General features: G+C 40.4%; 2 protein-coding genes across 5 annotated transcripts in view; both read right to left on the bottom strand.

Moving 5' to 3' along the window:
* The window catches only part of LOC129177004 (regulator of G-protein signaling 21-like), a 3,407-nt gene extending 2,675 nt beyond the window's left edge, over positions 1-732 (bottom strand). Inside the window, exons 1-3 of the mRNA XM_054767674.1 lie at positions 549-732; positions 333-417; positions 83-249 (exon numbers count right to left, since the gene is read on the bottom strand). Of these exons, the coding sequence (XP_054623649.1) occupies positions 83-249; positions 333-417; positions 549-581 (285 nt within the window). The 5' untranslated portion in view covers positions 582-732. The remainder of the gene's footprint in view (positions 1-82; positions 250-332; positions 418-548) is intronic.
* A 10,666-nt stretch (positions 733-11,398) lies between these two features.
* Positions 11,399-62,002, bottom strand: rgs18 (regulator of G protein signaling 18). Of its 4 annotated transcripts, none has more exons than XR_008569487.1 (9): positions 61,916-62,002; positions 56,322-56,403; positions 33,827-33,882; positions 32,211-33,744; positions 31,711-31,803; positions 31,491-31,552; positions 29,112-29,278; positions 19,848-22,767; positions 11,399-19,732 (listed from the first exon to the last, which is right to left on the bottom strand). XR_008569487.1 is itself a non-coding variant. In XM_054766932.1 (9 exons), exons 5-9 carry the CDS (start codon positions 32,330-32,332, stop codon positions 22,513-22,515), a joined length of 699 nt encoding a protein of 232 aa, XP_054622907.1. In that variant the 5' UTR covers positions 32,333-33,744; positions 33,827-33,882; positions 39,777-39,846; positions 56,322-56,403; positions 61,916-62,002; the 3' UTR covers positions 11,399-22,512. The 4 variants fall into 4 exon arrangements, 3 of the variants coding, with proteins under 3 accessions (XP_054622907.1, XP_054622906.1, XP_054622908.1); XM_054766932.1 differs by adding an exon at positions 39,777-39,846 and having other exon boundaries at positions 11,399-22,767; XM_054766931.1 differs by having other exon boundaries at positions 11,399-22,767.
* Between the last annotated feature and the right edge of the window lie 10,087 nt (positions 62,003-72,089).

Below are 72,089 nucleotides of genomic sequence, written 5' to 3'. Positions count from 1 at the left end.
CAAAGCTTTGCAGCAGCCGCTAATTTACCTCGATGTTGTATTTATATCATATCAGCCTCTGACTTCTTGGTCCTGCCGGTACCTGTCTGGGCGCTTCTGTTTGGACAAACTCAGAGTAGATCCTGTTGGCAGAAGAGATCATCTCTGGGACCGTCTTAGTCTTTTTATACTCCTCACACGCAAGCCAAAACAGGATGTTCTCCTCACTGTGCTCCGACTGCAGGAACTCTCGGAAAGCTAACTGTCCGGCTGAAAGCAAAGTGCAAATGCTGTATAATAACCTGTACGAATGGAGGGGGAGGATATGTCAATCACAATAAAGTGGCACTCACCTTTACAAGTGAGGACTTTGTCCATCGACTCACTCCAGGTGTCAACATCCTCCAGTGGGTCCTTGGGAAAGCAACACAACCTAGCCTTGAAAAGAGAATCAAGATCGATCACAAATCCATGAGGGCATCATTATGTAGGCCAGCAAACACTCCATTTGATAGACCAGGCAGCTACTTGTAAAATAAACATACACTATAGTGCAAAATGAGACTTACAGTCAGTGAAATCCTCCTTGGTATTTTCCACATGGCTGCTGTAAACGCTTAATGCCCAATAATCAAAATGCAATGACTCACTTTATTGCCATCTCTTTGTCCTAAACGAACGGGAAACAGCAGACAATACACTGGCAGGCTGATGATGTGACTGTGATTGTTTTGAAATGCCGGAGACAAGCGACTGAACAAATCCAAATGAGCCATCCCGACATGAATGGAAGATATGGAAATGTGGATGCAAAGTGTTGTTGTTGGGACAGATCGGGGCGTCCTTCCTTGTCTGCCACACCTCAGAAACCTCAGACGGCTCAGCTGTGATTTAGCTTCACCTCACCTCTTGACCCTGTGTGCTGTGTAGTATCTGTATCGGATCAAAATTGATATTTTTCAGGTCTATGTTTATTTTCACCATTTTGTTGTTGTTGTTGTGTTGTTCAAATATATTGTATGTATTTATACAGTATTTTGTTATACAGTAATCCCTTGTGTATCACGGTTAATTGGTTCCAGACCCGACCGTGATAAGTGAATTTTCGTGAAGTTGGATTCCCTATTTATAAATGGAATATTTTCATAGTAGGAGCATAGAAAACTTGTTTACAACCTTCTAAATATGCTTTTTAACACAATTATTAGAGCCCTGTAGACATGGAATAACACCCCTATAGTCACCTTTACACTTAAATACGCCATTTAAGACGTAAGTTGCTATAAATGTGTTCTCCAGGGGAGCGGAGTGACGGGCAGACAGGAAGTGACGCCGGGGTTCAGCGTTGATTATCAGCTTTGTGGGTTTTTTATTAGTTATTATTATGCCTGTTGTGAGATAATTCAACCCCGCAATAAAAACCCGTTGATCTGGCCGTCAAGTCTACCGTGTGTGTCACCGAACATTACAGTAACATTACTGACACCTACTGACCAGTTTACAATACTACATATCATTCACAGCGTTTTTGAATGCGTTTTCTGAATGCCTTTTATTAGAATTTTAGTTAATTAATCCATTTTTATTCTTGAATTTAGGCAAAAAATGTAACATTTGCTTAAATATGCATTATTTTTTACTAATAATTGGCCGTATTCAACCACAAAACAGCATAATTTACTGATTAATACATTTTTTGAAAAAACGTGATACAGTGACGCCACAAGATTTGAACCCTGAAGTGTCTAGGGATGACTATTATTTACAAATTCAGGGAATTTGACATATGAGAGCTTTGTGGGCAAAAAGTAAAAAAGGATTTGAATGAAAGCCAGTACTGTATGTATGTAGTACATTCAGAGATACGGACGCAAGCTGACTGGTCTACAGTATATTTTCATGTATTTTGCCTTGTAGTAACGCCATATTTATACTGCTACATGCTTGACCAGTAGAGGGCACTGTGACACTGCTAATAGGGCCAACAGGTAGAGGAAGACGGTGCAGAGAGAGTGTAAAGGAGACATGGAAAGATAAATTGTAGCTGTACCATGCAACCCGGACAGAGCGTGCGATTAAAGTTTATGAAGAGTTAATAGGCCTGCTTAATTCTACACCACCCACAGAACACTACCTCTTTTAGAAGAGTGTAACGGCGACGACGATTTGTCCTTTTTTTCAATAACTCCTCCTCCTCCACCACAACGACGTATGCTCGACCACTCCTCTTCAAAGGTAAATAACAGTTATCATTACGTATTATTATATCACTTTTATTATTGTTTTTTTCATTAATTATCATCGTTTAATATTACTACTCCATCCAAACTCATATTTACATACATATGCATATACTGTATATGTATACACGTACATGTAGTACCTATATCATTGGTAATGTTACCTTTTGTTGGACTTACGAACAAATCGACTGTTGCGGAACCGGACTGTCGTCTGGAACCAATTGTGTTCGTAAGTTGGGGACCTAGTCTACTAGTTTTTGTTTACTTATTTTGGACTATTGACTTTATTTTCTTAAACAATAGAATGAAATAAAGGGGAATAACTGTATTATTGTATTAAACATTGTTAAATTGTGCACAAATAAGTGTAATTAAGGCAAAAGTCACAAAATCGTTCAATGATCTTCAAAATCGTCCAAATAAAGGGCATCGGTATTGATACTGGCCCTGGTATTTACTTGGGTTCAGATCAATACTAAAATTTGCAGTGCCCACCTCTATTGTATGCCGCAAGGGCTCAGCCGACTCTCTCAGGGCGCCCCTAGTGGCTGCAGCATGAAATGTACATTTCATGGCTCCAGCCAAGGAGGTTATGTATTCACCTGTTTGCATATGTTTGTGTGCAACTTCCTGTCCAAAGCTTTTGATACATTTTGCAAGTAATCATCTTTTAATTACAATTATCACCGAAGTGACAAGGAATATCTACGTATCTATCACCTTTTTTTGAATGTACAGGGCATATTTGTGAATTGACACATTTTTTATGAGGTGGATGTTTTTTTTTTCATTTGCGGCAATTGCTTGTTTTTTTAACGGCCCGTCCGTGGCGCACTGTCGACGTAAAACTGGACAACAAAACCCTGGCAAAAATTGGTAAACTAGTGCAACAAGGCAAGTGAGGATACTAATAACTAATAATAACACAAAGCTTTGACTTTAAATGTACGACTTGTACGACTTTAAATGTAGTTTTCATACGCCCCAGTTTGCGTTCCATTCAGTTTTTGACGAAAATGTTTGCAGAATTTGTCCTCGTTTTTTGTACAATATTGAACTTGACAAACTGGTCTCCTCGCTGTGTCCTGTGTCTTTCCGCAAAAGGAAGTGCACCAACAAAGCACCTTTTTTATTGAGTGTGACTGCTAAATAACCTGCCATGGGGCCAAAAGAGGTTGCGAGTGCTGGAATTTGATAAAGAAGGAGAATTCAATCTTGCAGGGATGTACGGGAAGACCGCATCAACAATACGTGCAATCTATTTGTCATTTAATGCAATTATATTATATTTATATTATATATTATATTGCAATTATATTGCATTCTTTTCTGCACGTAAAACTATAATTATTAAAAAAAACCCAACAACTTTTGTTAGTACGTTTGTCTGGAATGAATTCATTGAATTATTGGATTATTTCCTATGGTAAAAACTGCCTCTGTTTTTGTCATTTCCAGTTTACGTTGGACCTTTTAGAAAGAATTAAAAAAAAAAAAAGTTCCACTTTACTGTCTATATAACGTTTAAAAAATAATTAAAACAAACAAAAAAATATCTAATCTGCAGTTGGCTGGCGACCAGTCCAGGGTGTACCCGGCCTCTTGCCCAAAGCTAGCTGGGATAGGCTCCAGCATACCCCGTCCACCCTAATGAGGATAAGCGGCATAGAAAATGGATGGATATATTTAAAAATGTGTCCCCTGCATCCTTCCATTTTAGTGTGTGTGTTGTAGTTTGTTCTGTGGAAGAGTTTGGATAGCCCTGATTCATGAAGTCATTCCGAATCATCCATCCATCTTCTATGCCACTGGTCCCGCCCAACAGGTATTCGCACCCAGGTCTTCCTAATCTCCTGTCTGTGTGACCAGCACGCTAACCACTAGGCCACCGTGCGGCCCCATTTAAGATGTATCTTTGAGTACTCGGCCTGTTGGTCTTCCAATATTACAATATTTGCTAGAGGAATAAACACTCTTAAGGCATCAGTCAGCTGCAATAAAACAACTGTTTTATTCCAACAAGGAAAACATTGTACAAGAAAAAAATGCAAACGGTCGCCACAAAACACGTCACACACAAAACACTGCCATCTGGTGGTCACCACGAGATACAACATTTGAAAATATTTCATGAAAATATAACAGGAAAAAAGAACGTTGTTGCTCAATGTATTTATGATGTATAAGCACACTTAGCCGAAAACAGGACTGGACAAAGTAAGTGAATAACCACCGTCGAAGTACCATTCAGTTCTGTTTGGGGAAGTTAGGTTTTGAGCACAAAGCCTGGGATGGTTGAGGCACTTTGACAGGAATACCCCCGAGATCAAATCTCAGCATGCAAATTTCTAAACTATTTACAATCAAACAACACAACACCAACAAAACAGCACACAACAAAACCCACATTTCTACATGAGTATTTCATTTTACACATCATTCGGTAATAAATTAAGACAAAAAAAAATCTGAGGAGCCACTCAGTGACGGCTCTTTTTAGTGAGCCGAGCTAAAAAAAAGAACCGGCTCATTTACATCACTAATTGAGAATCCTATTTCAAAACATACCACTGACAAATCTCAGTGGCTTTATTGCATTGAGTTCCTTTGCATGTAGTTTTGACCTCCTTTTAGTTTTATTAAGATGCTACATTGTGGTTGTTTTCTCATTGATTTTGCGGGTGACAAAAGTTCAAGCCTTGGGCAGATGACTGCAATCTTTGAGTAGTCCTGCAGTGACTTTCATTTTAACAGCAACGTATTTCCTCGATATGACAGTGACTCTTTTCATGAAACATTGATTTAATATCTCTGCTGTACTTGCCTGCATTGGGCAGCAAGAACCCTTCAGTTCAGCACCATTGCTCTTTTTTTTTTTTACCTGATCAAATAATGAACGCTTACACCAGCTTGTAAAAGCAAGGTCACACAATATAGTTTGTAGTTCTAAAGTAGAACACAGTGCGTCCCGTGATTCTGGTTGAACTCCAAATTAATTTCAAAGCAATGTCCCAAAATAGACCAGTCTGGCGTGTACCCCGCCTCTCGCCCGAAGTCAGCTGGGATAGGCTCCAGCATACCCGCGACCCTCGTGAGGATAAGCGCCATTGAAGATGGATGGATGGGTGTCCCAAAATGAATAATGTAAAGTGAATTAATGCATTCCATGCATAAGACCTTTATTAACGCTACAAGCGATGTTCTAAGTAATAAACCTCATTAGCTGTCATACAAGAGTTAAACAACATAAGTAAAATAAATAAAACTACTCAAAATACTCACAACTTAACGACAGATCCTGTGTTCAGTGGTAGATCCAAAAAAGTTCCACCGGCCTTGAGCCGAAAAATCCGATTGGCTCGTTGTTATTTGTGCCAGGTGCAGTCCAATAACCATCAGACGGCATCTTTTAAGAACAACAAACATCTTCAGAGGCCTCGTCTCCTTGAACGCCACAAAATTGACAATCCTGATGGCTTCCAACGTTACCGGCATGACAAGGAGATCCCACCTGAGATGTTTTCCACGCGGCACAGTGGAGGTGGCGCCATCATGATCTGGGCTGCTTTTTCTTTTAGTGAAACAATGGGGCTTCAGGTTGTGCGGGGGCGTCAAACGGCAGCTGGCTCTGTGGAGATGTTGCGGGGGTCATCCCTCATGATCTTCAAGTAGTACTTTCTATTGTCCACTAAACTGACCAATTATTTACTTTGTACAACCACCTAGCATCATAATTTAGCGTCACAACTGTCACAAGAATTGTCATACTCTTTGATGAGCACGCGTTCAGTCATGTACAGTCACATGATGCTTATTTTTAGATAGATACTGTAGATAGATAGACAGATAGATAGATTCAACTTAAATGATGTGGTGTCTTTCAACACAACCCCACATTGCTCAAAATTCACGTGCAAATGTTGGCAGGTGCGGTGATGACGGTCTGAGCTTCAGCTTTTCTATCGATCCAGATTTTACAACTTCTCATGAACGACCGGGAAAATAAGTTGGATTGCAAACAAAATGTCGTAAAGAGTGTGAATTAGAAAAAGGAGTTCCATTTCCAGACAAGATTTGATGAGAAAGATGACAAAGGCACAAACACGTTACGCTCTTACTGATGACGCTCATTCGGATTCTTCAGTTAGTAAAAGTATCATCACTGACCGCCTGGTCTTAGAGAATTTACTAATTTAACCAAAAATGCCCACTCATTGCTTTGGCAAGCACAATTGGAAGTAAATGGTGTAATGTTAGTTTGCCACAAAAGTACCAAACTGTTATACCTGTCTACCAACTGCATACTTTGACCTAGGATGATGATAAAATAACACGCAAATGACAGTACGAGGGTAGGGAAGGAGTATGTTAGTCATATTTAGACGCTAACATATAATAGTCTCACACAATACAATCAACCGTAACACCAGGCTGTTAAGGGGTACTTAGGTGCAGGAAACACCAGATTCAGTGGACTAAAACCCAAGCCAAACGGGAATATTAATGCAAAAAAAAAAACATCTGTAGGACTATAGCTGTTGGCTAGAGAACGTCTGAAATTTTGGGAGGAGCCACGTTGCAGCGGAATGTCTCCCTTTTCGAGATTGGATCATTTTGCTTCAATCAATCACACTGTAAAATAAATCTTAAGACGGTGAATCTGCAACGGACAGCCGCGTGGTGAGTTTCGTTAGACATGAGCAGAAAAGATTCTCTTCCCCTGGGTAGCTTGCACCAAATGAGTTCAACAATTATTCATTCATTCATTATTTTCTAATAAAATATACATTCATCTGTCACCACTTTGCGCTTAGAATTTTACGGCTTCACCCTATCACAGCTTTTCAAAAATATATTAATAATAAATCATTGTTTCATGGTTGAATACGACCTATTATTTGCCAAAACGTGAATATTTAAGCAAATTTTATGTATTTTTTGCCTAAATCAGGGGTAGATAGAGGGAGCTCCTCTGGCTCCCCCTGGTGGACAGAGGCAGCTGAATGAATCAGCTTTGAAATGCTTTGAAAGAAATGCTTTGCTGGGACGAAATGCATTATGGGATTAAGTTAAAAGACTTGTTTTTAATTTTAAACTCGTATTGGTACATGTGTATTTCTTAGCTACCTTTTGAGTGTTAAGTTGCTGCGTGATGAGTTTAGCGTTCTTTGTAAGGTCGTCGTGCATTCACTTGTAGCTCGTAATTGGCTCCTGCCAAAGAAAGCGCTACCGTTTCCTCACGCAGTATTTAAACGATTAGTAGTGGTTCTGAAGTAAAGGAGATGTCATGAGATTAGAACCATAAATTAGCCACACGGCTTTATAAGCCACAGGGTTCAAAGTTTAAGAAAAAAGTAGCGGCTTACACACTGGAAATTAAGATATATAATAATAATAATAATAAATAATAATAAATACATTTTACTCCACCTTATCGTGGTGGAGGAGTTTGCGTGTCTCAATGACCCTAGAAACTAAGATGTCGGGGGCTTTCATGCCCCTGGTAGGGGCACCCATGACAAACAGGTCCCAGGTGAGGGACCAGACAAAGAGTGGCTCAACAGACCCCAATGATTTGTTTATTTTATTTCTGCAATGAGCCACGTTCCACAGACGGCTCCCGCACCACTCTTTGGACACTAATGTGTGTTTTGCCATTAAGGCGAGGGGAGTGTCTCAAAGATCTGCCTTCTTGGCGCTGTCGGTCAAGGGCTGGGTTGCATTGTGGAGTGTTTTTTTTTTCTTACAGCTTCCAGACGCACATTGCACGGCGTTGTGGAGGTTGAGCTCACTCCCGCTCGCCTGCTCGGCGGACACTTTACCTTTGTTGATCGCTTGTATTTAATCAAAGAATAAAAGCCTGACGCAAGAAACACTTAAATGCGCACCCTTACTTGCTAAATATAGCGACCATGTCGCTAAATTGTCAACACGGATGAGGTGTCTATGTACGAGTCGGTGCTTGAAAATTGGTGCTCCCAATGCAATGAACGTCAGTTGAATCGCTCTGTGATTAAGGGTGCAAACAAGTCCGAACACGTGGGTTGATCTGACAAATATTACTGAAAATTTATCAAATGTAAAATTTCTTGGACGCCCACAAGTAGGAAGCACCTGTTGGAAAAATCAACCACATGCTGTGAACACCGAGGTGGGTTGGATTGCAAGGTGTGCCTAAAGAACCAATAATACCGTGCACCCCGCCACTTACATATTACTGTATTATCATTCATATCATTCATCGTCACGATACCATGCTTCACGCTCTGATTGGCTTCTGGCTGCCCTGTCCTCGCGATACAGCTCGACGGTGAGGAGTAACACAGGATGTGACAAAGTAGCACCACGTAGTGTAGTGGCCGTGCTGGACCTCCACTTTCTGTCATATCGTAGAAACGGTTTGACTGGTTTTGAAACCGTGACGTTTTCATACCGTGGTATACCTTGAAAACAGTAACCGTGTAGCCACTCGGTGTCAATAATGTTAGACTGATGAGACAACAGCTGCGCAGGAAGTACCGTACAGAACGGGAAGTAAAAAAAGAACAAGGAAGTGAGTCTATGTTATGTCTTATTTTCTCTTATTATGTCTACTATATTGGGTAGCACAAGTGTAAAGGTGACTACTGGGTGTTATTTCATGCCTAGAGAGCTCTAATCATGTTAAAAACCGTTTTAGAAGGGCCTTAAACAGATTTTCTTTCTATACTCTTAACTACAGAAATATTCAATTTATAAATAAGGAATCCTACTTCATGGAAATTCACCTGTCACGGTAGGGTCTGTATCCAATTAACTGCGATAAACGAGGGATTACTGTAATAATAATAATCCAGTAATAATAATAACACTCTTTTCCATGAGCTGATCAACTGTCTGTATGTATGGTTCATCCTAATTAGCATGGCAGCGAAAAAAATCGATGACATCAATCCAAAACATCATCAGTGAGCTCATTAAAATGCTTGGGGCACGAAGGAAATCAGCAAATACAACAAATACTCAAACTACTGTACATGTTTTGGACTTTATGGCAGTCTGTGCGGTTTGGTTTGGTTTGGTTTAGTTTATTTGAACATGAAGGTTACAATGGAATACATCTCGTGAATCATTTTTTGACAGTTCCACATGTCCAAAAGGAGTAGGAAGAAGCAAAGCTTATTTAATCCTACCCCCCATCCATTCTACATCTAGTACAGTACATGTAGTTCACTTCCTGGATTCCATGTCATGTTTTCAGTGATAGTCAGGATAACACATAATAGATAACGGTGAGATAACCCTCCCCCCAAAAAAAGAGAGAACATTCATAATAATGATAATATGATGACAATACTAAATAAATAAATAAATAAATAAGAACAAAGCTTTTTTTTTTTTTTTAAACACAACAAAGAAAATTATAAAAAAAATAAATAAATAAATAGAAATAAATAAATAACAAATAAAATTTAATTAAATAAATAAAAAATAAAATAAAATAAAATAAAATAGAAAATAAAAAAATAAATAAATAAAATAAAATAACAAACCTGACAGAACAATCAGGACTCTTCTGCCTTGTATTTAGCAAACATCAACTGCTTGTATTGTTTTTTGAATTTGCTCATCTCTGTACATTGTTTGAGTTCTTTACTCAATCCGTTCCATAATTTAATTCCACACACGGAAATGCTATGGGTTTTCAGCGTTGTTCTCGCATATAAATGTTTTAGGTTTAATTTTCCTCTAAGATCATATTTCTCCTCTCTGATTGAGAAATACTTGATTAGATTTTTGGGTAACGAGTTATTATTAACTTTATACATTATTCTAGCGGTTTGAAAGTGTACTAAATCTGCGAATTTTAATATCTGTGATTTTAAAAATAAAGGGTTTGTATGTTCTCTATACTTGGCATTATGAATTATCCTCACAGATCTTTTTTGCAGTACAGTGAGTGAGTGAAGATTACTTTTGTAGTTATTTCCCCATATCTCCACACAATACGTTAAATATGGTAATACTAAGGAACAGTACAGAGTGTGGAGTGATTTTTGATCAAGAAGATATTTTGCTTTATTCAATATAGAGATATTTCTCGCCACCTTTTGTTGTATATATTTAATATGAGATTTCCAACTCATTTTTTCATCTATTATAACCCCAAGGAATTTATATTCTTCCACTTTTTCAATATCCGTTCCATTAATTTGTATTTGGTCGTACGTGTCCTTTCTACTATTACCAAAATAGCATTATTTTAGTTTTACTTAAATTCAGAGAATTTATGTGTGGCCACATACAAACTTTTAATTGGATCAGCTAAATTTGCACGGTATTTACCGCACGTTTGGACATTATAATGTAGATAATACAGATATTGCTTTACTTTTGCGCAGTTGGAGTACACAGGGGAATTTTGCAGCATGTTCACTGGAGCATTTACATACTGATTACATATTCTTTTGATTTAGAACAGATCAAACAAGCAAGTTTTTTCTTTTTTTTTTTCCCCACAGCAGCTGCGCGTGACTTATTTGGATTTATTTACAGTGACGTGACCAAGCCTGTGCTCCTATTATGCGTTCATATCATCCTCCGCGTCCTGCGTTTATTGTATGTATACGACGTGAGCACTTTTCACCTATTTTGACCTTCCTGACCACAAGCCGAGGATGTAAATCTGAACAGGTGATGGAAAATACCCCGGCCGCCCTTATTTGCATGGGCGTACAGCACTAGGCGCTAGGCTGAGGTATTTGTTTTACAAAAAGGGCACAGCCACAGCCTGCAAACATGACGACCATGCTGATGTGTGCGTACGAGCCTTCACTGCTGAGCATCCCTGTTGCTTGGGAGTACATTGAAATGATTGTTACTGCTAAACATGTGATTAAACATGAATGTGGGAATAACTATTTACACGTTTAGTCAGTGTTTATAGTGTTAATAGCGCTGATGGAGAAAGGAAAGAATTTTCAGTTGCAATTATGTAACGTCACACAAGGTGGCAGTGTAGTTCTCGCCAGTCTTTCACCTTTTTAACGCCGTTTTCTCTTTCACCGCTTGCTGCGCAGGGTTTGTTTTTTTTGTGTGTGTGTTTTCTGTTCATGGCAGGTCTACCTTGTGTTGAAGCTGCATTCAGGGTTAGAGTTGATGCAGGGCCAGTGGGATTTTGAGCCCTCTGACAGAAATTCATTCTGATGTCTTTTTCCTCTGAAATGATTACCCCATGAAAGCAGGAAGTCTGGAGTGAATCCGGTCGCTGCAGAAACACACAAAGCCATGTGGGCCTTGAAGAACACCGCTGAATGAGCCTAATTTAAGAAAAGGCGCATATTAGAAATCAAAGCAGGTGTAGAGGTGATCGCTTGTGGCATGGAGTTGAGTACACTCGTTAAAAGTAATGGTCTTGTTTTCCTCTACAGGTCCGGTGTAATTGATGAAGGCTTTTGCCTGCCCTAAATTGTCGTTTAGCCCGCAGCGTGCATTTGATGCAATATCCTGGCATATGTTCATTCATGACATTGAGACCTGAGCTTCATTTCCCCCCCCCCCACATAAATGAAGACAGTTGACAGTTGGGGGGTAATGGCTGTGCACTGGGGTGGCACCTTCAAAGATTTTGCCCTGTGGAAAGACACAACCAGTAACCTTGGATTCCAATACTTAGCCTTGAGGTACATTCATTTGGATGTCCTAACTTAATTTGAGGTATGAATATCTGAGTACCTGAGTACCTGAGTAAATTAGTACTTGTCCTAGGCCAGGGGTAGCCAAACATTTTCCGCCGAGGGCCGCACACAGAAAAATTGAAGAATGCAGGGGCCACTTTGATGCGTTTTTTGCATAAAGATGCTAAATCCAATCCAACGTAGGTCAATACTCTATATGCTAAGCTCTGTGAACAAAACATCGACATCTTAGCTTTGTGTTGTAGATCAGCGATCCCCAACAACCGGGCCGTAGGTCATTTGCTACCGGGCCACACAGAAAGAAAAAATAATTTCCATGATGTTTTATTTTGAAAAGTGGCCGGATTCTCTGTGTTACATCCGTCTCACTTGACACATGTCCATTGTGCGTGTGCTAACTTTCTCTCATGCCGCACAGATAGACTACTACTGTATTTTTACCATTTTTCTTTCACCTCATATTTGGTGGCAAACGCTGATACTATGTGGGAATGCATAAAGGTAAGTTTGGATGACTTATTGAGTGCTAATGTGCACATTTGTCTCAAGTTAATTCATGCTAGCACACACTCCTTTATCAGAACAAAAAGTTTGTTTCTGCCTTTTTCCGTTCTTTAGTAAGCAGGAGTAGAACATAGGTACGTTTCAGGAAAATATCAGTTGCTGACTAGAAAAGGGAGAAAAACAGCTGTTTGTGATAAGATACATTTCAAGCATAACTTTCACTTTGACAGAAATATTTTTTTGCTTTTGTGACAGCTCAAATATCTAAACAACCATACCACAACATAAACATTTTTTTTTTTTTTTTTTTTACATCAAAACAACAGTTTATTTACAAATATAACACCGTGATCTATTTCCCATTTTCACATTTGGAACAGAACTGTGTGAGTTGGAACTGAACTATGTGTGTGCACGTGCGTGCGTGTGCATGCGTTAAAATTTCCCTACTATGCGTCATTTTTTTCGTGTGGTACGCAATGCAACAGCTACCTGCCTTTATGCAAGAGCTTCCTCTTCCTGTCGTGTTTCTCCTTTTTTTTTCTCCTTTCATATACACTTCTGCCACCTGGTGGCCATTTTTATTCAAGATTCAAGAGTTTTATTGTCATATGCACAGTAAAACAGGTAGATCCGCTATGCAATGAAATTCTTGTTCTGTTCATTCTCCCAGAAAAGAAAGAAAACACAAGAAAATGAATAAGAACATAAGAAACATTCACAATAAATTAAGCAACAAGAACAGAAGAGACATGAATACCAATGAATGAATGAATAAATAAATAGAGCTATGAGTGTGTGCGTGTGTTGCGTGCGTCGTGTGTGAGTGCTTCGTTTTTATGGCATTAAAATTGCTCTCGGGCCGCACGGTGGTCTAGTGGTTAGCATGTTGGCCAACACGGTAACAGTCTGGAGATTGGGAAGACCTGGGTTCGATTCTCCCTTGGGCATTTCTGTGTGGGGTTTGCATGTTCTCCCCGTGCGTGTGTGGGTTTTCTCCAGGTACTCCGGTTTCCTCCCACATTCCAAAAACATGCATGTTAGGTTAATTGGTGACTCTAAATTGTCCATATGAGTGTGAATGGTTGTTTGTCTATATGTGCCCTGCCATTGGTGGACGACCAGTCCAGGGTGTACCCCGCCTCTCGCCCAAAGACAGCTGGGATAGGCTCCAGCATACCCACGACCCTAGTGAGGACAGGCGGTATAGAAACTGGATGGATGGAGCAAATTTACATTTCCTAAAACGCACCCAAAAGTCAGCTGGGATAGGCGTGGCGGCACAGAAAATTGATGGATGGAGGACAGCCGGTCACACCAGGACAAACACGATGCTATAGAAGCTAATGGAAAAGAAAACCCCAGCTGCTCATGCCAGCAGCAAAGCAAGAAGCAGCTGACCAGAGAAAGTCGGAGTAGAACCGCTGCTCCTCCGCATTGAGAGGAGCCAGATGAGGTGGCTCGGGAATCTGGTCAGGATGCCTCCCGGACGTGTTCTGGGCACATCCGACCGGTAGGAGCCCTCGGGGAAGACCCAGGACACATTGGTGAGACTGTGTGTCTCAACTGGCCGGGGGAGAGAGAGAGGGCTTCCCTGCTTAGGGCTCCTGCGACCCGACCTCGGATAAGCGGAAGGAGATGCATGGATGGATGGTAATATTATGAGGAACAAAAAACAAGGTTGTAATTTGGGGAAAATTAGGTTGGGGGGAATAAAGTACAAATATTATGGGAATAAAGTCATAATTAAAAGAAAAAAAAACACTAGATGAAAGTTGAAATAGTGAGAAAAACAGCCAAAATGGAAAAAAGACCAACGCTCATACTAATAATGCACTTTATCACCTATCACAGAGCTGATATGCAAGCTCATTTTTCTTGAAATGCAGCATATATGCGTATATAACTTCCTAGCATATCTACATGGGTTGGTTTACAATGTCAAAGTGGCCCTTGCATCGTTTCAATTTTCAGTCTAGAGCCCTCAGTGGAAAAAGTTTGTACACCCCTGCTGAACTAGGTCTTGGTTTGAGACTAACATGGCAGCACAAATGCATTTCTATGGCTTCATTTTCTCACTTCAATGTCACAGGCTGTGAGTCAGCAAAAAGCACTACGGCATTTGGATCACGTAGCAGCTGACAGCTTTGAGATAGTGAGCAAGTGTTTTTTTTTTTTTTTTAAATATGAACTTGCTGAAGGGCCCGAGTACAAAAGAGACTGAACTGAAACACTTCACCTAAGACTGAGCGTAAAATGGAAAGACAATGACTTTCTTAAGAGTCTGGAGGAAGGGAGCCACTTATGAGTGGACAAATCTTCTGTCTGACGTGTCCATTATGGGCTAATCAGATCAGCAAGTAGAAGAGTAATCTACACTGCACCAAAAAACAAAGGCACTACAGTGGAAGTCCAAGTCAACCACACTTCCAGGATGCCAGCCTGACCAGTAAGAAAGCATTAACGTCCTTGCAAGTCAACAGTTTGAAAACAGTACGCAAGACAGCCCCTGTTAAGGAATGGGTTTGCAGGTGGTGGCCACAGACTATTTTCCTCTCTTCATCTGCAGGTAATGCAGCTCTACCCTACACCATATATTGTCAAGAGCAGACAGGCCATGGAGAAGCGGACGGGCCATACGCGGGCAAGAACCCAGCAGCAGGACCGCTAGCTGCTTCTTTGTGCAAGGAGGCACAGGACAAGCAGCAGGTGAGCATCTCTGGGACGTCATGCTTGATGCTGATACATCACCTACTGATGCTCTTACCACATCTGTGAGAATATCCCCCAGTAGACCATGGACTCATTCAGCGCATGTCCAGATGTGGGAGGGAGTGCATGCAGGCAGGTGGAGGCCGTACACACTACTGACACGCATGAAGCGTTTTCTTGAGGACGTTTACAGAAGTTAATCGGCCTGTGATCACATTTTCCACTTTGATTCTGTAGGTTAATGATTTGTGTTTCACTAATTAATCACGCCTACTCTTTGTTGCAAAGATAAGCGTGCGTAATACTCTAATAACACGATGTGTGTTACCCATCTCATGTAGCTAAATAACCAAATTATTATACATAACCAAAATATTATACAGAGCCCTCCATGCGATGCAGTGTAATTTTACACAAACACAAACCACAACCAAAATATATACAGTGGATCCCCGCACTTTGGAAGCCAGCATTCACGGTGCCAAAAAATTATGGATTTTTGGTCAAAAAACTCCAACAAAAAACGTTTCTGCAGAAAACACATCTCATTTACGCGGAGCTGGTCGCAATTTAAACATACGTGATAACACAGGTGACACGGTGAAACGTAAAGGACACATGCGCCACAATTTTTACACGTTTGTGTAATATTGAAGAGAGAAGGGGAGGCTTCTGGTGCTGAATCGGACCTAATAATTGCAAGTCACTTGGCAAATGTCGACCCGAAATCAGAGGAGAATGTCAACGTCAAGCTAGCGGGAGGGTTTGGCGGAGGAGGGAGCCAACCGTGCGTCAGAAATGCACGTTTTTATGGGCGTATCAATGACTCGCCATATTCGCCATTCGCTGGTGGGCGCGGACCGTAACCCCCACGAAAAGCGGGAATCTGCCTGTCAAATGATGACATTTTGTAATCAGATTAATCATAGTTTTCCAATCAGTTAATCATGATTAATCACTATTTGCAACTATGTCTGAAATATGAAAATGTTTACAGTATTTTATTAAAAGAAACAAATAAGACACGATTATATATATTTGTATTTATTAACAACCCTAAATGAGCTGACGATATAAATCAGACTAAAAGAAAGCACACGTCTGAAAATGTGTTTAGCAAAAGTCTCTTTAATAGTAGCAAAACATCTTTGTTTTTCTATTTATTTACACCACACATACACACTTAATAAAGATGGTATTGTGATTTTCGGAGTTCAGAGTGTCAGTGAATGCACCTCGAGAATAAGGAAGAGTTGTTCCCAGGGCGAACAGAAAAACGTGTTTGCGAGTTGGAGATACATTTATGGTGTTGGAATCGCACTGTTGTTGACGTATCCCCATCAGAAGAACTTTAGAACAAAACAACTTTAGACTATCAGTGTGACTATTTAGTGTGAATCTGTGGGGACGCATGCGTTAATTACGCTGAAAAATTGAACGTAATTAATAGTTAGTGTCACGAGACACCCAAGTCTCTATACACGAGATTCGGTCTACGAGACGAGACCTTATTTTAACATTAATTTTAAGAAAGGTACAATGAAAAAATATCACTCGACAAACGTCTTTATTTAACCGAGTCGCAAAACAATGCAGGTGCGTTTAGAAATTGTATCACAAATTGACGCTAAACGATATTATTGTTGCGATTTTTTTTAGACCAAATAAACCAATAATATTATAATAATCGATCAATTTATATTCCTATGATCTAACTACATCGATCTGTGTCCAGCGAGTTTCCATTCCAGACTATTGATCTGACATTGTTTCAAAGGTAATCAATCGATTGCATCGATACTAGGAAATAAAGCATTGGATTTAAGCAACGGCAGGATGGATTTGTGTTTTTTTAGCACTTTTAATAATAAAGACGTTAGATGTTACTCGTGTAACAGTATGTTTTGGCGATTGAATGACGTCATGTAAAGGTGACGGAGGGGACAGGTCCTCTCCAAAGAGCATAAGTTTGTGAGTTTTTGTCCAGGAAAGAGTGACTCAAGACGCCTTACACCTCGGACGCTACACTCGATTCAGTCTGCCTGTGATGTCACCGCCACGCTTTACACTGGATTCATACTGAGTGTTGGACCACATCGAGTCATACGAATGCTTCGAAAGTTAAGCTCAACTTTAAGCCTTTCAAACTTCTTGCCCAGGACCGTGGGTCGATCACAGCTTTTGTCTTGACTCAATGTTAAAGCAACGGGAACCAAAGGCACTATTTAATATTTAATACTTGTGGTAGACAAGTCAATGAGGTATCAAATTAAAGTTCACGTCATGTTTTATGACATAATTAATCACAGACTTGATTTAATTCAACCTGTTAATTCATTCATTGTTAAGTCAACCTGAAGAGTTGGTTGCACTAAAATGTGAATGCATTTGCCATTAATTGTTGTTCACTTGTTTGTTTAAATCCATAATTAATTTACACCTGATTCCCTTACAAAAAACAATGACAATCTAGGAAACTTCACCTGCACTCTCCAGTATCCAGGTATTTATTTCACAGTCAGACTGGTTGAATTTTTGGCAAAAAAGTTACTGAATCATTCCGGATCGTATTGTTCTAAATGAACCAATATCGTCCTTGAATCGGCAACCATGAATCGTGATACAAATCGAATTGTTATTAAAATGAATCCCTAAACCACTGCAATATTTCGTTTCGTATGTCGTCTTTCACTCTGCAAAGTTGTGAAATTGACGTTTGTGACGTGTATTTTCTCACAGGCAATCTGTACTGTCTATCAAACGTTTGGAGCATTTCTCGAAATGCTGGCTTTTCAACTCTATTAAAGAGCAGCATTTCCTTTACAATGTATTAAACTACACTCTCTGTGAACGCACTGTTCCGTTTGTATTTACTTTGCCAAACACACGTCTAAGCGAGTGTTGACTGTCAGTGTGTAATTTTTTTTCCCCAGATGGGAAAACGAGGTTGGGTGGATATGTTTGAGGTGGGCAAGTTGTTTTTGTTGTTGCCTTTTACTCGTTCGTTGCCACCCACTTTTAAAGAAATTCCACATGCTGGCTTGCTCGTGTTGATGGGCTCCTTGCTCATTACCACACGCGAGCTGTGGCATTTGGCTTTGCAGTCATTTTTTTCCCCCATTGTTACCTTGCATTGCCCTCTGGAGGGTCCGCTCTTTTGTTGTGTGCATGCTAGCAGCCCCCCCCCCCATGTCCAGGTGTCTCGACAGAGTGAACCCTCTTTCCGCCTGTTTGGAGGCGGAGAAATGAGAAAAACACACACGCATGCACGTGGCAACATACGGAGGCCAGCATAATTGCCCAGTTCATTTTTATTTCTGATTCATTAATTTTTTCATTATCGTGGCACAGGTTTTTTTTCTGAACGCAAAATCTCCCCACGTTTTGATCTTGTGACACCCCAATAAATGAGCTGACGCTGTATTTTTGACAGCCCCTAATTTTTTGTCATTTCTTGGAAATATATTAGCAGTGTCAATCAAAACTGAGCGTTACTAAGGGATTATGTTGTTTATGTTTAATAGAGGCCTCGTGCTGGATCGCAGATTGCATGTATTTAAAGTCTTTAGCTCCTCATATATGAATATTCACCATTTATGACATGACGTCATGATGTTGTTATCCCTCAAAGTAGTAGGATTTGGAGAGTCTTTAACTCGCGGGTGAGTCTCCACTGGGTTCTAGTGCAGACTGATTCACCAATCTAAGAAGAGGATGGGAGGAAAAGAGAAATTTGCCAGCAAAATCCCAGCAGGCAACTAATCTTTAGATGTGATGAATTTGGCACACCAGCCGAGCTGCCACCTTTGTTATCGCATCATTTATTTTTTTCTCACTTTCTTCTCTGACTTTCTGAGAAAAAACACATGCGAACTGCAGTATAGGCATGACTGATATGCATTATTAATAGGAATTGTGATGTATTCCACACGTGTCTTTGTAAATTGGTAGTAACTTAAGTTGAGATGGGGCCTGTAGCATCCTTGGAACATCAGCTTCTCCTGTTAATGAGCTACACCATCTGTGTGTGTGTGCGTGTGTGCGTGTGTGTGTGTGTTCTGCATGCACACATGAGTCGAACATATATTCTCTCTATGCATATTCACAGGGTTGGAGGGAGAATTCAATTGGCTCGCTGACAGTTTGGAATTATTACGTATTTGTCTGCGTGTGAAGCATAGCTTGTGCATGCATATACAGTAACATAAATAATTCGTGCTGCAAGTTGATAGGGTCTATTAATTTTTTAGTGATTTGAAGCAGGGAGCGCCGCGACTCGCAACGTTCCCATGCATCCTATTTAAATGTGGTCATTGAAACAGTTCAGATCGCAGAAATGCCCCATTAATGCTGTGCTTAATTGAGAGTGTCTGGTACACACACGGAAAGACAAAACATTGGTAATTGCGCATCAAGATGATAATGAATTGCGAGCCGTATTTGTGTTTAGAACGGGAAAAAAAGGATACATTTTCGGTGACTGAAAGTGGGATCGTGTGCATGTCAAACCATAGCAGAAATAGGAGATCTATGTCCCTCATTAAAAAGTTGCAGTGCCCTCCTGTCACCACGGATGCAGACTTTTCACTTCAAGTTAGCCTAGGGACGGTTGGACACCTGGAGGGATAAAATAATGACTCAATTTCATTCAAATGTGGTCAAATTAGCTTGTAACTCATATCAAATGTATTAAAGTTGCATAAGGTGCTATAGCCAGTGGAAGACAGATCACCGGCAATGTATGCGTTCAGCAGAGTAGATGGGAAACAGCCGGCTGTACAGCAGGCAGGCAGGACACATTTCATCACAAGGAGGCACTTGAGGAGGGATGTAGTGTCTTCATGTACGCCATTGTCAGCTGGGTTTTAAAAATAGGGACCAAAACAGACAGCCTTGTACTTTTCCACAGTGCTGGCTGTTTGAATGGTTAGATATTGCCAATGCATTTTCCAAACGGCAAGACTATGACCTTTATTTACAAAGAAGCACACAACCAGTGTCCGGCAAAGTACTTAAAAAGTCAATAGTTAGTTGTTTGAAAAAAAGTAACTGAATTAGTAACGGGTAGGGATGAGCCGGGTACTACGCTGTGGTCACATGTGGACACTATTACCAACGGGTTTAGAAAGTCGGGACTACTGCGTGATGAAGAGGACAACTCAAGATAAAAGGGCTAATTTGTCTCAAGACGAAAAACGCCAAGAGCGACAACGAAAGAGCGAGAAACTGACGAAGTGTGCGACAGAGAAATTATGAGGCTTGTCAACTGTGATGAAGAGGACGACTTTAGTGGTTTTACTTCCCAGGGGGAGGATGAAGACAGCAATAAATGAATTTTCTGGTAGGCTACAGTTTAACTCACAATGTTAAACGTAATGAAATTACGATAAATTATGGTGATGATAATGTTGCGCTGTGGTTTCATTTATATCGGGTGGTAAATGAGTCGGTCTTCTTACGTGGTGCTGTGATCCGAAATCGCACGATAGTCATGTGCCATGTGACGCAGGTTGAGATGTGTACGACTTTCTCGGACGCTGTGTTTTTCTATTCTATTTTTTACCCTTGTCCTTGCTCACAAATGTTAATGCTGAGGTCCAGCCGTCCATTTTCTATCGCGCGTGTCCTCACCTAGGGGCACGAGTATGCTGGAGCTGATCTTGGCTGTCTTAGGGTGAGAGGTGGGGTACAAGGCCTTTTGTTTTCATAATGATTTATAATGAATATGTTTTTGTGTAACAATAGTTGCATTGTTTAAATGATGATTCTTTGTTTCCATGTTGTTGCAGACCACAGCAAAAGAGCATAACGATTACGGTTCATCACAGCTTGCCACCACTTGCTCAATCAATCCATCAGGCAGAAACAAATATAATAATTAAATATATCAAACAAGACGCTTTATTGTGCCGGCCGGGTGTAGTATGCAGCCGCGTCGCCTCGGTGGATGTGTGCACGGCTGTTTGGAATTGCAGTTAGTTGGGTTCATAACGCTTCTGCTCGCCTGCGCTGTCACCTCATGATTTCCTTACCTGTTGCTACGGCCCAAGACGTGTTTTTTTTCCACAGAGCCTTTCCCTCTGTCGCTTTTTGTTGCCTGTATCCCGCACTACCGTGAGTACCTGCTCCTGACTGTGCTTAATAAAAGGATTTTTCTGTCTCTACACACAGGGGGTCCAGCATTCGACCGCCACACCACAGATATTATGTTTTGAAGTGTGCAGGAATAGGGGCTCCGTGGCTTCAGGTCAAGGGTCGGAAGAGGTACGGGGCTGTGAAAAGTCTGGGAGCCGCTGCGCCAAATGCTTCTGAACAGTTGGATGAGGTACCGCTTGCTGGCTTGCGATACTTCATATGAAATCCTAACATAAAAAGCTGTCTGTACGAGAGATAAATGAGATATCCGTTAAACAATATGTTATTCCTAGTGGTTAAAACTGCACTGCGTCATATTGAGAGGTGCATTTCGCCCTTCACCTGTAGCTGAATAATCTACGGTATTAGAATGGCAGTGCGGTTTTACACCAACATATCCAACATATAACAGCATTGACTTTATAACAAAAAATACACACCCAGTTACAATGATCTGAAGAATAGCGCGGATACAATAATTTATTTTCACTTTTTCACGTTGCAGACCACTAGCATTGAAGCCAGCAATAGCGCCACCTGCAGGATTGTAATGCAACAGTATTACGTCAGAATTTTTCAGTCAAGCAAGTCACACGGACGTGTTTATGACTGTTTGCCCTTGGCGGAGGTCTGTGCTCTACTGAGTGGCCATCTTTGTACTGTACATCATGGAAGACATTTTGTTGCAGCTCTTATTTTAGATCATCAAATAGGCTCGCGTTAATATTTAAGAGCAGAGGAATGAAGACGCTATGATGCTGGCCACTGTTTCTACGTAAACACCTCAGCTACACTCATCATTAGTCCTTCAGAGCACTTTTTTTAAACCCAGAAACTGGCGGTTCACGTCTTGATTGTGCACATCAGTCGGATTAAACAATATCACAAATCGTCGCACTTATTATTTATGAGGTGAAACACCAGCAAGTGATGATTTTAGCAAGGATTACATGCATGAGTGATTTGCTAAACAGATGCAGTCTGGATCTTCACATGAATACATGCAGACATAAGCATAGTAGCAAATTAAACTGGCATATTCCTCCAAATACCCTCAAACTATTTGTGTGGATCAATGGCTCGTTGCCAGGCTCTAATATTGTTTGGATAATCTACTTTGGTTGTAAAAGAAAATGATTCATTCTGCAGACGTTACCATCTCAAGCACAAATTTTGCAATTAAAATTCCACTGCTCGCCGCTGATTATCACCGACGTAATAATCAGTTTTACGAGTGAGCGGCTATGTCTGAAATGTTATTGCTAGCAGGACGAAGGTTCGACTGTGGCGTCGCCTCGCTCGTTGAAGACACAGGAGCGTGACCTTCTGCGAAACATGCCGACTCCCGGCCCTTTTGTCCTGGTGAGGCGTAAATAAAGGTCAGAGTGCAGGAATCTGGGGTAGGAGTCCTTTTTCATCAGGCTGTAGACTTTCATCTGGGCTGCTTCAAAACAACTCTTTGTGGGCTGTGCTAAGGTCTTCTGGATGCTCATCTTGGTGTTGTAGTCTATGTTGACCTGGGTGACATATAAACAAACTTGAGTGAGATTGCAAGTGAATGCTGAGGCTGCATTGTAAATCTGACCAAGAAAAGTGCAGCGCAAAGTTGGAATAACAATCTTAAGGCAGTGATCTGACAATGGAGGTGTCCACGGAGCTGCACTAAAATTCTATATAAACTACATTTATCTGGATTTACTGTTTATGCTAGATTTTGAACTGAGCATTGACATCGGTGTGTAGCAGTGGCAGGCTGTGCATTTGGTACCTGGGCTTTTAGCGGGGATTTAAAGGCCCTGTCACACCTTGACGATTTAGCTAGCGCAAGCCCTACGTGATCATTTTGATGGCATACATTGAACTGTCGACGTTTTTTTAAATTTTGGGTGTATACATGGCGTATTCATAACGAGTTCGACGTATACATGACGTATTAGTAACTTATATAGAACGTTTCTCTAACTTATAGACAACTTATACCAACGAATGCGTAGCGTGTTGCCGGCGTTCACAACTTATGCCCAACGCCAACCTAACTTATGCAAACCGCACGGCAGCGTATGGCCGACGACCACGTGCCGTAGCCTATAAAAAGGCTGCCACTTGATGACTCAAATCATAACCTCACTAGACATCGCAGTGTCAACATCACCATCATGCCGAAGAACATTTCGAAGACCGAGAGTGGACAAGAAGGCAAAGGTACGCTTGATATTATCTTGACGTATTACAACTCGTGCGTAACTTACAAATAACGTGTGTGAACGGGCGTCAACAAAAACACAATATAACCATGCCTAGGGATGAATACCATTGCAGTTCACGGTTTTTTAAAGTGCAATTTAGCATATTTTTGTCTGCGTCCTTGTGGTGTATTAGAGCGATCTATCGGTGCTCTGTTGTATGTGTCTGTTATTGTATTAACTACTGCTACCAGTAGAGGGTGTTGTATACTCATGTGAGAGTTGAAGATGTTGTCTCTCCTTTGTGCACCACTGCCTTGTTTCCTGTTTTGCTCGCACGCCATTATGGAATACTCTCAATGAACCTTCGGTTTACTAGTCAACTTCGAGGAGGAGTAAAATTCTACAACAGGAGCAATATGTTTTAACAGGGATCCAAAAACGCTACAGCCGAACGGCGCCGGGACGAGGCACGTCAGAGGAGTGAATAGGTGAGTCACTTAATAACTTCTTGTGTCCAAGAGATTGATCATTAAAATTCAAACGAAACACTTTGAGAGTGTTTAAACAAGAGAGAAATGTGGGAAAATGTGTGCCTGCCTGGGAAAAGTATATAAAGTGTATTGTGAGGGGGTTTCCAGCCTTAAAACATGTAGAATAATTGCAAACAAATAACGTATGCTACTTCGCGGATTTCACTTATTGCCGGCTAGTTTGGGAACCTATCCCCCGCGCTAAACGAGGGAACACCGTATTACTAAAGCAACAAACCCAGTTAAGTTTTTATCTTTGAACACATCGTCTCAAAACTACTCCAAACCTCTACACTACGACGTCATCCGGAGCAGTTCACAATCAATACAGTCGTCCTTCGTTGCACTTAATTGGTTCCAGATCTGACCACGATAAGTGAATTTCCGCAAAGTAGGATTCAATATTAATAAAAAGAATACTTTCATAGTTAGAGCATAGAAAACTTCTTTATGACTTTCAAAATATGTTTTTTACTATTATTAGAGCCCTGTAGACATTAAAAAACACCCCTATAATCAACTTTATCCTCCTATTATTCTTTGTTTACACCACATTGCAACGCTGCGCAGGCTACAGGATCACTGCAGGGACATAAGAGACGGCTGCTGCTCATAGCATATAGCAAGCTGTCGAAATAACTAGTTAGCCTCCAATTTATTTATTCTGATTTAGAAAGTGTTTAAAAGGAGTGGGGAAGAAGGGCAAAGTAAGAGGCTAAAAATGCACCACTTCCACACGGAATGGGACGAGAACTTTTCTTTTCACCCTATCATGTAGGACACGTTATGGCTGCACCGGGAAGGTGATGTCATCTAAAACAATGTCGCATCAATGTAACATTACTGACGCCTAGTGACCACAATACTACATATGACTTGTCTTTCAGTATTTGTTGCGTAACGTCAACCACAAAACAGCGATCATTTACTGATTGACTCTTTTTGGAAAACGCCAGGGAGCAATGTTCAAACCACGATGTAGCGGGAGACGACTGTATTTATCAAATAACACAACAAAACCGTGACAAATGAATCAAATACATCACACTCACCACTCACTTGTAAGCACTGGACGACTTCCAGTGGAAGTGGCAAACAAACCCTTTCCCAGGATGAATTATAAAAAATATACTGTGCAGTCGTCGCTCGCGGTTCGAATATTGCGGTTCGATAAATAATTAATTAATAAATGATCGCTGTTTTGTGTTTGACTGTGGTCTATTATTAGTAAAAAAATATCGAAAGCAAGTTATATGTAGTATTCTGGTCACTAGGTGTCAGCAACGTTATGAGTCATGACGTTAGGTTATATAAGCTTTTCACACTACTGTACATGGACACTACTGAGCCAGTAGAGCTGAGCCGACATGCCATGGCTGAGATCGAATGAAAAAAAGGTTCTCCCCTCTCATTCCGTGTGGAAGTGGTCAGTTTTTGGCTTCTTTGTCCTTCTTCCCAACTCCGTTTGAAACACTTTCGTAAGTTTAGAATAAGTACATTGGAGAGGCTAACAACAGTAGTTCGCACGCTAGCTTGCTATGCTTGGGGCGGACATCTTTTATGTCCCTGCAGTGATTCCGTCCTACGCAATGTGAGGTAGGCAAACAATAATACAAGTGTAAAAGTGACTATTGGGGTGTTATTTCATGTCCATATGGCTCTAATAATGTTAAAACCCGTATTTAAAAAGTCATAAACAGGTTTTTAAGGGTCTAACTACAAAAATATACCAGTTATTATTATCTACTTATCGCGGTCGGGTCTGGAACCAACTAACCGCAATACACAAAGGACGACTGTATATAGTTTACACTCCATTATTGGTGCATGTTCTGTTCATGTGATAAGGCGTTCAAATGCACTGGTAACTTTGATTGTTAGGCATAAGCTTTCAGACATGAACCAATCAGAGGGTGGAAAAATGCTGGCGTTGTACGCTTCTAGCTGGCCCTGTGAGGCGAATCTGAAATCTGATTGGTTCAAGAAAGAGCTCAATTTCTGCTAAAGCTTAAGTGACATGGACCAGCACTCATGATTCCGATGCCCTGGGCAGATTACACAGACATGGCAACACATACAAGCTGAAATCCGATTGGACAAAAAACTCTAACATACACCTACTAGAAGCAGTGCAGCCAAGAGACACGCTACAAAATGAAGATAATACACTGTTGGGAATAAATTAATACAATTTCATGGAACAAATACTAGAATTTTAGTTGTAAATGTAGATCAGTGCTTGTGATAGTGTCCAGGCCAGCAGAGAAGGCTTTGCTGGCCCTGACTGCACACCACTGATGTGTAGACATATCGTAATATTCTCTCTACAATATGTTTTTTTTAAAGTTAGAAGCCCGTTCTTTTTGAGATGCAAATGAACTGCTGACTCTAGGCCCCTGGAAGAGACTGCTTCTATGCTGTGCCATGCGTTTGTACAAGGGCTGCATGGTCTCTCCAACGTTGAGGTCATTGAACTCCTCACTACACTGCACTGCATAAACAACATTGCCGTGTTTGCTTCGGGGAGTTTTATCCTTGGGGTGAGCCACCTTTTTGTATGTTTCTGGACGTCTCTGACAAAGCACAGATAAAACGCTGTCCAAATTCTGGATAGGGAGGACCGTTGGTTTGAAAAAGGTGTGAAGAAAGCCATTTATGTCAAACGAGAAAGGCTCTCTTGGAACAGTAAATTAGAAAGATGATCTCATTCCATGGGAAGAGTGGCTGCAAACTAGCCGTTTTACCACCGGACAGGCAAATGACAGATTGTTATACAGGACAGTCGTTCAACAAGAACAACAACAACCCTATTTGACCCACCAGAGGCATAAAACTGAAGAAGCCTTTTGGATTAAAGGTGAAATATCTTCAACAAACAGGAAGAGTCCAGTTGCCTCGACTGAACCTTTGCTAAGAACAATACAAATGCACAACAGCATTAATGTGAATGTTAGTCTCTCAGCGTTCACACGATGATGCCAGCACAAGACGCACACATCACAAGCTCCGTGCTAAATGGACCTAAAGTTCTAAATAACAAAAATTCAAATTAAAGTTCAAGTTATGCAATAAAGAGAGATAAATAAACATGAGTGTGTGCGTAGGCCTGATTTTATTGGCGCATGATGAGCTAAAATGAATCTGCATTTACAGCTAAAATAAACACTGTCACATATCAAACTCCTACCCATATTATGCTTATCATAAGAAAGATAAGAAGTGTTAATTTTCCGGATTGTGGTTTTTGCAAACAAAATAAAAAAAAATGTCAACGTAAAAAAACAGAATTTAAAGATCATTACCACTACCAATGGCAAACTGTTGGCAATTCTTAAAGTTTTAACTGATACAGATGGGTCCAGATGTATTTGGGCAGCGACTGACTTTTTAGGATTTTGCCTTTGTACCCCACCACGACAGATTTGAAATAAAACAATCATAATGCCGCTGATTTGCACATTTCACAAACTCTGGCGTTAACCATTCAGGAATTACAGACATTTAGTGCAGAGTACCTCCATTTTCAGTCGTTCAACAGAAATTGGACTGGTTGATATTGTTGTAAATACAGCTATCTCTCGCCACTTCGCGGCTATCACGGCTTTTGAAACGTGTATTATTTAATAAATCATACTGTTTCATGGTTGAATACGGCCGACTATGAGTCAAAAAATATGCATATTGAATAAGATGTTACGTATTTGTTTCCTACATTAAGCATTTACAAGCATAAAAATGACCAAATGAACTAAAATATAAATATAACTCATTCAGAAGACGCATTCAAGGACATTGTGAATGACATGTATTATTCTACGGTGGTCACTACGTGTCAGTAAATTTACGACACACAAGCACCAGACTTGATCGCTGGAACAAGAGGCTTTTATTGCAGGTTTCAATTATCTCACAACAGGCACAATAATCCATAATTAAAAATCCCTAAAAACACGGGCTTCTGATGCAGCTGTAACCCACGCCAAGCTTAAACTCTGACGTAACTTCCTGTTCCGCCTGCCACTCAGGTCCCCTTGGAAACACATTTATAGCACACACACAAGGACGAGTCTTTTTTATGTCTTAAATTGCTTATTTACTCTTATGTGTACTGTACTGGCTAATACGAGTGTAAAGGTGACTATGGGGTGTTATTTCATGTCTAGAGGGCTCTAAGAATGTTAAAAACTATGTTCAGAAGGTCGGAAACTGGTTTTCTATGCCCTAACTACGAAAATATTTTATTGATAAATAAGGTATTCACTTATCCCTGTCAGGTCTGTAACCAAGTAACAGCGATAAAGGAGGGATTAATGCATCACCATTATTTTTAACATCCTCTGCAGTAAATGACTGTCGGATATCTGGAGTCCAGGGACATCACCAAATTCTGAGTTTCTTCCCTATAAATGCTTTTCCAGGCCTTCACGGCAGCCACCTTCACTTACTGCTTGTTTGTTGGTCTTGCTAACTTTACTTTTGTTTTCTGTCAGTGAAAAGCATGCTCTACTGGCTTGAAATCAGGACATTGGGAGGCTTTAAAATGTTTTCTGGCAAAGTCTAATCTGGCTTTCTAGAGTGCTACCAGTGTTTTGTTTCAAATCCAGGCAAAGGCAAAATATTAAATTATTTAAAAAGTGTTACCAACCCAATTGTATGCGGTAAAACCCCTTTTTTTTTTTTAAACATTTGTGAGTAATGCTTGCACAGTCGTGTCTCTCTGCAAACCATTCAGATACAAGCAGAACATTTTATATTTGGCTGCCAATCATGTCAGACAGAAAGTGCGGAGGTGGTGCGCTCTCCAGTTCTGCAGAAAAGTCACAACCTCAAAGCGGACGCCTGCTCTTAACGGTCACATGCGGTCAAATCACCATTCTCACCGCAAAAGGAAAATCTTCAAAAAACGCAGCTATCGCTCACCGACCTCCTTGCAGTTGTACTTTCTTAAGATGCACGACCAAACTGTGCTGCTGCTCCCAGCTGAGCGTTCATAAAATTCGATTGGTTTCAGGTTACTGACCTGGTAGAATTCATCCATGGATACTTTTATCGCTATACCGTAAATATTCGAAATCTCCAGCAGCACTCAGTGACTCAGCCAAAGTAAAACATCTTCATTACCATCACCAAATTAACATACAATACCTCTTTAGGGGCATCCGACTCAATAAAAACAGCATAAATATGTTTGGCTTTGGACAGCAGCTTCTTCTCAGAGTCATAGGTCTTGTATTCTTCACATGCCAACCAGAACTCGATGTTTTCTTCGCTGAACTCAGTGCGGAGGAACTGAGAGAAAGTTTCAACCCCGTCTGATGGCAAGACACAAAAACATACGGGCAGCTAGTCACTAGAGAAACACGATAAGAGAGATAATATACAGTAATATACTGTGGAACATCAGTTTTCGTATGCCCAGATTTCATAAGATTCGATTTTCGACAAAAATATTGCGAATATTTAGAGTTGGGACAATATAGACAGGAATCCTTTGATCATCTTCATTATGTGTGTGTGTGGGTGGTTTGTTTGTTCATCAAATGCAAACAGAACGATGAACAACTCCGTATCAGTCTCCTTCCTTCCTCCTTTTAAGCACTACGCCATGCACTGTGTTCAAGCACAATGCGTATTTCTGCGTGTTAGAAGAATCAAATTGAATGCAGTTACAATAGGATTGCACTGTAAAGGTTCCTAGTTGACACAGGTTGCAGGGGGAATGGTTTAACGCCGACACATAGCAGATTGTGTTTTTTATGATGAGTGCATCTGCTGCTGAATAGTCGTGCTGGACGTCAAGTTGACTGTCTGGGCTTTTAGCTCGACGTCTAGTGCTCTTGACTCTAATTTTAATTGTGCAGGCCCAGTACGGAACACGGGACTGGCTGAACCAAGCGGGTTACATAAAACTTTAATTGTAGTTTATAAAATGTGTTTTGTGTTAATATTTTTGGGTGTCTGGCACAGATTAATTGGATTTACATGATTTCTTATGGGAAAAATTGATTTGGTTAGAGTATGTTTCAGTTACAGTCAAACCAACGTATTAATGACACAAACCAAGGCTCCCCTGTATAAGATATCATATTTCTTAGCTGCTTGATATTTGTTTGCTGCCTCTGCATCACTGGTCACCATTATCTTAAAAGTGACATCAGAACTCCGCTGTTGTTTGCCAGTTTGCTCTATCTATGAGCAGGTTTTTTCACGCTCTGTGTCGTACATCTCTCCAACTCGCTGTCGTGTGTGAGTGACAGGAAGAAAAGCTCTGACTTGCTTGGGGAGAATTCATTTGGCGCCACTTGCTGATACGCATGTATGCATCTGCATATCTCTTTCGGTTTTTCGTCTTTCTATAGCGGTTTAAAAAAATAAAATATTATTGAATGAGCACTGTTTTGTCGTCGACTATGACCTATTTTTAGTCAAAAAATATTGAAAGACAAGTCATGTGTCGTGTTCTAGTCACCAGTCGTCAGTAATGCCACATTGATGAGACGTAACCTTACATGACATTACCTTAACTTGCACTGCATGGAGTCCGCTATGGATGCAGAGTGAAAAAAAGTTCTCCTCCCATTCCATGTGGAAGTGGTACGTTTTTGGATTCTTACTTTGTCCTTCTTCCCTATTCCATTTCAAACCCTTTCTTAAGGTTAGAATAAAAAACATGGAGACTAATTTTGTTAGCTCTGTAGCTTGCTAATGCTTAAAGCGATGGTCGTCTCTTATTTCCCTGCGGAGATCCCGTAGCCTGTGCAATGTGGTGTAAACAAAGGTGGTCATAGTGAGGATGGACGACAGACTCATGTTGGTGCCATGCGATCGACTACATACGACAACAGCGATGAACATTCCCAATGCTGGTGAGTTATTATGTCTTATTATCGCTGATCATATCTGCTTTATTAGGTAATACCAGTATAAAGGTGACTAAAGGAGTGTTATTTCTTGTCTACAGGGCTCTAATAATGTTTAAAAAGTGGTTTTAGAAAACATAAACAGGTTTTCTATGAAAATATTCCATTTATTAATGTTCCTACGTCCTGCAAATTCATTTTTCGCGGCCGAGTCTGGAACCAATTAACCACGATAAACTAGGGACGGCGGTATTGTCAACACAAAGCGGATGATTGAGCAGCACGGCCTGAAAATTGGGGAATAAACTTACCACAACTTCCCCATTTAAAGGGCAGCAAAGTGTGCTTGATGTAAATAAACAAATACATTATCGAGGGACATCTGAGCATTTCCTTGCAGTTAAACTTTAATGTTATTTTTATTGTATCACACTCGGCATCGCGGCTCCCCTCACTTGAGTGCACTTTTTCAACATTTCAATGATGCACAAAGGGGCAATTTCGTGATAATGAGGAAGTAGCAAACATTAAAACATGCAATGCAACTAATAAGGCTCTCATTATTCTTTAATAACGACACCGCGGCGTGTGTAAACATTAGCAACAACCTTGCATTTTCACTGTTTATATATTTCTCACTAGAAATTGAGGGCACAGCTCTGACCTGAGTTCTTCATCAGTTCTTCAAAGGAGCTGCTCCATTGCAAAGCTGCCTCTGCTGAGATGCTGAGGAAAGATATGGGCAGCGCTTGTTTAATGACTCAGCAAGATTGTCTTACGTTCGTGTCTCCTGTGAATGTTTGTGAAGGTCAAAGCTGAGGTCAAATATGAATAATGCTTGTCTAAATGTTAGAGGCACATGAAATCGATGGAATTAGCCTCACTTGCTGGATGTAGTCTTTTTATGGTGGCTGACATTTTCATGAGAGCCAGACCGGGTGAGACTCAGCTGGCTCTTCCTCTCCTTGACTTGTTGTCTGCAAACAAAGAAGAACCCATCAAGGTCCATAAAAGCCGTGTCACTATTTACCAAATCTGAACGACTCCTCGCTGACACATTTCCACTTGCTTTACATGACCGCACAATAAATTACACGTCTTTGCGGGACAATAACAGCCCAGGGACAAGTCACATATGCACATATGGATTTGCAGAAAGGGACTCGTGTTGCAGCTTTATGAGTTGACGAGGCTCACCGCACCCCTGACCATGAATATGACAGCTGTCAGGACTTTCAATCACACTTGGGCTCGTAAACATGTCTGTTATTACTGCCATATGCACAAACATAATGTGTCTCCGTATAAGAACAGCACAAAGACTGCAGCAGGAATTCAACCAATCACTTCAAAAAAAAAAAAGAGAAAAGATCCATACACCCACCTGCTGCTATCAGCCTTCATTGTCGGTGCTTGCGTCTCTTCTGGCCTGAGCCTTTTGAAATACGCTTCCTCCTTCGGGGCCGTGAAGTTGAATTGAGGAAATAAAAAAAGAAGCGTTTCCATGCTGCATCTGTCTGCATCTAACGTGTGAGGCGGCGGTCCACAAATAGCGCTTTGAAAGACGTTTTTAACCCATCATCATCTTTCTGTTAAGGCCGCTTGCGTTTGATTTCCTGTAGCTTTTGTGCGACTTCCTGTAAGAGGTGTCACAACACTCAGTGCCGAGGGGTTTTCGCTGTAGTCGAAAAAAAAACCTTGTGACCCCATCCTGTCAAGAATTTACATTGAACTCTTTTTTTTTTAAGTATCCCGGCTCATTGTACTGAAAAAAACTGTCTCGTGAAGCTGCAGTTCTACAGTACACTAAAAATCAATACCATATGTCTTAAAAGTCAAACAAAACCATCAGATCACATGACTCCACCAAGTGTTTAGCTTTTTCTTTTGCCTTTTTTGTGATGCCAGGGTGCAGCGATGGCCACCATACAACCAGAAATGGAACTTAGCAAAGGCATCGTTTTCCAATTTCCCAATGCACAACAGCGCATAATGCTGTGGTAGCTGAGGCGCAAGTGATGCAACAACTGGTAAGTGCTAGTGGTGGCTGATACTCCACATTTTGGTGTCGATCCGATACCAAGTAAATACAGGGCCAGTATCGCTGACACAGTGCCAATACTTTTTCCTTGGATGTTTTTCAATTTTATTGAATGCTTTTGTGATTTTTTTTGCCTTTAATTTGTTGATTATGATTCAAGAACAAAGGTTTTCGATTAACATAAAAAAAATATTTGTATCAACAAACATATTTGTGATTTACAATTTAACGTCATTTACAATATAAGTCTGTTCAGCGTTTATTTTTATTTCATTCTTTTATTATTATTCTTTCTTTTTAATGTCATATTAATTACTTTATTCCTTTATTAGCTCCAAACATAGTGAGAGAGAAACAGTATCGCGATTCTCTCCATGTCCTGTATAGATCGAAATTTGACAATAAAGAATCTTAAATCTTCAAAATCTTGAATATAAGACAATGTAACAATATCTAGGAAATAATATAATCATTCCGTTTCATGACACGCATTTTTTTTTTTTTTTTAGCAATTTAGTGCAAAAGAAGTAAACTAAAGCAAAAACTACTAATGACTCATTCAAATCATTTCCCAGATAGCAAGGAAACATTGAAACATGGTTGATTGTTGGTGATTTTCCATCCGAATAATTAACATGGTTGACACTGAAGAGATATTGAATAAACCGATGAAACTTGACATGTTGACAGAGGTGACGTTGGAACAACGTTGATACATAGTTGAGAGGAACACTGATTGATAGATGATGGATTTAGAGTTGAGCAGGAGACCATCTTGTGGTAGACCAGCGCACCTTCACCCCATAACGATGGTGGGAAATTTAGCAGCTGCAATTCCTGTTACACACTTGCGGTGGCGGTGATACATCGAGTCAAACTGCGATTTCAAGAAGAAGAAGACAAAATGGTGAAACGACTGTGTATGGCTTCTACATATCCACCTGACATTAATAACTTACATGTTTGCTTGCTGATATCGGATCGGTATAAGCCAGTACTCAAGGCTGAAATATCACTATTGTATCAAAAGTGAAAGTTAAAAAGTAAAAAACACACATATTTGTGAAAATAAGCATGAAACAGAACTGATAAATATGGATTTCATCAAACTAGTATTGATCCAGAAACAATACTACCCTAGTATCAATAATACATATAAGGTAGATATCAGGTTAAGGTAAGGTTAAGTTCTGATACCACCTGCAAATGGTTAATTGAGGAGAGTAATTGAGGAGCTCATACAAATTTTTGATACACAGCTCGCTCCTGCCCCTCCAAATCCTCCCGCTAGCTTGATGTTGACGTTCTCCTCCGATTTCAAATCAACATTTACAATAAGTGACGATTGGATTGGAATTATTAGATAAGATTCATCTTCAGAACTCTCCCCCATCTCTCCTCAGTTGCCATTGTTCACTCCAATCCAGGTTTAAGCCCGAAACATGCCTCACACAAACATAGAACGTATAGCTCCTCAACACTAATGAGCGATAAGGTAAGATGATTAGTAGAACAAATGGAATCACAGTCACGGTCTAGCCTTTAACCTGGTTGTCAGGCTACATACTCGAACTGAATACTTTTTTCCCATAAGAAATCATGTAAATCCAATTAATCCGTTCCAAAAAGCCAAATAAGTTAATGCAAAACATGTTTTTATAGTTTTACAATTAGAATTTTACATGCAGAAAACACGTTGAAATGCATACAAATACATATAAATGATGAATGAAAGGGATAAATGAACATTTAAGGTTACTTTTACCTTCACTGAAGATGTGATTGTTGACAAAGCGAGATCAGCACGGACACCACCTTCGCGATTTGCCATGAGTTACTACTTGAATGCTACTTCTTGCGTTCAATCGTGTTTCTCACCTCAAGACTCTGCTTTTTCTTTTGATCATTTGCAAAATAACCCAAAATGGAGCTGAAGAAAGTTGCCAGCATTTTGATAGTAAAGGTAAGAAAACACTACTGAATTCAAGAAACAACTCATGGCAAAACAGGAAGGTGGTGTCTGTGTTGCTCTCACTGCCACATCGTGTCTCTGGCAACAATCACGTCTTCAATGAAGGTAAAAGTAACTTTAAGTGTTCGTTTATCCCTTTCATTCATCAACTTATATGCATTTACAATTGTTTTATGCAAAGCTATAATTGCAAAACCATGAAAACATGTTTTGTGTTAAAATTGTCGAGACTTGTGGCGTAACTGCGTTCGTTAGCAAAGAACCACAGAGGCAACCACTGATGACATCATAGATGGGCAACGGAGCTGACTTCCACTTCCTGTTCCCATGTCATAGCAAGTTAACAGGCTGCTAACCATGTACGTTTTGTGGTAAAACAACACATTAAGAACATAGTTCGACACGTCAAGACGCGCCTTATTGTACGCTAATCAGAAAATGTAAGCAAACCGAGGCAAAATTTTAGCGGAAATTGTCAACATTAACCAAAAAAAACACACTAAAGCCTCGGTCACAACCGGATGTACAATTTTTGGTGTTCCCCAAATTTTTTTGGCGTTTTTTTTTTGTCCTCATGGAGAACGTATTTGGGGTGACCATGAAGGAGTAAGATCAGACGTACAGATGAATATCTGAACGTGTGTTGGCCGCACTAATTACGTATGTAGGGTGCCCGTGTGGCGCACGGCACACCTACCGGAGGAGTCTGCAAGCGCGACGTATGAAAAAAATGGACATTTTGCCCAAACCTGACACCAGAAAAACGTACACAAGACGCACACTGGCCGTACGGACGACGTACAAAGCACATAAGTTAGTCTCATAAAATGAAGAAAACATAAGCGCCCATAGAGTTTGTTTGACATGACAGAGAACCTCTGCGGCCGGCGGCCTCCGTTAAGCCCAGGTCTAACCGAGGCTTAAACGAGGTTCCACTATAATTGCATTATTTCATCATGCGTCTAATGGTTGAGAGAATGTGTTTTGATCATGTGAAATGAGACAAAAAATATTTAGAAAAGGGAGCGCGCACTTTTTTTTGTGTGACATGACATCTTTCTTTTGTACCTTTTGTACACGCGTAGCAGGAAATGAGTCGTAAATGTCAGCTTGACAATAGATTGATTGCAAATGTACCAAATTGCAGGGTAGAGTCCACCAAATTCGCATCGCTGCTGGAGTGTGTGCTCTTAGATATTAAAACGCGCGCACACACACAGCACATCATAGCCAATGCAAAGTGAAAGTCAGACACCCGTGTAACTCTCAAAGTCACATTAAAAAGCATACTCATTGATTATAAGAGACACACTGTGTGCTGCAAATGTATGCAGCTCCAGTCCAATGATCCAGTAAAGTGAAACTGCAGTATCCTTTCCCTTCAGGTAAACAATGGACAGCTGAATCACTAAAACCAAATTGAATAGCAGTCATTTAGTTTCGCTGTATGTATTTGCCTCCTGTCAACATAGCAGATGAGAGAAGCAACAAAATCAATACGCCAGCACTGCCCCGAAGGTGCTCCCGCCAGCTGGGCGCAAAAGATTAGGGCTGTTTTATTTTATCATTTTGAAATAATATTCCCGTTTGCACTTTTAATTGTGTAACTATTTCACTCACCAGCACTGTTGGGTTTTTTTTTTTGTTGTACTTCTTCACACATAAAATGAAAGTGTGGGCAAAGGACAAACAAAGGCACGTCTGTGCTTCCGCTTTAAAGGAACATTTGTCTAAAAGCAATTTAGCGCAATGAAAACCTGCGTTCCTCAAGTGTCACCACGCTACGCAGAAAATGTTGTCAGACTACAACAACAACAAAAAAAAAATGCCACAATCAAACCGCATAACGCCAAGTTCATGTAAATGTGCATCGAAAGGATTATCGTAACGTTTGCAAAATGGTTCTTGAGAGCGGGGATTTAGCAGAAAGGAGAAGCGGCACAAGTGAAACTGCTGTGCTCACAAGGCTGAACGAGGAAGGAGGGGTGCTGTTGCTTCCTGTCTCTTGTGTCCTGTCTGCCTCATGTGGACTCATGACCTTCACGTTTTGTCACTGACAGCAGACAGTGCAACAAAAACAAGAGAAATGCACCTGCTGAAGAAACACTATGAACTTTTTTGGGGAAAAATATATTGTATTCACTTTGTGTTCTGCATTCAAACAACAAGTAAACAATAGGGCTTTCATCTCAAGCAGGGACACTGCAAAAGTGATGAGCAGGAATATATTTGGAGGTTCGCCGAGTATCGGATAAAGCCAGAATATCCTTCTCATGCATGTTTTATTTATTCATTGTCTACCACTTATCCTGTTCAGTGTCACGGGTGAGGTGGAGCCTATCCCAGTGCAGTACACCCTTGACTGGTCACATTCATTTATTCATTTTCTACTCCTGTTGAGGGTCACGGGTGAGCTCGAGCCTATACCACCCGACTTTGGGCGAAGGGGTACACCTTGGACTGGTCACCAGTCCATCACAGGAAACATAGAGTACAGACCAGGGGTGTCTAAACTTTTTTATATACTGAAAAACGAAAGAATGCAAGATTCATTTTGATATTTTGGGATGTGCTAAGTAGTTTAAAGAAAAACTCAGTTTAGTGTTACAGGTGAAAAAAGCGTATTATTTGTATCAACTTCGGTGTTTGCTCATTATTTCCTATTTTTGCTGGGTTTTTTAAAAATGTTGTAGCCTATATTGTGCTCACTAATGTCTAAAATATACATAAAAAAGCAATGCAGCACTTAAATATTTGATCATTTTATTTTTATCATCATGAGAATATTGTTATGTATTTGATACTCATTAATTATAATAAACATCAAGTTATCAACTCAACAATTATGTGGAAACTTTTAGAGACGAGACCCCAGGTCCTCCTTTCCACTTCCTGCCCATGCTGCACCACTGACCCGACAAAACCGACGATTCACTCGTTTTTTTTGCCTTCTTACTTTATCTTTTTTCCCCACTCTGTTTGAAACACTTTTTTTTAAGTTCAGAATAAATAAATTGGAGCCTAGCTACTTGGCTCGGTAGCTCGCTGTGCCATGCAGTCTCTCTTGTGTCCCTGCAGTGATCCTGTTGTCCAGTTGAAAAAATCATTACCACACATTAATACACACATCACCCCCTACAACATCTCCACAGGGCCATCTCCTGTTTGACGCCCCCTGCACAACCTGAAGCTTCATTGTTCCATTGAAGGAAAAAGCACCCCAGATCATGATGGATGTGGAAAACAGTAACATTGGAAGCCATCTGGACCATCAAGGTTACATTTTTTTTCCCATCATCACCGACCTACCGAGGCAAAGAATCCGTGTTTGATCCCAGGCTGGGACAAGATGATTACGATTTTGTCCTAAAAATAAGTTACGGAACAATATGTTTCCAAAGTATTCATATTACTCCAAACCATGCGTCTAACTAAATTCAGGTTCTAGCCAAATAGCACAAAAATAGCTTTTAAAGGCCCTGTCACACCTTGATGATTTAGCCAGCTTACGCCAACGTATGAAAAATTTGGCCAATACGCTGGGGTACGTCGAATAAGTTATGGGTAAGTTTTGTATAAGTTAAGAGCACGCAGAAGCACGCCGGCATACGTCGTAGTACATCCAAGTCGTCCAAAAATTTTGTGCATGCACAAAAATTTTCAACGTATGTCAACGTATGATTCATACGTCCCGCATACGCGGGCAATAAGTTATGCGATTGTTGACGCCCGTTCTCACACGTTATTTGTAAGTTACGCACAAGTCGTAATACGTCGACATACCTTGAGACAAAACTGTGTCTTCTTGGCTCTCTTCTTGGCAAGGGTTGGCTGAGAGGAGACGGAGGCTGTTGTGTTTGCAGATACAGTACAATATGCTATGCCTTGTGGTAACTCAATTTTTATACTGCTAAATGCTTGACCAGTAGAGGGCACTGTGACACTGGGAATGGAACCAACAGGGGAAGAGCCGTTAGAACCTGGTCATCTCCATCAGAGTGAGAGTGGGAGGGGGAGGCTGTGGGTGGTGATGGATCCCTCCGTCACTGCCCTGATACTTCTTGGCAGTGGTCTTCGAAATTTTCTTTGGCATGATTGTGATGTTGACACTGCGATGTCTAGTGAGGTGAGTCATCAAGTGGCAGCCTTTTTATAGGCTACGGCACGTGATCGTCGGCCATACGCTGCCGTGCGGTTTGCATAAGTTAGACTGGTGTTGGGCATAAGTTGTGAACGCCGGCAACACGCTACGCATTCGTTGGTATAAGTTGTCTATAACTTATAGAAACGTTCTATATAAGTTACTAATACGTCATGTATACGTTCAACTCGTTATGAATACGCCATGTATACGCCCAAAGTTGAAAAAAATGTCCACAGTTCAACGTATGCTCACGTCGGGCATGTGCTGGCTAAACCGTCAAGATGTGACAGGGCCTTAAGGGTTAGCGATGTAGCGACCACAGCTGCCCAGGGGGCCCAATGTGATTTTTTTTCATGGGGCCCGATATTCCTGACAGCGCCCCAACCCTTTTAAAAAGCACTCCACAACACGCATCTCAAAAAATGCCATATTTAGATGCAAGTAAGGATTTGTGAATAAAATCCTATTTGTTTTTCAAGGAGCCCTTAAATGGTGGGTTTGCAAACTTCATTGGACAGCCTAACAAGTTCTCCTGAGAAAAGGCTCATTTATTCCATTTTTTTTAGTAGTCCACCTGTATTACATTTTGTATTAGTCAACATGTTTTGTTTTTTTTGTCGTTTTTTTTTTTTTTTTACTCCTGTGGGTTCCTAATGAGACAGAGCAAAAGAGCCCTCGTGGAAAAACGGAGAGTCACTTGGTATACTGTCTTTGTAAAGTGTTTGCCACTTATGGAGTTTGAAGATTGTTAAACAAGAAAAATAAGAACAAAGTCATCTTTACCACAGCATACCTGGTTCAATGCTAGGTGGTGTTTTTCAGCTGCGTTGTCAGTCCTTCTGCACTAATGATGACTGGCTGGTCTGGATTCATGTGCAAGGAAAACAAACATAGCAAAACTTTCAAATGTCTTGAAACATGAACCCTACTAAACCGGCAGAAAAGCTCCCCTTGTAAGCAGTTAGTTTGTTACAGTTACTAGTTACATCCCCCCAAAAAGTAGTTTCATTGAACAGAACAACTCCGTTATAAATGTAATTAGTTACCTGGGAAATTAATTATTACATTACTTTTTGGAAAAACCTTCAACTATCTGGCATTTGAGAGCTTACAGTACCATATGAGTTGCATAGTAGAAGGGATGATGCTCGGGGCTCCGATGTCCATGAATGCACCTCGGGTGAGATTGGTGGAGGAAGTGAGGAATGAGGAAGTGTGCGTGTGGAGAGGATGCAGAGACGGTGTGCAAGTTGGAGATGATGGACTTGAGAACTGTTGACGTGTTAAGGTCAGAATAAAGTTTAAAAAAAGCGTCAGCCTCTGTGTGGCGCTGTTGGGACGCTACACTAACAACACGCCACGTCATGTTTAAATAGTAATTAACGAGCTTGCCCGTCACTGGAAAACGATAATGGCGTTAGTAATGCATCATTGAGATGCTGTAATACAGAGGAAAAAAAGGACTATATGTTTGTTCAAAAAATGATAAAAATGACAATTAGCAGGAAAAAAAGCAAGTCATTTGGGTCATGGAGGTTGTCGACGCCCCTAATGAAGAAAGCTGCAAAGTTGCAAAGCGCACGTCAAACTCAGGCAGAGGTTGTGAACAATTTGCTTTGTTAAAACCGTGACGGTTCGCCCCACTTTTTGAGGAGCTACACCGTGCCGATCAGTCTGCAGTGTGTCTTCACAGCGTGGCGAAACGGCCGCTCCACTGTGGTCACGGAAGCTCCCGGGCCATGTCCGCATGCCACACAGACTCTTACGCTCTTACGGTATCTTTGTCCACGCGCACGCAGTGTTTTATATCCTTGAAAAATTAGCCTTTGGAAAACTCAGGGTGGAGAATTGACAAAAATCTTTCAACTTTCAAGATGATCATCACACATTTGTGCCTTCACGGGAATCAGTATCTGGACAAACATGGCCGTGCATGAAAAAAGTCATGCTGTTTAACTCATACAGACACCACCCCATGATATCAGTCTTGAATATCATTACATTTTGAAGTATCCTTTTCAAATTAAAGCACTCAGATATCTACATTTTGTGAGACTAATTGCCACTGATTTATGACTGATAATGAAGTGAACTGCTGTGTTAAATGAGATTATTTGATTTAACTGGGGCGACCGTTGCAATGCAAAGAAAGCAGCTCATGCTAAGCCAAAGGTTTATAGCTATTACTAATCATCAATTGTTGTCCCTAGTGGGCATTTATGCCTACTATTATGTGTTAATACAGTCCAGTGCTCTACAACACATATACATTAACATATGCTATATGTTATTATGCAGTGCAAAAGCGACAGCAGCTTAATACGTCACTGGAGAGTGACAGTAACACATTTGCAACCCTGCTGTAAAAAGATGCTTCACTGCAGCCATTAATGCAATAACAAGACAGATTAAGGCCGTCATCTTTCTTACAAAATGAATTTGTTGAAGTGTAAAATTGATATTATTCTATGCAAAAGCTTTTGCACCAAATTTTGCTATATTTTTGTTGATAAAAATTGATAATAATAACAATAATAATCATCATCCTGTAATGGCTATGTCTTTTCCTTTGCCTTTATTTCTGGTTCTTCGGACCGCGTTAGTAGTCAATGATCACACAATTTAAAAGGTTTAAAAATAAAATAAGAGCAATATATTTGGTAGCAGCGCTGGACTCTTATAATCAATGAGCAAGATCGAGGAATATGCCCAGAATGAAAGGACACAATATAGAAAGTGAAACTAAAGTTTGTGTGCCTGGAAAGTGAACGTTGAGCTGGTGTGAGTAAGAACAGTGCATCTATTGTGTGTATCCCAGTACTTTTCCATGAGTCAAGTGTTGGCGCAACTCTGGTTGTGCTATGTGAGTGTGTGTGTGTGTGTGTGTGTATGTGTATTATGAAGGGTATGTGTGTGTGTGTGTGTGTGTGTGTGTGTGTGTGTCCTGAAAGCCCCATGGAACTTATTAGACTGACAATGCACTGAGCTATTACACTGTATGATATCTAACGATTCCATAGTAGATGATTGTTGACGAATATGCCTCAAACAGCTTTTGGTCTGAATGTAGCCAAAGTGGCATAATATAACTCTGAAAGTTATTAAACATATTTTAACTTCAGTTTTACACATTAAGAAACAATGACAGGCGTGCACTATACAGTACTGACCTTACAAAACGTGGAGTTACACAACCTCACGTCTTGTCAACATGTCTACTTGCTGGAAAATATTGTGTGAATTGACTTGTGAGACAGCGCCCTCTGCTGAATTCACAGCTGCAGCACTCTCCCCCCCCCGGGACATCGCCATCAAACCAGTTTTTATATAGGTTACCCTAAAATAATAATAATTTTAAAAAAATTACAATGCAATGTATGACTTATTGGTCAATTAATTACGGGCCCAAACCCTGCACAGATGTTTTGTTTGATAGTGGACATGTTTTTCAATCAGTTCTTACACACACGCTCTTGTCAGGACCCTAAAACTATGTCCCAAATTTTGGCAATTTGGTACAGAGTGTTTGCCAAAGCACCCAACTTTAAGGTTGAATAACTGTGCCACCATGTGGCGTATTTGTCATAAAAATAATAGCGCAGGAAACACCAGAGAGGTTCAGGTTTTGCTCGTTTTTCATCCTTTTGTGTGCAGCAGTTTATGAGGAGGAGAGTTAGCGAACACAAACACATCAAGTCCCAATTTATTCATACGACTGTAGATAGAATTACATCCGCTGTGCTGTACGTGCACTTCATCTGGCGTCTGCTTGCCAGCAAAAACACAAATATGTATTTTTTGGTAAACACATTTAGGCAGTAAAAGGTTATGTAATAACATGACGAGGGGCACAAGAGAGAAAGAAGACACTAAAGCTATGGATGCTGTGAAGCATTTGCTAGTGAGTTTTAGATGGAAGTGAAAACCCACCGCGTCTGCTGGTTGGCATACTGTATTTACGATCAGCTGTGGGATCTCCCTTGTTGTGATTTACAAGAAGGTCGAGAGCTTCCAGGAAGCCGACGTGTCTGAGAGGCAGAATGGCTTCACACGAGTGACATCACAAGTGGTGCTCAGATGAATGAGCGGTGGCTCAGAAAACGTTGACGTGATGGGAAAGTGCTTTGATACAGGATGTAACTCAACAACACTGCAGTCGTGAGACAGCCACATCACACTGATCATACAGTGTTGTATTTTTTTTTTATTAATATTTTAGCAGTTTTACTATTTATTAAGCCTTTTCAAGGGCTTTTGAAGAAGATACAATTGTTCAAACAAGATGCATCATACAAATAGTAGTTTCATTCAAGCCATTCATTCCCACTGAATCTTAATTCTAACATATTTTGGACAATCTTCCAACTCTTCGGGAACCATTCCGAAAAGGTAATTTTCATTTTCAGTATGACCGTGCCCCGGTGCACAAAGCAAGGTCCATAAAGGTGTACTTGGAGGCTTTGGGCATGGAAGGACTTGATCTTATACCCATCAAAAAACCTTTGGGGTGAATTTAAAGAGAGATTCTGAGCGCTGACCTCCCAAAAAAATCCCTGAAGACACACTGCAAAAGCAACCTCCACGTTTTATTAAATGTTTGACATGCAGTGAGGTTCATGGCTGGTGAGGCACGGCCTCCTTTGGAGTTTTAAAAAAAATGTTAATCCAGCTGGCTCATTAAGAGGATAATAAGAAAAAGAAGATAATTCACTTGTGTTAAAAACTTTGTTTTCAAATACTTTAGCCCCAGACATTTGTGGTTTTACCTTTAATTTGTGTATGAAGTACATGCACCCTACCCTGCTCTAGGAAATGCTCTGATTTGGTGCAAAAGTCTGATCACCTTCTGTTGAGCTTGGAAATATAATCCTCCATTCCGGCAGTCAAGTTCATTCAGTCCTTCAGCAGAGCATAAGAATATTTCTGGCTAAAAAAACCCAAAAACACTGGCTTTTCCTCTCTATGGAAGGACGGCAGCGACAAGCACCCTCCAGCTCACGCAAGTCCCCGTCCCTTCAAGGGGAGGTAGAGTACTGCAGCGCCTCCGAGGATGATGTTTCCCTGTATTTTATTGTCCGATTGGTAAGAATAATGATGTCACACTTGCATTAAAGACTTTAAACAGGCTGTAGAAAGTCATGGTGGATAATAAATGTTTCTGCGATGTTATAATTGGGAACATGCTGACAAGCAGAAATGGGCACATGCCATCCGCCTTCCAGTGCACTCAGACAGTAGGCTCGGGTGCTCACTTAAGCCAAAAGGGGAGATCGGCAGCAGTCTCATCTCTGGTTTGCTTTGCATTTGATCAGGAAATGTGCAAAGTCAGTGATTTTTACTAAGAAAATGTTAAAAACGAACATTTAGAACAGTTTAATGGAAAAATATTCATATTAATTTTATGTTATTGTTCTTTTTTTTAGAACAATATTTTTCATTATGACAGGTGAGGCAGTGGCTACCCTGACCCCATGTCATTGGTTTACTTCCTGTGGGGGTGATGGCCAGGTGTACAAGTGTTTTGTACAGTTCAGCAACCTTTTACTGAAGGAAAACAAAAACACATTGCTTGGAATGTTTGCTAGGCAAAATGAGAATCAATGTCGCCACCTGTTGGTGACTTGAGGCATGAAAGGTATTATATGAGACCTCCTCCCCATTAGACTCAGGGTGTCCATTCCTGCCGTGATTATTTCTTTGCGGTCTTTTTTTCAAGTTGTTCTGATTATTATTTAGCAAGGTGGCGACTGTCAGTAATTACTTGCGAGACGGCAATCGCGTTAATTTCATGACATTGATTACATTTATTACGTGCACTAATGTGGTCGTGGTTAAGCAAACGTGCTGTGGGTTGTACTATTTGGGGTGCCATTACGAACGTGCGAGAAACAACCGCATTACAGTTGTCCCTCGCAATATCGGTGCGATTATCGCTCTCTCGTTATATCGCGGTTTAAGAAATGGATGAATTAATAAATGATCGCTGTTTCGTGGTAGACTATGGTCTATTATTAGTCAAAGCATATTGAAATACATGTGTTATAAAGTATTCTAGGAATGAAACAAAACATTACCTCAACACTGCATGAAGTCATGAAGTCAGCCATGGCATGTTCGACATGATAGAGTGAAAAAAAGTTCTCCTCTCATTCCGTGTGAAAGTGGTAAGTTTTTGGCTTCTTAAGTTTAGAGTTTAGAGCATTTCCCTTATTTACAGAGTGGCCCTACAGCAGGCAACTCCAACACTAAAGCTGCTTTTCACATAAAACTTTGTTAATAGACGTCAGTGTGTTTGATAACCGTGATCATTTTGGTTACAATAATCGTGATATGAAATTTTTTATATCGTTACAGCCCTAGTTCAGAATAAAAGGGTTGGAGGCTACCTGGTTAGCTCACTAGCTTGTTAGCTCGCTAGCTAGAGGCCATCTTAAGTCCAGAGTTACTATATGGCGTAAACAATGAATAATAGGAGTGTAAAGGTGACAAAAGGGGTGTTGTTTCATGTCTGCAGGGCTCTAATAATTAAAAAAAACATATTTAGAAAGTAATAAACAGGTTTTCTATGCTCTAACTACACAAAGGATTCTATTTATGAAATCCTATATCGCGGAAATTCATTTAACGCGGTCGATTCTGGAACCAATTCACCGCTATAAACGAGGGATCACTGTATAGCCATAGAATGACTTTGGGCACTTTGCGCATGCATGCAAACATGCAGTGCCTTAGCTTGTTATGTTTTTCGTGTTTGCCCTTGCTTGCCTTCTCCGCCGATTTGTGTTGTCTCTGTTTTCAGAGAACCTTGCTCTGGCTGGAAGCTGGACAACTGGGCGACTGATTGGCCGTCTGGCTACTTAAAACTGATTATTTGTAGTTGGGAGGCCCTGGTTTTTCTTCCATTCCAGGACGTGCTCCCTTGGACTTCATCTACTTTTTGGACATTTAACAGTTGTTGCGTCCTCTGATAGTGTGCCCAGTTCTTTCCCTGACATCCAGCCTGGCTTCTGCTCTTCTTTGTTTATAACAGTAAGTTTTCATGGTGCCTTTTGCCAACTCAAGACAAAGCTCAGCTGGTGCCCGCTGCTCCCCTCTTTGTTGGCTTTGTTGTACTTTGTGTGACTCTCATTAAAGAAACTGCAACTGTTTTTCTGTCTCACGCCTCTGCATCTAGGCTCCAGACCTACACAGCATGTAACACTAGCCCGCCTCTCCCATTTATGCCGACAGGGGGGAGGTTCCCTGAACCTGAGCACGGATCAGAGCATTCACACTAGCCAAATGTGCTGGACTTAGGGGTGAAGTACGGTATGCTTAGACCAGCATGAGTACGCACTTGAATTATTAGTAATAGACCCAGAGAAGGGGTCGAATTAAATCCCACTCCTTTTCAGACATTTTGAATTGTTGAAATGTAAAATCCTTAACGTAACTTACACGTCTGGAACAAATAAACCACACCATTTAAGAGACCCGTAGCCCCAATGTATAAAACCCTTTCGCAAAGGTCATCCATATTTACCGGTTCACGCTCATGAAACAATGCAATATCAGCAAGTTTTTAGTGATTGATTACCCACAAGCAGCTGCATTGATCGTACTGAAGATTCAAAGAGATTTACCGCATACTAAAAGCAAAGCTGAAGAAAGGTGTGTTTGTGTGTGTACATGCCAGACACAGGGAGACAAAAGAAGCGGCAAGAAAATACATTTCATCACTTAAGAGTTTTTCCTCGTGTCCTGAGATCTGTTTTTAGGCTCATTAAATCGGACGAGGATAACAACACACACACTTGGTCCAGATAAGTGCATGATGCTCACTCCCACTGAGGAATAGAAGAGTTCAAATGGGCTCGCAGCACTGTATTATTCTCACTTATACGACAAGACTGTAAATAGGATGGATCCTTTGTTTGTGTCTACTTGCTCCATGAGTCGGGGGTTTAGTCACAGCAGGCTTTTCTGCCGACTGCTGCAAAATGCTAAAAGATTCCTGATTACCATACCCATTGCAGGAAAGGTAATTTTTCACATTTTATTTGTGTCTGTTGCCAGAACGATATTTCAAATCAAAACAAACCGCCCTGGTTGCCATTGTTATCATACTCAGCTTTGCCATTGAAGCTTATTTCAAACAAGAGTTCAATCGAAGTTACATCTAAGAAGTTCTGCCTCCCCCTGAAGCCGCACACGTTCACATATTTCAAGATATTTATGTCACAGTGTGGTTTATCTGGCCACATTGAGCCACGTTAACGTAACGGTGTCAAGAGGTGCACACACCCTGAGTGATGTGCTTGTAAAGAGGCATGGACAGAGTTCTTTATCATGGCTCTATGAGGCTTTCGCAGTCCCTCCAGTAATCTGGTCCACATGCCAATAGTGATGGATTCTATTCTGCAGAGAGCCTTCACCCCGACACACACATGCACGTACACATACAAATCAGAATTTACATGCCCAAGTTGTTTTTGATCAATAAACATTTATTCTTGAAGAGATTGCATCTGCAACTGGTTTTTATATTCAGATCAAACTTCCCTGTTGACGTAGGACTAAAATGCACACTATGCTAAGTAAGCTTTCACCTCTCCCGAGAATATTGTTTTTGTTGGCTTGTTTTTTTCCACCTGTCTGCTCCTCGTGCTTGGAGGATAATTGGTGTATTTTCACCAAACATCGGTAAAGGAGCAATTCAGGCATCTCTACATGCCTCAGTCAGTTCAATTCTTGTCGTATAATCTCACTCAGGTGCAAAAATCAGCTTACACCAACACCACATAACTAGTTTCTACTAAACTTTGCAGAGGCGCGGTCGCATGGACCAAGGAGGAACAGTTTGATGCCGAACTAGATGTGGATTGAAGACTTTATTTTCAATTTTCGCTTTCAACAGTCAGCTTGCAACGGGGTCAAGCGGGGGCAGTGACCCACCAGATGGAGCTGCAGGGAGAAAAGCTTACGTGGGAAGTGCATTCGCACCGCCATACATGAATAGGGGGCAGCAGGCACATAAGGATTTTACAGATGCCTAAATTTAATTGCGATAAAAATAATTTTCAGTCGTCCTCGTCACTTTTTGATTTGAATTCCACAGCATCACTATCATGTTTTTTTAAAATATGTGTTTTGTTGAATACGACCTTCCATCCATCCATTCTCTATACCGCTTATCCTCCTTGACTAATACGACTTATTAGTCAAAATATATGCATATTGAAGCAAATTTTACATATATTTATTGCAGTTTATATATTTAAGCAGTTTCAAGCATAAAAATGGCTAAATGAACCAAAATACATTCAGAAGATACTTTGAATGATGACCGGAGCATCGAACGCATGAATGACATGTAGTATTTTACACTGGTCACTGGTGTCAGTAATATTACTCTCATGTAAATACCAGACTTGATCACCGGAACAACAGGCTTTTACTGCAGGTTTGAATGATCTCAAAACAGGCACAATAATCCCAAATAAAAGAACCCTACTCCCTAAACACGGGTCACTGTTGCCGCAGTAACCCACGCCAAGATAAAACTAAACTCTGAACCGCCGACGTCACTTCCTGTTCGCCCGCCACTCACCTCCCCGAGGGATCTTAAATAGGTTACTTCCTCTTATTATGTCTACTATATTGGCTAATAGGAGTGTAAAGGTGACTGTACGTTTATGTCATGTCTAGAAGGCTCTAATAATGTTAAAAAAATGTATTCACAAGGTTTTCTATGCTCTAAACTATGAAAATACAGTCTTTCATCACCCTTGCTAATAAGTGAATTTCCGTAAAGTAGGATTCAATATGAACAAATGGAATATTTTTGTAGTTAGAGCATAGAAAACCTTTTTATAACTTTCTAAATATGATGTTTACCATCATTGGAGCCATTAGTCACCTTTACACACCTATTATTATTGGTTTACACCACAATGAGCAACTGTAATGAGCAGACTACGGGATGACTGCAGGGACACCGCTTGAAACACAGCATGCTACCGAGCTAACTAGTTAGCCTCCAGTTTGTTTATTCTAAACTAGGGATGTAACGATATGAACATTTCATATCACCATTATTGTAACCAAAATGATCACGGTTATCAAACACACTGACGTCTATTAACAAAGTTTTATGTGAAAAGCAGCTTTAGTGTTTAGTGTGGAATTGCCTGCTGTACGCCCACTCTTTAAATAAGGGAAAAGCAAATCCATTATTATTACTGCTATTATTATATCCATCCATCCATCCATCTTCTATGCTGCTTATCCTCACTAGGGTCGTGTGGGTATGCTGGAGCCTATTATGATTATTATATGATGATCATCTGCCAGACACACGCACACACACATTAACATCACTCCTGTAAAAACAAATCACGTTGCAGTGTTTCCACTGGGATTTGTTTTTAACACAAAATTTGTTATTCTCTCTTTATTTTCTATGTGAGCCCTCCTGTCTCACGCAATGCATCTGCCTGAGTTCAGAAGCAGATAAGGTAATAATGAAGTAGCAGTGGTTGTACGCAGCAGAAAACCCACAGTACAGAACAATTACACATATTGCTCTACCCTGGTGTATGACGTGTGCAGGAACATACTGTACCTGCCGTGTACACACTTACTCGCTGTTGAGTTGACTAACACTTAACTTAAGCTTCCTCGATTGACACACTATAGCAACGTTTGACAGACAAACCATGCATTCAACTACAAGTTAACTTACCTTACACCAGCTGAAAAGTTGTGGATGGTGGTCACAGAGATGGCTCATCATATTGGAAATGTTAGCCCCGTTCATCGAAACTTTTTCCTGCATTTTCTGCAGATAGGTTGATTGCCTTCAATTATTTTCACCTCAGAATCCTTTCCAAGTCCAAAATATGTCCAGACATAAGATCTAGTTCTTCGGAGGAGCGCTTTTTGCGGGGGTGCTGCCATGTTTTTACCAGCCACACACTGCAAACTGCGCATGCGTGTCCTCTTCTGCTACTGCTGCTCGAGGAAATGGATGATGCGAATTTTAATTTGAAACGCTAAAACTAACCGTTGGGAGTTTTATCGCGGTTAGTCATTAATACCGGTAATTGTTACATTCCTATTCTAAACTTATGAAGGGGTTTCAAACAGAGTGGGGAATTAGGACAAAGTAAGAAGCCAAAAACTTACCACTTCCACACAAAATGGGAGAAAAACATGTCATGTCGGACATTCCACGGCTGACTCCATGCAGTCTGAAGGTAATGTAATGTCAAGTCATGTCTCATCAATGTAACATTACTGACGCCTAGTGACCAGAATACCACATAGAACTTTTTTGACTAATCATAGGCAATAGTCAACCACTAAAAATTAAATCATTAATTTTTTAAAAACCGTGCTAGAGTGAGGCAATGCTTGAAGGAGGGACGACTGCATTCTATTTATAAATAAGGAATTCTACTTTGCAGTCGGGTCTGGAACCAATTAAGCACTACAAACAAGGGATTGCTGTACTTAAATAAAATGGAAAGATTACGATCATGATTTGTAAAATATTTTTGTCCTCTGGGGCCCGTCTTTACCTCAATTACATCAGATGTGTAGATATGCATCTACTGTACATCACTGTGGCATCTCAATGCCAGCTACCAACGATAGGATGTATTAATAATACATACTTACAAGGTTATATGCATCATCAATTCCAATTAAGATGAGGTATGTTTTTAAACAACCAATTGAGTGCTGTGGCAATGTGCCATTGAGCACTGTACATACTGTACATAGAGGTAGTCCTCAGGTTACGCACGACTTCCGTTGCTAGACTGTGATATACTCTAAATGAACTCCTAAGTCTTGCTTACAGGAGTGAGAGCCAGGTTTATGAGGCTGAGGCTGAGGCTGTGCGAGTGTACGTTGGTAAACCTCACTCCCTCTGCCTCAAGAGCTGCGCTGAACACGCAGCCGACAGTCCGGGCTTTTAGTCGCGTGGTCAGCGCCCTCACCTCCCATTACAAAGGTCCTGTGTGCGGGCAGGTGCGAAACAGGGCTGGTTACACGTATGTACCAAGGAAACGTCCGTAAGCAGAGGACCACCTGTATAACATTAGCTGTTCTGTGTATGCACTGTCAGTATATCAGCTGAGTACTCAAGTTAGTTGCGATGGATGGATGGATAGATACTAGCTAGTCTTTCTTGGCACATCCAAAATGTAACCCAAACACAGAACTTACTGCAGTTCTTCGGGGCATGTGGCTCTGTCTTGGCCTTTATTTAGACTGACATAGCATGGACTTTGGACCAATTATTGGTGCATTTCTAAGTCAGAAAGCCATGGGACTTAAATCAATTATGCATCAAAGCAAATGGTTTGTACAGACATTCAAACAATGTATCACACTGCTATCTAAAATGATATAAGTATCGGGCCATTGCATGCCAGACAATTATGATGATGCATCGATGCGTATCATTTCATCTCTACTGTATAATGAGCTCCTGCAAATTTGAATGCCAAATGACACCTCATTCAGTTGTTTTGGTGAAATTGACTCATATCTTTCAGAAAGTGAGATTGGAATACAACTAATTAGAGTAGATCTCTACTATTCAGGGGGTTTACGTTCCAAAACTGAATGGTGAAAAATTGCAAATAAAAGCCCTAACTCTAAACCCTATAATATGCGTATCGCAGTTATTAACCGTATAGAAAATTGAGTTTTGCACATTAAGAAACAATTCCATGTAGGGATGCGCCGATCGATCGGCCACCGTATCGGCTGATATTTGTCAAAAATCGTGTGATCAGCATATGCCGATAAATGCCTTTCAATGCGGATCACAACAGCCGACCACCGGAACCAATTAACTGCTATAAACGTGGGACAACTGTACTTCCAAAATATAGTCGTCCCTCGTTTATAGCAGTTAATTGGTTCCAGACCCAACCGTGATAAATACATTTCGCCGAAATAAGATTCAATGTTAATAAATTGAATATTTTCATAGTTAGAGCATAGAAAGAACTGCTTATGACTTTCTAAATTCATTTTTTAACATTATTAGAGCCCTGTAAGCATAAAATAACATGTCTATAGTCACCTTTACACTCCTGTTATTCATTTTTTACATCACATTGTGCAACTCTTATGCTGCAGGAACTCGACCTGGCCGCGAGCTAGCAAGCTAACCAGTTAGCCTCGAATTTATTATTCTAAACTTAAGAAGCCGAAACCTTACCACTTCCACATGGAATGGGAGGAGAACTTTTTTTTCACTCCATCATGTCAGACATGCCACGGCCGAAGTCAGCTGGGATAGGCTCCAGCATGCCCCCGCGACCCTAATGAGGAGAAGCGGCATAGAAAATGGATGGATGGATGTCAGACATGGCATGGCTGACTTCATGACTTCATGCAGTGTTAAGGTAATGTAAAGTAAGGTAATGTCTCATCAATGCTTTGTGTCATTACTGCCGCCTAGTGACCAGAATACTACATATCACTTGTATTTAGGTATGTTTTGAATAAGAATAGACCATAGTCTACCGCGAAACAGCAATCATTTATTAATTAACCAGTTTCTGAACAACCGCAATATAGCGAGGACGTAATAAGTCCACCAACCAGTCCCGGCTTTCACACTTCTTAAAAGTCTATAAGTCTACCAACCTACTCAATGTTTTTTTCTCTTTATGTTTGTATATTTAATATGCTAAATATGATCTTTACAGGAAGGCAGTTAAAGAGAGAGATCAGTTATGCACCGCACAAATATGTTGTGCCCTTGATTTGAGTCTGGGGTTTTAGGCCTTGCTCAAGGGTATGAAAGCAGCCTGCACACTCAGAGGAGTGTCAGATGTGTTTTCTCTGTGTGTTTTGTCTCGTGATATTTTACCACCCCCTGATGATTATATATGTGTTTGATTTATGTGACTCATCTGAACAATATGAACATCCCTCACACGATTACTATGACACACAAAGGACATATTCTCAGTTTGAAATTCATTTCTTGTGTTGTAGCTGTTTTGCCTACAGCGGTGTTCTGAACAAAATTTGCGATGCCTAGCATATTTCCAAGGCACCCGTCTGTCATATTTCCTTTTTCCAAGGCTCCTTTGGTAAATGAAAGTGGATTATGCGAACAGGCAGGAAGCACTGGAGTAGCATTAATATGCAGGTGGGTGTGACTGAAACATGCCCTTTGGATTTTACCACCTACGTTCTTAGAAGTATACTTTTACATTGAATTTTCTTCTGACCTCTACTGTATTAATTAGTAAAATATATGCTCATTAAATGTACACTTTGAATCCAATAATTTGCTCCAACTAGAAAAAGCTACGTGTTTCTCTCCTGTTACCAACATGATCCTTGTTATCTGCCTTCTATTGATGACAACTTGTTATATTTTCATGGATGTGCTCTGCTCCAGGTTAATTATACTGTACACTTTTTTCATTCATTCTGATACCAAACCCCCCAGCTCAAAGCCAGTCAACGCAGAGTTCTGCTTCATCATCAGCTTGTTAGATGTGCTTCCAAAAATCCACCACTTCTTGATTTTAGTCCAAACCCTTTCCAGGAAAGACCGGTAATAAAATCAAGCACGAGGCGAATGCAGGAAGACACACAGTTATCTGTAGCGGCAGAAATAATAAGGCCGCTAATGACCTACATGCAAAATAAAGATCACTTTAATCACTCAGCTGATTAGGCGAACGAGGGAAGCAACAAAGGCCCTTTGGTCCCAAGTAGGTGAATCTTTTCTCTGTGATAGATGTGAAGGCAAACATGAACACTCATGGAGAGCTATTTGAGAAAGATGTTGCTATTTCACATTCAACCACGCCTTAGGTAGAAATACAGTATAATACGTGTTTCACTGTTGGACGATGAGTGAACGTAAGACCCAAGCTGTGATACTGATAGGACTTTAAATTGGAACTGCGTATTTTTCCGCAAGGCTTTGTGCATTCCTCTGTTGTCTTATTTAGATGTAGTACATGCTCATCCTATCAAAAATCCTGCAGGCAGAAATGGCCTCCTTTATTGTGTTACTGTCTGATACACTGGTTTAACAGCCTTATCCTCTTCAGGGTCACGAGTGAGCTGGAGACAATCCGAGCTGATTTTGGGTCAGAGGTGGGGCACTGGACTGGTCACCAGTCAATCACAGGGTGATACAAGTCTCTTTTTCAAGAAATCAGGGGATGGATTGGAGCATCATTATTCATCTTACTGAGACCTTTTGGACGACTGTATACAGTCAAACCCCAGTTTTCATATGATTCGTTTTTCGGCAAAACATCAGCTTGGGTTATCGCTGAGCCCCTCCACTTCCTGGCCTTGGTAGCGAATTTTTAGCGTATCAACAGCAATGCAATTCCAACAGCATATATGTATCTCCAACTCACAAACACGTCTCTAGTCCTCCTCGGAGTGACACTCTGTCATTGTCACTAGACGACAGCATTCAGCGGGCACTCCGAACATCACAACGTCTTTATTATGAGTGTATTTGTGGTCTAAATAAACAAAAAGACAAAGAAAAACGCGAAGTCGATATGCTTGTCCCTCACCAGCACACTGCGGAAGTACAATTTGCTGTATTTACGTACGCTCGGAAATCCCAGTTGCAAATGGTGAATAATCGTGATAAATTCATTTGAAAACTGATTAAGTTCATTACGATTTTGTATCACGTGACAGCCCTAATATACACCGCTCAAAAAAATAAAGGGAACGCAAACTCTTTTTTGTGTCATGTTCTTCCTCTCTTATTTTGGAGCGCTGCACTTCCTGCTGGGGGGAAGCTGCAGACGCTTTACCCCAGTGGTGTTATGCACAGCTGCTCTCGATATTAATTAGTGGAGTTTAAAAGCCCAGCGTCGTCGCAGGTACGCCGCCGGTTCATTACCTTTGTGTACGTCGCCTGTGTTGTCACCCAGACGGTTCCTCGACCTGTTGCTCCTGCCTCGTCTTCCGTGTATGTTTTTCACAGAGCAGTTCTCCTCTGTCGCTTTCTGTTGTTTTTCCGGCACCTGATTTATTAAAGTATTTTTATTTTCCACCACCCACGCCTGTCTCTGCTTACTGGGGTCAAGCACTCGACAGCTCCACAGTTCTTGACACTGCATATATTAGGGATGAGCCGGTAGACTTATTTCGTTACGTACACGGTGCATTTGACAAGACAGAGTTGCATGTGTCACTGCCGTTTTTTGGTTGGTTTTTTTCGTCTGCTTGCTTCTAATTTGGCCGGTCTGAACGCGGTGCTTTTGAAAACTACAGTGAACAGATTATTTCCCCGTTTGCCACCACTGGATGTTTGCATGAATCACCATCTTCATACAGATCATTATAAAAGAATTAAATGATAAAGTCTTACAAATGACATACACACGTACACAGTACACACATAGCTATATGATAAAGAATAAATATAGCAACTTCTGATCAATCCATGTCAATTTCAGGCTTAAAACAATGTACTGATTTAAGCCACACCCATTTCCGGTTAAACCAGGCCCACTTCCGGTTTATGCCTCGCCCACTCCAAGTACAGGTACGGTTACAGATCACTTAGATGGGTGAAAACATCCAGATAGTGGTGTACTCGCTCATCCCTAATATATATCCTCCTCCAACAAGAGTGTTCAATAAATGTCCATTTATGCATTTAATTCATCAGTTACAATTATTTTGAAATTTTTTATGCATGTAAATCTATAATTATCTCTACAAAATGTATTTTTTGGGTGTCCAGAATGGATTAATTGGATTTACATTGTTTCCTATGGGAAAAATTATTTAGCTTGCGGTCTGACCTTCGGGAACAAATTAATAATAATTTTTCTTCCCCTTCTTATTGTCTTGATATAACATTCAGTCAGTGCTGAGCAGCTTTTTGTGGATAAACGAGTTTGGATTTAGTGCATATTCATAATCATGTTGTGGTGTCCCATCTGTTTGTGCTTCCTGTGCCAGTTGCTAGTTAGTTGCCATATATGCTTGTCGCTTGTGATTTATATGAGTTATGTTTTAATGTTTTGCATTGCATTAGTGGTTGATTTCATTATATACTTGTGTGGCAGTTTATGTTACAAAAATCTGATATGTGAGGTGCATCGGGGACACATCATTTACTACCAGAGAGTGTTTTGTTGTTTTTGATGTAAACATATTCGAATGGTTAACGTCTGCTTATTATGAACGTTAACATGTTCCTTAAAACAAATTATTCCAATTCTATTTCATCCCAATGGGCAATTTTGCTTTGAAACGCTAACAAATTGGAGAGCAGCCAGTGTTGTGGAAGGACTGTGCTTGACTTTGGAAGTTCCACTGTACTTACTTATCCTTCTGCTCCTCACCAAATGTGCTTGGCCACTGCAGCGCGAAGGTCAAAAGTGTGAGTCAACTACTGGCCAGAAGACCTGAGGGGCAGAGTCAGGATTCAGCATCAAGTTCCAGGGCGTTTCAGTATTTTATTTATTTATTTTATTTTTTTTTACAGTACTTGCATATTCATCTGCTGACAAATATTTGGATTTTTGTAAAGATGCAGAATATAATTCCAATACAAGCAATATTTCAAGCCGTGCACTGATATTTTATGATGCATAAAAGGGTCCCACTAAGCCAGAGTTACTGTTTTAATCGTGCACAGAAGTAATGTATGGACTTTGCTATCCCAAAGCTGCAAGTTGTAAATCAATATGTGAACCAATGAACAATATTGCAGTGCAGAAAGCTCCCTTGTGTCTGCAGATGATTTGAAGAAAGTGAATCCTAATTATGCTACTGCATGCTATTGTACAGTATCTCTAATTACAGTGGGTACACGCTCATATTTTCATTAAGTCTATTTATGGTATATCATGAAACGTTTCCACCTGCTGCTGCCTCGCCTTTCTCTCTCGCTCTCTCTGAAATACTGAACGAGTCTCAATCTTTCATGAATCATCACTGAGGTTTCCATTGCTCTTTGTTGTTCATCTCCAGCAGTCTCTCAAAGTGCAGTTCTCCTGCTTGCTGTTGGTATGAGGCAAGTCTAATTAGAGTGAATTATTTGGCTGATGGCGTGAGAGACACATTGCTCCAATTATCGATGTACTGTTATCTGACAAATCCCCATGCCTGGGAGCAGACAATGGATGGAGGCGCGATTAATAGCCTATATTCTTTTTCTTGGTGTACAAATACGGGAAGCGGGAGAGGAAGCATGGTCTCCTTTCATGTTACACATTTTCTCGGCAAGGAGTGTGTTCAAAACAAGTAAAATGCTTTCTCTGGAGGATGTCTAACGTGTATATTGTTCGACACCGATCAAACTTCTGTTTCCTGTCTGCTGCCGCACTCGACATACGCAGCATCAATGCTGCTGCGTATGTCTCGCATTTTTCTTCTCGAGGGTGAAGGAAAACACTGAAAAACAAAACCTCTGTAAATTTCAGGTGAATTCCAATACAAAGTAATCAAACCTGCAGAGAGGAAATACAGTAAGCACTGGCAGTTCTTTTCTTTGCACTTAATGTGGCTTAAATACATGTGAATATAAGGGTTATTTATCATAGGATGAGCAAAATAATTGATTACAGTCGTCCCTTATTAATACAGTTAATTGGTTCCAGATCCGCCCATGATAAGTGAATTTCTGCAAAGTAGGATTCAATATTAATAAATTGAATATTTTCATAGTTAGAGCATAGAAAATCTGTTTATGAATTTCTAAATACATGTTTTCTTACCATTATTAGAGCCCCGTAGACATTAAATAACACCCCTATAGTCACCTTTACACTCCATTGTAATGCACAGGCTATGGGATCACTCAAGGGAATAAGAGACGGCCACGGCTTTGAAGCACAGCATGCTAGCGAGCAAACTAGCTAGCCTCCATTTTATGTATTCTAAACCTAATAAAGGGTTTCAAACAAAATGGGGAAGAAGGACAAATTAAGAAGTTGACTGGCAATGTAAGATAATGTCTCATTAATTTTTTGTGTCATTACTGACGCCTAGTGACCACAATACTACATATGACTTGTCTTTCAATATTTTTGACTAATAATTGGCCCGAGTCAAACACCAAACAGTGATAATTTATTAATTAACATGAGAAAAACTGCGATAGAGTAAGGGAGTGATGTTTGAACTGTGATGTCCCGAGGGACAATTGTATTTGATTGTTCTGTTGAGTTGACTTGATTTTTCTGAGCGCATGGACCGGCTTGTGTTTTGTCAAACCCCTGATGGGTGGTGCGCGCTGGCAAATCGGGTAACCTAATACAGTAATCTAATTCTATTGTGATTTACCCATGTATGAAACAAATGTAATGGATGGTACAGTTGTGTGAAACTACGTTGGTAAACCTAACCCCCTGACGCCTTAAAAGACACACTGGAAATCGAGTTGACAGCTCGGGCTTTTAGCTTGATTCGGTGGACCATGTTTCGAGCCCCGGGCGTACGCAGGAGCGGCCCAGAAAGGTTACATGGGTGCCATGACCCGGATGAAAGTGAGGTTTAGCGAGGTGAGTGTAACAGATGACAGCTGGTCAGCTGGTTGTGCGAAAGTAAGTTATTAAGGGGCTCATTTCAGCCTTTCATCCGCACGGAAAGGCCGGCTTGTCGTTGCCATGTAGACAAGCAAACCGCTACTTTCGGGAAACGAGGACATCACCACCCCGTCGCCATCACCTGACCAGATCTGAGTACTTCCACTGGCATGATTGACTCCAGTTGACATTGTCTTGTATTATTTCCTTCCTTTTTCCTCTTTGTCTTGTATAGTTTTGGTGTCACGTGATTCTGTCTGCGTGTCTCTTTACAGCGCCACAGGTACGTGCGCCTTATGTATTACACTGTTCTCACCCTGTGACCTGTTCCCGTCTGGATGTAACGATTTACTAATCTGGCACAGTGTGGATACAATTTTTTTTCAACCTGGCAAAAAACTGAGGAACGTTTCCATGTGGACAGGCCCTAAACGTCACTCCCTGATGCCTTAAGAGTCACGCGACTATCGAGTTGAGAGCGTGGGCTTTTAGCTCAATACGTAGCGCTCTTGACTCTCATTTCATGGGCCGTGGTTCAAGCCCCGGGCGTGTGCAGGGGCGGACCAGACGAATTGCACTAAGAACAGCACAACATCAGATTAAAAGCTCAAAATGAATACTGACTCTCCATCAGTGCGAGCTTGGAGTTTGTTTTCCAGAGAAGCTAATAATAGTGTGGTTTTATTGTGTGGGTGACAGGCAGTGTGTTTTTACGGTAATGGTAACAAGGTCTTCAATGCCATTGCGGAAAGTTCCGGGAACCTTTTTATTTAAACCAACAAAGCCTTCTCTTCGCACACAACAAGCACACAAATGCTTTGATTTGGCTCATTTGCAGTGACGAGTGACAGGATCGCATGAGCCCGACTTTGATGTGATTGTGACTGTAATGGCTGTTGCTTCTCTTTAGCCTTTCTTCCTGGTTCTTTGGACCGCATTGCTAACGGAGAAGTAGTCAATAATCACACAATTCAAAGTTGAAAATACGACCAATGTATTTGGTTACACCACTCAACTCTGTCCATCTTCCTCACTGATGATAAAAGAGCCCAGAATAATGGTACACATAGCATATATGGCAGTTGCTGCACCCCTCTAAGAAGTGAAAGTTAAGCCTGTGTGAGAGAGTGATAGAACAATGCACCTTTTTTGTCTTTGCGTCTTGCCCCAGTTTTTTTTTCATGAGTTATATCTAAGTGTTGCGCAACTCTGATTGTGCTATGTGAATGTGTGTGTAAAGGAAGCTGAATCTAAAGGTTTAATAATAATATTTAACATGACGTCAAATAAAATTGTATGAATTATTTTTCAAATAAAGTGAACACCCTTATTTGTAATATGTATATGCATTTGTATTCATGTTTTCAAAAAATAACAATCAATAACTATTGTTTAATTTTCCCCACAGTTGATTAAGGAAATGAAGCCAAATGCCCACACCAAGGGTGCCCCAAACATCTAAGAGCCATACTAACCAACATTTGCATTTCCAAATAAAGGACATTTTTGGAAAACAAGAGAATATGAGGCAAAATAAGGGAAATTCTTGTCTTTCCACCAGTCAATGAACGTCTCACAATGGTTACATAATGTACTATACAGCTCGTTCCTGCTATTCCCGCTAATAGCGTGTGCTCTAGTTAACATTGGAGTCTCATTATAGTCTTTTTAATGAACAAAGCACCATGTTAATGAGATCAAGAAGTGGCCTGTGATGGCTTTGAACATCATTAGAATAACCTGCCATCAAAGAGTAGGCTGATCTCGGTTGATTACCATAAATGTGGACAAAGCAGTTTTGAAACATCAAACTAAACGTGGCTTGTTTACAGTTTTATTTTATTCCACGGCGGGTAAAGTACTTTCAACAATCCATGTGTGTTATTCCCGTAGCTCCGTGGAAACAATGCCCACATGAGTAATGGCCCCTGTAATGTGAGTGTGTGTGTGTCTGGGAGAATGTCTAATCAGTCTTCATAACTTTTAACATAAAGTTAAATTCTCATTAAATACTAGCAGGCTTGTCAGAGCTATATTTCTTACAAGTGAGCACAGTTAAAAGTTCTTTAAATCTGTTGATATAATACTGCACAGAATAAATAATATTTTCCTTTTTGTTGCTTTTATATCTTCCTATTGTCTGTTTTATTATAAGTATGGCAACAGGAATCCAATTAAACACAAGTAAAATACCAATATTGTCACAGCACCTCAGGTCAACAGTGGCCTGGAACCTATTACATTTGCTCACTACCGCCATTTTTACTACTTTCCTCTCTCAGAGAGCTACATTAGCTATCCAGAATATTAGAAACACCTCTCAGAATGTTGCAGTCCACTTCTACAAGAGCACAAGCACAATAATACACATGTACTTAATAGGTATCAGTACGTTCGCACTGAAAAGTACAGCAAAATGCTAACTTGAGTGGTTGCAATTCAGAATTAAAAAGGAGAGAAGAAGACAAGGCGGATATATACTGCCATTTCTGGTAAGTGTGTGTTAGATATTATTATTACACCTTTAGATTCAGTCTATTAGCTGAGAGCATGTTCAGTCGAATAGCTTCTCATAGAAGGCCTTCTTGACACACACACTCACATAGCACAATCAGAGTTGCACAACATTTAGATGACTCATAGAAAAATACTGGGACAAGAGACAAACACACAACAGGTACTTTGTTCTCTCTCGCTCTCACTCTCTCGCACAAGCTTAACTTTCATTTTCTAGAGGGGTGGGAAACTGCTCTATATGTTCTGCACACCGATTATTATGGGCTCTTTGTCCATCGTCTTGATAATGTAAGTGCTGTAACTCAATTTTTTAATACTGTGTGATCATTGACGACTTCAACAGCAACATGGTCCAAAGAACCAGAGAGAAAGGCTAAAGAGAAGTAATCGCATTTACATTTACATCAATCTGGGACAGCACGGCACTGTCGAGCGTCACGGCCCCAGTAACTCCTGTAAGTATACATTGCACATTAGGGTGACCACATTTTGATCACCGAAAACCAGGACACTCGGCCTGGTAAGGAGATACCCAAATGATACACAAAGTTTAGTCAAAGATGCCTGTAATTTCAATACATCTAAAGCAGTGGTTCCCAAACTTTTCACAGTTGCGTACCCCTTCAGACATTTCACTTGAAGCCATGTACCCACTACTCCTCCTGCACACTAAAAAAACAGAAACCATAAACCAAAAATACACACACGCAGCGATAAAGCCTCATTTTCAAGGGAATTCCCACTCTTGTCATCCTGACACGGACATATACATGGACAGGTTTTTACGGTGCGGGGATTGTAACATCAATATAAATTAAACTTTCAAGATTAAACACTGTTAATACACAACGTAATCATCAAAATTACTTACTTATTCATACAACTCACACAGCGCAGTGAAGAACTTCATGCCGTGTCTCCTTCCTGCTTTCTGCTATGACTGTGCGCTCTGTGCCATGAGGTGTTCAGGTGCGCTGGTAATTGTGAGAGTTAGACGGTAATTGTTTTTCATTTTTGCGTACCCCACTTTGGGCACATAGCATCTAAAGTTTTCCTCCTAGAAAATTGTTATATTACCAAATACTATCTATAACAAGACACAAAATCAGCAACATGTTTTATTATACCTAAAATGATACCTCTTTGCTAAGTTTTGATGGTGCAAAAATAACTTTAAAATCTCTGGAAATAAATCAAAGAAATAATGTATTTTCTGTATGAAAAAATAGCTCTCAAACCTTTCAATGTAATGATGTAAATAATATATATATATATATATATATATATATATATATATATATATATATATACACAGTATATATATATATATATATTTAGCTTTCTTCTTCATTCTCGTTTTCCTAGCTCTCTTCTTCATCCTTTTCATTTGCTGCAGAGCTGATCTTTCCCTGCAGTTTGTGTTGCTTAACAAATAAGCAGAAAAGTATTTGCAAAAAGTGTCCATGAAGTCGGATTGCACGAATATTCAATCTTTTTAATTAATTGCCCAATGAAAAAAAAAATTAAATCCAAGATATTTTCAACATTTTCTAAAAACTAAATAAAAAAACAAGACGGTCTGGACAGGACGTGAAAATGTAAAAAAAAAAAAACCAAAAATAATATCCACACCGAAATGTTAAAAGTTTTTGCATTTGCTCATGTGACCGCTCAAAATTGACAGTTTAAAAACTAAGCTTTGTTATCTTTGCAAAGGCAGCGATGACTGTGATTGACAGCATATTGGATCCTATTTGATGGTACAGGTGTACCTTTACATGAAGATGCCATGTGTTTAAAGCCAAGCCCAGTTTCCCTTGTACCTTTCTACCAGTCCTCAGATGTATGGTGGTGGTCAAAATGATTTTGAAGCTGAAATGTTGTGTTGACCTTTGCTTAGAGCGACCTGCACACCAAATGAGCACACACAGTACAATGGTAATGACCAGCAGCCACTATAAATATTGATATGCACAGAATCTGTTGCAATGCTCTGTTTACAGGATGCTCCGTACTGGAGTTCTCAATGCCAGCTCAATTTAACATGAATACACGATTACAGATGCATAACATTGCCGATCCGTACTCTTGTGTTGCTTCTTCTCTGACATTTTTTTCAAGGAAAGTAAAGCTTGGCGCACACATCGATTAAAAGGGACTGTATGCAGCTTGCTCACATTTTTTTTCAACTAAAAAATATACGAACACCACCAGCGGCTAGCATGTCTTACCAGATTGAGCAAATAAATGTCAAATAAATGGTGTTTGGCCCAAAGAAGATGATTGGTCACTGTCTGGTATTCATGTAATTTCCATAGAGCATCCACAAACACAAAAGCAGTCTTAGAGAGGTGAGCAACAATTTACATTAATTTTGTTGTTATGATATACATTCAGTGACAGTGCACGTTAGTAGCTAAACTTAGCCAAATTACTAATATTTACTGACAACAACTAGTGCATGTGGGTGTGTTACGTCCGGCGTAGCTTGCGTTCTCAAAGCAGGAAGAGGGCGGGATATAATGCTTGCATCTGGGCCATCTGGGCAGCTGTGGAATGGATGGTCACGGGAGGCGGAAGCAGGACCTCACTTGCCTAAAAAAAATAATTTCTTCCTTTCCCACTTGTCATTGTGAGGGGTTGACACAGCGAGGCAATCGCATTAATGGTTTTGGGTTATACCCTAGTCACACTAGAGGTGGAATGAGCCAGAATGCCATTAGAATTAAAATTCCTGGTTTATTCCTGGGTATTCAAAGCGCATTTAAAAAATTCTGACTGCATTCGGAGTACATTCCAATATTAGGGCCCATTCTTGTGGCCGGCCCGAATGTTTTGAGCATGCTAAAAACTTTCAAGGTGGATTCGAAGTGGAAAAAGCATGCTGAAAGGTCACTCATCATTGACGCATAGCCAATTCACATCACGCCATGCCGCCAAGGAAAAAAGGAGCCAAGCTAAACTCTGCCGCCGATACATCACATCATGCCGCCAAGAAAAAAAAAGGAGCCAAGATTAACTCCGCCGCCGATACATCACATCATGCCGCCAAGGAAAAAAGGAGCCAAGATTAACTCCGCCGCCGATACATCACATCATGCCGCCAAGGAAAAAAGGAGCCAAGCTTAACTCCGCCGCCGATACATCACGTCATGTCGTCAAGGAAAAAAGGAGCAAAGTTCCACCGCCGGTGCATCACTTCATGCCGCCATGGAAAAAAGGAGCAGCGCCAAGCTGTACTTAACCACCGGCTCCCAGCCTGAACAGCATAGAGTTGCTGCAACCCAAGAAGCCCCCATCTGGCTCTTAGACATTTCTTAGCACTATAAAATTCATTTTAAATTAGTTTTCACTGGCATTTTGAAGTAACACATTACAGAAATCACTGTGCTAAAATATTTTATTTATTATTTACATTTTTTTTATGAGATTTTCCGGGTCAGACACCAAAACTCCATTATTACTGGGTAATACTGTAGCCTACCCGGGTCATTGAAATGCCAAGAAGTAAACTTCCTTCCTTTAATCAAATAGACAGTTAGCTAGTTCTTCAGCGCCAACCCTTTTAATGAAGAAGATGGTGAAAAGAGAGAAAGATACGGAGTACGGTGCAAAACCATGCAGCACCAGAAGTCACATTAATGGTAAGAAGTATTTAATGTATTATTGGATAGCTTCAGGATATATATATACAATGTTAATAAAAACAATACATTCAGAGAATTATTATATGTAAAATTGTTGGTCTTGCTTAAAATTACACGCATTGAGTTGTATTCAATGTTAACAAAAAATGATATGGCTTTCACGGAAATACATTTGAAAATATGTGGCTTTCATGGTTCTCTTAGCCAAAAGGGTTCCCGACCCCCGCTATAACCTGACAAAGTCCGATAGATAGCTGCATCAAAAAAGATAATTAGACATGCATGGTCGCAGATTGTATCCCGGCAGGCATCCACCAATTATTTATGACACTATACATATGTAGAACATATGTACCATAATAGCTGCTCAACAAAACCGATTTACTCCTTACATACAGTACACTCTGACTAGCCACCTGCAAAATGTAATTTTACAAAGAGAACAATGAATCAATCTTTTATTGATTCTGACCCCTTTGATACCTTTTTCGCTGGTTTTATTTTGGTAGTGTTTTCGTTTTACTAGACTCCCTGGTTTCCAGTGGTGGGCGGAGTGACGAGCAGCAGCTGCTGCCACTTTCCATTTACTTTTTAAATTACCATATTTGCACTGTGATTTCACCCTCTGTATTATCAATAATTCCAAACATCCCATAATGGATGATCATTTGACCCCTTCAATACATTGCACTGCGCCTGATGTTGTGCGTTGTCTCACGTGCCTCATTAAAGACAATCGATGCATGACATAGAACGAGTGAAGCGCAACATAATACAGAAACATGAAATGTAAACGATGGACAATGAGCGTGTCGTGGTGGAGGAAAGGAGTATTAACAGATTAATTTTCAAAATATGTATGATACAGGACCTTGATACATGATGATTAAGAAGATGGTTAAATATGACTGATATTCTGGGCTGTTCAATGCAGCGGCTCGTCCTGCACGCCACACAGGTGGGGGCGCTGTTGTGCCAGTGGCAGCATTTTCCCACTAGTGTTGTGAGTTTATTTAAAGGTAAAACTGCATTATAAGATACTGTATTGTTAGATATTATTATTGTATTATCTCAGGGAAGTTTCAGTCAAATAGCTAACACATTTCGAGCCAGTCTCTCTCACACAAACTTGACTTTCCCTTTCCAAGCACACAAGCTTAAGTTTCACTTTCTAGAGGGGTGCGGCAACTGCTATATATATTCTATATACTCTGTCAACTTTCATTGTGGGCTCTTTGTCCATCTCCCTTGTCACCGTAGAGCCGTAAGCAGATATATTACACTTATTTTAGTACAATTTGCAAACTTTTTAAATAGTGTGATCATTGGCTGCTTCCAAAAACTGTGAGGAAAGGAAGTAATAGCCTTTCCAATGTACTATACATGGACAGTGGTCATGTTTTACTGTAGCAAATGGCCCTGAGCAATGTCAGATCGGGTGTCTCCAATAAGTTTCCTCAAAATAGTTTCTGGTATTTGTCATTTCCTCTCTGGCAAAACTGCCCGGCATTTACCCGTGTGGTATTTAGCATCTTGGCAGTAGTAGGAGGGTGTCGGAATATTGTCTTGGTTTTTATGTTCCAACCTTGTCTCACTGGCTACTTTGTGACAACGAGTAAAAAGTCCCAAAGCATCTTCTTTTCGCCATTGACTGTTTTCTGCTCCTATGTTTTCATGTGCCGTGTTTTTCCTTGAACTATTGATAAAGACTTGGATTTTATTTAATGCTTTCGCCTCAGCTTCTGCTTCCGGGGTTCCAAACATCTACAAAAACCTTACACACCAAAAAAAAAAAAGAAAATCCCCTCCGGTAATGCTAATGACAATGGTGACGGTATATGCGCTTGAGCAATAGCAATCTCCGAGGACAATGGTGCGGCACATTGGCAACACCGGCCAGAGAATTTCCCTTATTTTCCGGAAAATGTCTTTTATTGCCAAATGCAAATGTTGACAGGTACGAGCACACTTGAGGTAAACAATAGATACTCCCAACAATTGAGGTCCCCTTCCATCCTGTTCATCAAGTCCCTGTTTTTACTTAAGAGGTGCTTCTCTTCTGACCGCTCCATGTACTGCAACAGGTAATTATGTGCTCACTTCCTTTTTACACTGCAATAATAGCTGCAATTAATTCATGTCGTGTCAGGTCATTGGTACCGTGCCGATGGATTTGGGAGTTGAATTTCATTTATTTATTTGACAAGAACATTGTACAATATGAAAACATGAAGCATTGGAGAACTTTCCCAGGAGTGGCCGGCCCACCAAAATTACCCCGAGAGCGCAGTGATGACTCATCCAAGAGGTCACAAAAGACCCCACAACAACATCCAAAGAACTGCAGGCCTTGCTTGCCTCAGTTAAGGTCAGTGTTCATAACTCCACCATAAGACAGTGAGCAAAAACGGCCTGCATGGCAGAGTTCCAAGACGAAAACCACCGTTGAACAAAAAGAAAATTAAGGCTTGTCTCAATTTTACCAGAAAACATGTTGATGACCCCCCAAGACCTTTGGGAAAATACTCTGTGGTCTGACGAGACAAAAGTTGAACTTTTTGGAAAGTGTGTGTCCCATTACGGTCTGGCGTAAAAGTAACGCCGCATTTCAGAAAAAAAACATCATACCAACCAGGGATGAGCCGGATACTTACTATGAACGAGTATCCGTAACGGATAACGCATTTTTGCCGAATACGAGCATGAAACAAGCACATCTCGTCATTATCCGTAATTGTGATGAAAGAAAATCCTCGTTATGTATTCACTCTTCACGCTCCGTGACTGGCCAGTCACACGCAGCAACCGCCCCTCCCGAGACAGACTGTGCAGGCTGGAGCCACAGAGGAGTTGATCGGTGGCTCATTCACGTACACGGTGCACTTGGCAAGCTGAAAACAACGGCTCGTGTGGCCCGCTGCCTCCACTTTGTGAGGTTTTCCTCAGCTCGCCTCTATTTCGGTTTGTATCTAAAGATACTTGGTAAGCTTGTTTCGTAAAGTACGCTTTGCATTTGACAAGACAGCGCTGTGCAGGCTTGTGTTGCATCAGTCAGTTATGCAACTAAACTGGGGTAGCATGACCGCTTTTTTCCTTGAAATGTATTTTTGTCTTATTCCATGAAGTCATCGTAAACCGCTACCTACTATTTAAGAATTTTGTTAATTTTTCAATTTTTTTCATCCGCTTGCTTATAATTTGGCTGGTGATTTAAAGTCAGTTGGAGAACTTTTCTTTTGATTATTTCCCCTTTTAACATCAGTGGATGTTTGCATGAATCACCAACTTCACGCAGATCATAAAAAAATAGTTAAATAATAAAGTCTTACAAATCACTTACGCACATACACAGTACACATAAATGATAAACAATAACTATAGCAACTTCTGACCAATCCATGTTAATTCCAGACTTTTCATTTTAAATAATTTAAACCCCACCCATTTCTGGTTAAACCACGCCCAATTCCTGTTTATGAGCCACCTACTCTGAGCACAGATACAGATACGGATAGTGGAGTTGCTCATCCCTAATACCAACAGTAAAATATGGTGGCGGTAGTGTGATGGTCTGGGGCTGTTTTGCGGCTTCAGCACCTGGAAGACTTCCTGTTGTAAATGGAACCATGAATTCTGCTGTCTACCAAAAAATCCTGAAGGAGAATGTCCGGCCATCTGTACGTGACCTCAAGCTGAAACCAACTTGGGTTCTGCAGCAGGACAATGATCCAAAACACACCAGCAAGTCCACCTCTGAATGGCTGAAGAAAAACAAAATGAAGACTTTGGAGTGGCCTAGTCAAAGTCCTGACCTGAATCCTATTGAGATGCTGTGGCATGACCTTAAAAAGTCTCTTCATGCTAGAAAACCCTCCAATGTGGCTGAATGACAACAATTCTGCAAAAATGAATGGGCCAAAATTCCTCTACAGCGCTGTAAGAGACTCATTACAAGTCATCGCAAACCCTTGATTGCAGTTGTTGAATTTTAACAGCCACATTAAATCAATAACATCATCAGCTTTTTACCACCTAAAAAACATTGCCAAAATCAAGGGAATTGTGTCTAAGCCAGATTTAGAGAGGCTAGTTCATGCCTTTGTCTCCAGCAGGCTGGACTACTGTAACGGCCTTCTCACCGGGCTCTCTAAAGGAACAGTAAAACAGCTGCAGTACATCCACAATGCTGCTGCTCAAGTCCTAACTAGAACCAGGAAATACGACCAAATTAGTCCAATACTTAGGTCTCCGCACTGGCTTCCTGTTGCTCAGAGTATAGACCTTAAAACAGCTCTGCTTGTGTACAAGTCTATTCACGGTCTTGCGCCAAAGTACATCTCTGACATGTTAGAGCCACATAAACCATCTCAATCTCCGAGAAGCTCGGAGAGTGGTCGCCTGCTTGTGCCCAGAGTCAGGACTTAAACACGGTGAGGCTGCGTTTTAGTTTTATCCTGCCAAAATCTGGAACAATCTTCCAGAAGATGTGCGACAATCCTCAACTTTGGTAATGTTGAAATCCAGGCTGAAAACACTTCTTTTCAGCGGTGCATATGACAACTGAAAGTATTTTATCTGCACTCTTGATTTTTAAACTTTTTTGTTTTATGGAATGATTTATGGAATTTTACGTCATGATTTTAAAATTGTATTTGATAATTGTATGTTTTTATGGAATTATTTTATGAAGTGGTTTTTCCCCTCTTTTCTGTAAAGCACTTTGAATTACCTTGTGCATGAATTGTGCTGTATAAATAAATTTGCCTTGCCTTGCCTTGTTGCTGCTAAGGGTGGCCCGACTAGGTGTTAGGGTTAGGGGGCAATCACTTTTTCACACAAGGCCATGTAGGTTTGGAAGTTTTTTTTCTCCCTTAATGATAATAAAAAAAAAATCATTTAAAAACTGCATTTTGTGTTCAGTTGTATTGTCATTGACTAATATTTAAATTAGTTTGATGATCTGAAACATTTAAATATGTAAAAAAAATAAGAAATCAGGAACGGAGCAAACACTTTTTCACACCCCTGTAGAGATGCTAAGAAGTTATATATATATATATATATATATTTCAAGAAAAAACTGCATCTCAGCTTGGAAAAAGCAGTGAAAAAGCCTATTATTAGTATGAACTTCGCTCTTTGCCCCCCCCCCTTTTACTTAAATAAATTTTCTTTTTGTAATATTATGGCTTTAAATTATTTTATTCTTAAAATTACTGCTGATTTTTCCATTTTCTGTCTTTTTTTTCTTCATTTTCTTGTTAAATTCTGTTTTCAGATTGTGCCGCGGACCAATAAAAAAACCAGCCGTGGGCACTTTGAAATGACATGAAATTAAAAGTCAAACTACATTTGAAACTATTACAGTTACCGTATGTGGATATTCCACCAAAAGTCTAAAATGGGGCATTACCTGAATGCACTTTGCTCGTATGTGAGACCAAGATAAGCTCATGCCTCTTTCACTGTCTGGAAACAGTGGACCTTATAGGTCCTTAGTGCACATTTGTTTCTGTTTGAAATAAAATGGTAAAAAGCACAACACTCGGGGTGGTTTACTAACTTTAAAGCAAGCCAGCAGGAGTGAAGCCCATCAGCATTTTCATATGAATTAATAACTTAAGCATCACCAGCCAGATTCTTTATTTTCTTTTTGTTCCTTTGCTATATGGAGAGATGGGACTTAAGGGATCTAATTTGCTTTCAATGGAGAAAAGCAGTGTCATAAAAAAACAGGAAATTAGATAGATGATGCATTCTTTCCCCTTGTAAAAAAAAAAAATCCATATTTTGTATTCATGAAAGCCCATGAGGGACCTGTGGAGGTACCTCCCTTCCAATATTCAAGGGGATTAGCTCTGGTATGATAGAGGACACACTTGCTTTCCCACATTCTTGCTATAATTAACAGGCAAAGAAAGCCCTCTAATATCCATTCTATTCTTCCAGAGACTACTCCATCCAATAGAATTAAGTGCAAAGTGATTTAGTATTTCAAACTTCTCTCATCAGTCAAGCACCAAGTGTGTGTTTGAGATTTAGATGCTTAGCAGATCTTCAAAAGACACCCTTATCACCAACTAAAAGAGAAAGAACTGTAAACCTAAATCTGTTAGTTCGCCAGGTTGTTTCAACTCAGTCAGACCGATTAAAATATAACTTTTAGCCTCGAGCTAGCTTGCCAACAAAGTCAATCAATCTTGATAACTTGTGTTTTTCACCACAAAACCCCAGAAAAGCTGAATAACAATGATCAATGCATATTTAAACACGTGCATGTTCCACATCATAAAAGGTGAAATATGATGCTAGTCTTGTCGTTGTATTAGACATTAATCATTGCAAAATGTATTCTGTCAATACAGAAACAACGGGGAGCAAAGGAAAGTGATGAAGTCTTTCAGTAATATTAATGTCATATCCCCAACAAGTCCTCCGGTGTACACCAGTATAGAATTTCATCAAAAAAGGGCCACATATACCGTTCTCCATTGGGGGCAGGTTGTGGCTGCAGGCAGGCTAGTCCAGCATGGTTTTTCTTTTTGAAACATGCCTTTCATATTTGGCCCAGAGCACACAGCATGTTTTCTTTTAAAAAATACACCTGACACAGGGATTGATCTGACCACCATCTTTTCACGGATGGTCTATCTAAGACAGTTCTAAGCCCAGAGAAGTGGTTGACATGGTTTGCCCAAGTAATCCCGAGTCCTTCTGATTATATCAGCTCTAGCAGGAAGAAAGCTCTTGATGCAGCGCAGTCTGAGCGTGTCTTTTCTGCACTGGAAGCAACATTTCTTTGACATTTTGTGTTACATGAATAGTTAAATATAGTAAGTTGGAAAAATGTCAGGAATCTTCTGTAATAATTGCCCAATCAATGCACGGTCATAGTGTGCATTGCCAGAGATATTGCCAAATATTTTTGCCCACTAACCTGCGGACAAGTATACTCCTGATCAAAACCAGGAGACCAGCTGAAAAATTGCAAGAATTTACATTCTGTAGTGTTGGATCTTAAAGGAGGTTCCAAGTAGAGCTTCAAAATGCAAAAAGAAGAAATGGGAATGAGGCAAGAAATTGTAGGGAGGAAGCAATTTATTGCAAAAAGTGAAACAGGCTGTTCATCAGTTGATCAAAAATTTAAGACCACCCACTTTGAAAGCCAATGTCTTGGCAAAAATGTGGAATCGGTGTCATTTTCGGTAAGGTATTCACACAGTCATGATCTCTTGATGGCGAAGGCAAAACAGCTTTCTCTCTTTGAACGTGCTCGGATTGTTGAGCTGCATAAGCAAGGCCTCTCGCAGCGCTCCATTGCTGCTGAGGTTGGATGCCAGTAAGACAGTCATTTTAAACTTCTTCAAAGGTCTTGAGGTTTATGGAGCAAAAAAGTAC

Source organism: Dunckerocampus dactyliophorus, chromosome 2, assembly GCF_027744805.1.
Source record: "Dunckerocampus dactyliophorus isolate RoL2022-P2 chromosome 2, RoL_Ddac_1.1, whole genome shotgun sequence".
NCBI lineage: Eukaryota > Metazoa > Chordata > Actinopteri > Syngnathiformes > Syngnathidae > Dunckerocampus > Dunckerocampus dactyliophorus.
The sequence above is the reverse complement of the archived record's forward strand: the minus strand, read 5'-3'. Positions and strand labels throughout refer to the sequence as shown.

What these genes read in the sequence shown, in the direction of transcription:
- rgs18 (XM_054766932.1), bottom strand. Translation starts at nt 32,332, where the DNA reads ATGGAAACGCTTCTTTTTTTATTTCCTCAATTCAACTTCACGGCCCCG. An exon ending in AAAAAGACTACATCCAGCAA is followed by an intron (nt 31,553 to 31,710) that starts GTGAGGCTAATT and finishes ATCTTTCCTCAG; the next exon opens with CATCTCAGCAGAGGCAGCTT. An exon ending in AGAACTGATGAAGAACTCAG is followed by an intron (nt 29,279 to 31,490) that starts GTCAGAGCTGTG and finishes TCTTGCCATCAG; the next exon opens with ACGGGGTTGAAACTTTCTCT.